Raw genomic sequence first — 71,707 nt, forward strand, 5'->3', positions numbered from 1 at the left:
AGAAGCTAAGTAACAAAGTGGGGATGCATGGATCTCCTAGGAAGGGGACACAGAATAGATTTTTTGGAGGAGGACAGGGATGAACAGGTGGGGTGGGTATTGAGGTAAAGAGCACTGGGTGGCAGATGACTCGAATTGTGATGCATTACAGGGTGAGGTAGAAACCTAGTGCAATGGAAACTCCCAAGAATTTAAGAGGGTGACCCTAGTGAAAATTCCTAGTAGTGAGGAGATACCAAGCCTAAACAGGCTGTCCTCTGTAACAGACAAGGATTCTAATGGAGGGATTGGGACACCACCCCAGCCACAAAACCTTCATCCTACAATTTGTCCTGTCTGCAAGATGTGCTGGGTAAAGGTGGTGCAGAACTTGTGGGAGTGGCTGTCCAGCTTGAGACACATGTCACAAGAGGAGCCCACTCCTGAGACTGCTTGGAGGGCTAGGGACCAAAGGATGGATAGCAGAGAGACCTAGGATAGAACCAAACACAACGGGGAGTGGGTGTCAATAAAATGTTTACTGAGGCTGCTCTGCTATACTCGTAGACTGGACCCTAGCATAATCATCATCAGAGATGCTTCATCCAGCAACTGATGGGAGCAAATGCAGAGACCCAGAATGAAATATTAGGTGGAGCTCCAAGAATCCTCTGGAAGATGGGGAGGAAGGCTTGTAGGAGTCAAGGACACTACAATAAAACAGCCCACAGACTCAACTAACCAGGGCTCATAGGGACTTGAAGAGATAGTCAGGGACCCTGTTCCTCAGCATATATGGTGTGGTTGTGTAGCTTGGTGTTCTTGTGGGACTCCTAATAGTGAAAACAGGGACTGTCTCTGACTCTTTTATCTGCTTTTGGGACCATTTTCCTCCTGTTGGGTTGCCTCATCCAGCTTTAATATGAGGGGATGTACCTAGTCTTATTGCAACACGATATGCCCCTTCCTTCTCCAAGCAACATTGGGGACTAAGTTCTCCTCTCCCCTCCAGGTCACAATCCCCCTGTGGACAGGACCCTTCAGGATAATACTGATTACCCCAACCACCTCTAAGCTCAAGAATTTTTCCTCACTGGGTTCATCTTTTCCCTCTCAAATCTTTTTTGCCACTGACTCAAGATAATCTTCCATCTTACATTTTGACCCCAACAGCACCTTTCCCTGTTAAGTTTCAGAAGATACTAAAGTTGACCAGCCTGCCTCCAGTCTCAGAAGAATGAGGCCTTACACTCCTGTCAAGACTCCAGCCCGACCCTATTGGGTAATGCCCTACCACTTCTCCTTCTTCTTCCTAACAATAGCAGTTTGGGCTGGCATCTGTAGTCTCTCTGAGTTGTGGAACTTCTGTAAGGCTCTACTGGCTTTCAAAGTGTCCATTGAGAAGTCAGGTGTTATTCTACTATGCATGCCATTATAAGAATATTTTATAGTTTTAGGCTTTGCAGGAATTTATAATGCCTTTATATGACTTATAAAGGGATGACATTATAATACTTATCTTTTTCCCTTGCAACTTCTAATATTGCTTTTGTTGTTGTTGTTGTTGTTGTTCTATATAGTTAGTATTTTGAATACATGCTTTGGGGAAGTTCTTTTCTGGTCCTGACTATTTGTTGAACTGTGTCCCTCTTGTACTTGGATAGACACCTCTTTCTTTAGATTGGATAAATTTTCTTCTGTGATTTTGTTAAAAAATTTTTCTGTCTGGGTGGTGGTGGCACTCTGGAGGCAGAGGGAGGCAGGTATCTGTGAGTTGGAGGCCAGCCTAGTCTACAAAGGGAGTTTCAGAACAGCCAGAGCTACACAGAAAAACCCTGTCTCAAAATACAAAATTTTCTATGTACCTTTGATCAGATTTTCTGGATGTTTTGTGACTTGATTTAGTATGTATTATGTATGTATGTATGTATGTATGTATGTATGTATGTATGTATTAGATTTAAGTTTTCTTTGACTGAACTATTCATCCTATCATCTCCTCAAATTCTTCAATGTCTTATAATCTGCTAATAAGGCTAAGTTTAAGGTTTTTATTTGACAGCCTAAGTTTTTTATCCCCAGTTTTAGTTCAGTTTGAGTTTTCTTTAACTATTCAGTGTAGTTGTCCTAACCCTCCGGACAGCAATCTAGGGCAAGATATCCAGGGAGGGGATGCAGACAAGAGACGCAAGAGAATGACCACAAGACAGGATTCTGATCAAGTGGCAAATTTTATTTTTTCCCAGGCTAGCTTATATAGTCAGTAGAGTGGGGTAAAGGGGAGAGGGAGAAGAGGCCAAGAGCCAGGTGTTAGTTTAAGCAAGATGTCAGAAAACTATAGAAGGAGAATATTGGCAGGGTAAAAGTTCATGGGTGGTGGGGCGAGGGAGGGTTGCCTAGGTAAGTGGGCCTGTGGTTGGAACAAAGGATTGATATCTGGGTCATGTTTTTCCTTCTGGGTGCTCATGCTTCTAGAAGACATTTATAATCAAAAGACAGTTCTATATCTGTGTGTCTTGCCAAGTTTGGCCTAAAGGTTCATGCCAAGCTGTTTGGCTCCCAACAATTCAGTTTCTATGTTCATGTCTTGAAAGGTTTCATCTTTTCATCCAACTGCTTGTGTTTTTATAGTTTTCAATGAGACATTTGTTCATATCCTTTTTTAAAAGGTCCTTGGACATATTCATAACTGCAATTTTGAAGTCCTTGTCTTATTGCCACAGTCTAATTCCAGAATCTCCAGAGGGCATCAGGTCTCAAAGAGGAAGTGTGGTGACAGCTAAGGGAAGGAAGAGACTAACACAATCTGAAGGAGAGTCGGGATAAATGCCACTTAACTCAGAAAGGGCTACCCCCTTTACTCAATAACTGCACAATAGTTTAATTATAGGCAATATTTTAACCAAACTCAATGATTCAAGGATGAAAGCCTATCATTAACTCGATTACAGCATTTTCTCTGAGACAAAAGCAATACAGCAAGTATCCAAATGCCTGTTGTTCTCTAAGGTTCAGTAACTCCACCAGGTGCCCTCTTCCATCAATGGAAGAGCTACAAGTTCCTCCTGCTAGAGTTGAGAATGGCTCCCTTTAGCAATCAGGAACTTTCCTCAAGACCCTGAGGGAATGGAAGCCATTATCCAAATGTCGCCCTTGGGAAAAGGACTTCCTCTGGGGACCAGACACTCCACTGCAATTTAAGAACAATTTTCATTCAAGGAGCATGATGTAGTGTAAGCACTGAGCTGTTCCCTAATTTCTTTTCTTTGTATCTTAGCCTTCTATTTGGGCCAGTTCCCCTCATACTCTCCCCAAGAGGAAGATCCTGTTGTCTTACTCTTTTTCAATTAAACCATACCATTCTGATTCTCTATACTTATTAACTGAACTCTTGCCCTTAATAACCTCAGGCTCTGGATCTGGATTGTACACTTCATTCTTGGGGTCAGGTGTTCAGTTAGTAAATCTCAAACTTTCTTGTTCTTGGTATAATCAGGGGGACACACCTAAACTCCTGTATGCAGAGTCAATACGCTGTACAGTTCCACAGTGGTGGGGTTCTTTCCCAAAGAATATTTTGCTTAAAGAGGCTGCCATTGTAAACATTTCCATACTTCACCAAAGCCCCCACAAAATTTCCCAAAGGGCTGGGCAGTGGTGGTGCACACCTTTAATCCCAGTACTTGGGAGTCAGAGACAGGGGAATCTCTGTGAGTTTAAGGCCAGCCTGGTCTATAGACTAGCCTCCAAAGCTACAGAGTAACCCTGTCTCTAAAATTTTCCCAAAGGGAAAGGCAAAAGAAACTCTAATAACACATAGTGAGGATCATTGTAAATTAAAGTAAAATGTTTACTGGAGAAGTGTGGTCTGCAGTGTCTAAACTAGAACTTTGTCAAGCATCTGTGGTGGCCAATCACCATGTCATCCCCGCCATCTTATGTTTCAACTTTATTGCATTTCTAAAGGTGGATTGCAATAGGGTCACTGGCTTCTGGAGGAGACACATTGTCTTGCCTGTCCATGTAGGCAATAGAGTTATGATGTTTGAGCTGTTTCTTGGGGTAGATATCTGATCTGGTCTCTGTTGGGTGGATGTTCTGTTCTTTGGTTGTTGTTGCCCACTCTGGATCCTAGGCAAGTGTGGTAACTGTGGGGTTCCTAGTGGAGAGGGGCTTCTGCGGGTGGGTCGGTGACACAAAGAAATGGAGATAGGATCTGAGGAAAGGCTCAGAGGGGCAGTGGAAAAGAGCTAAGGGGACTCTGGATCCCCACCAAGAGGCAAAGTCCCCAGGGTTGAGTAGGGAGGAGGGGCTCCTGTGTTTCAGCCCAGTGTGGCCACTGGGAGTCCCTGGGAAAAGGGTTTCTGTGTGCCATTGGCTGACACAAAGGGAGGGAAGGCTGACAGGATCCACAGGTAAGAGTGTAATTATTTGTTGTGTGTATGGGTATTTGCATGCAGTGCCCCATGTAGCCAAAAGAAGGCAACAGATGCCCTAGTACTGGAGTTCAAAATGTGGGTGCTAGGAGTCAAAGCCAGGTCCCTCTAGCATGGTAATTCTTTAGAAATTGAAAATAGAGCCACAAGCTGCTGCGGATCCCATTCCGGAGGGATCCAGCCCACCCAGAGACTGCAAGGGTCCTAGTTCCTTCCTCAGCCCACAGGACTAGGTGAGCTTTAGCCTGTTTCTGGCCCGCCTTCCTCTGCCCTGTTCGGAGACACCTGAGGCCTGGGGACTGCTCATGGCAGATCCCATCCCTGCAAGATCTAGTCCACCCAGAGACTGCCAAGGCCCCGGTACCAGTCCTGCCTCCATCCACAGGAAGAGGAGAGACATCAGAGATTTGGGCCTGTTTGCACCCACTGGAAGGGAACCTTGGTCCTCGTGCCAACCAGAAGAGGAAGCAACTCCTTTACACCCACTGGAAGAAGGGATGGGAAGAAGACACGTTCAACAACAGAAAAACCAATATGACACCACCGGAGTCTAGGGAATCTAAACCAGCACAACCTGAACATCACAACACAGATTTAGCAGAAGGGATCCAGCCCACCCAGAGACTGCAAGGGTCCTAGTTCCTTAGAGAATTACCTTAAAAAACGTCTTCATGAAAATGATAGAGGGCCTCAAAGAGGATATGAGAAAATTCTTTAAAGAAATAGAAGAAAAAACAAACCAAAAAATGCAAGAAATCAAATCTCTTAAAGAAAGCAAGGAAAGCCAAGAAAAAAAAATCAAGCAGATGAAGGAAACAATTCAAGACCTGAAAACTGAAATAGAGGCAATAAAGAAAACACAAACTGAGGGAATGCTGGAAATAGAAAAGCTGGGTAAACAATCAGGAACTGCAGATGCAAGCATAACCAACAGAATACAAGAGATGGGAGAGAGAATCTCAGGCGTTGAGGATACACTAGGAGAAATAGAATCATCAACCAAAGAAAATCTTAAGTCCAACAAGTCTAACACAAAATATCCAGGAAATATGGGACACTGGAAAAAGACCAAACCTAAGAATAACTGGTATAGAAAAAGGTAAAGAAACTCAACTCAAAGGTGCAGAAAACATATTCAACAAAATTATAAAGGAAAACTTTCCCAACCTAAAGGAAGACATGCCAATGAAAGTACAAGAAGCTTACAGAACACCAAATAGAGTGAATCACACAAAAAAGTCTCCTCGACACATAATAATCAAAATCCCAAACATACAAAATAAGGACAGAATATTAAGAGCAGCAAAGGAAAAAGGTCAAGTAACATATAAAGGCAAACCTATCAGAATTACACCTGACTTTTCTATGGAAACTCTGAAAGCCAGAGGGTCCTGGATAGATATTCTGCCTGCACTAAGAGACCACGGATGCCATCCCAGACTACTATACTCAGCAAAGCTTTCAATCAGTATAGATAGAGAAAACAAGATATTCCATGACAAACCAGATTTAAACAATACCTATCCACCAATCCAGCCCTACAGAAAGTTCTGGAAGGAAAACTCCAACCCAAGGAAGTTAACTACAACCAGAAAGACATAGGCAATAAATAATCTCACTTTACCAACAGCCAAAAGAAAATGGGGTGGAAATCCACACACAATTCCACCACCACCAAATCCAAAACAAACAAGAATGAACAATCAATGGTCATTAATATCCCTCAATATTAATGGTCTTAACTCACTATAAAAAGGCAGCAGAATGGATACAAAGACAGAATCCATCCTTCTGCAAGAAACACACCTCAACTTCAAAGAGAGACGGTACCTCAGAGTAAAGGGTTGGAAAAAGATTTTCCAATCAAATGTACCCAAGAAACAAGTGGGGTAGCAATACTAATATCTAACAAATTAGACTTTAAAATCAATCAAAATTCTACTCATCGCAGAATTTCAGTTCTGAACATCTGTGCCCAAATACAAAGGCATCCACATTCGTAAGAGAAACATTACTAAAACTCAAATTATACATAAAACCTCACACTTATAGCGGAAGACTTCAACACCCCAGGAACACCAGAAAGAAACTTAACAAAGAAACATAGGAACTAAGAGAAATACCTTTTTCTCAGTGCCACATGGAACCTTCTCTAAAATCGACAACATACTTGGCAACATAGCAAACCTCAATAGGTACAAAAAAATTAAAATAACCCCCTGTATCTTATCAGACCACCATGCTTTAAAGTTAGAATTCAACAATAGAAATTCCAGAAAACCTACAAATTCATGGAAATTGAATAATGCCCAATTGCACCATTCCTGGATCAAGGAAGAAATAAAAAAAAAAGAAATTAAAGATTTCCTAGAATTCAATTAGAATGAGGACACAACATACCCAAACCTACGGGATACCCAAACCTTTGAAAGCAGTGCTAAGAGGAAAGTGCATACCGCTAAGTGCCCACATGAAGAAACTGGAGAATAGTCACACTAGAGAATTAACAGCACAACTGAAAGCTGTAGAACACAAAGAAGCCAATACACCCCGGAGGAGCAGATGCCAGGAAATAATCAAACTGAGGGCTGAAATCAATAAAGTAGAAACTAGGAAAACAATACAAAGAATCAATGTAACAAAGAGTTGGTTCTTCGAGAAAATCAGCTAGATAGACAAACCTTTATCCAAACTTACCAAACAGCACAAAGTGAGCATGCAAATTAATAAAACCAGAAATGAAAAGGGGGACATAACAACAGACACTGAAGAAATCCAGAGAATCATCAGGTCATACTTTAAAACCTATATTCCTCAAAATTCAAAACCTAAAGGAATTGGACAATTTTCTGGATAGATTTCACTTACCAAAATTAAATCAAGAACGGATAAGCAATTTAAATAGTCCTTTAACCCCTAATGAAATAGAAGCAGTCATCAAAAGTCTCCCAACCAAAAAAAAACGCAGGGCCAGATGGCTTCAGTGCAGAATTCTACCAGAAATTCAAAGAACAGCTAATACCAATTCACCTCAAAGTATTCTATACAATAGAAGCAGCAGGGTCATTGCCGAACTCTTTTTACGAGGCTTCAATAACCTTGCTACTCAAACCACACAAAGACACAACTAAGAAAGAAAACTACAGACCAATATCCTTCATGAACATTGATGCAAAAATACTCAATAAAAAACTGGCAAATCTAATCCAAGAACACATCGGAGAAATCGTCCACCATAATCAAGCAGGCTTCATCCCAGAGATGCAAGGATGGTTCAACATAAGCGAATCCATCAGTGTAATCCACCATATAAACAGACTGAGAAAGAAAACCCACATGATCATCTCACTAGATGCTGAAAAAGCCTTTGACAAAATCCAACACTTGTTCATGATAAAGGTCTTGGAGAGATCAAGGATAACAGGAACATACCTAAACATAATAAAAGCAATATACAGCAGGCCAACAGCCAACATCAAACTAAATAGAGAGAAACTCGACTCCTCTAAAATCAGGGACAAGACAAGGCTTTCCACTCTCTACACAGCTCTTCAATATTGTCCTTGAAGTTCTAGCTAGAGCAATAAGACAACAAAAGGAGATCAAGGAGATACAAATTGGAAAGGAAGAAGTCAAACTTTAACTATTTGCAGATGATATGATAGTCTACATAAGTGACCCAAAAAACTCTACCAGGGAACTCCTACAGCTGATAAACACCTTCAGCAAAGTGGCAGGATACAATATTAACTCGAAAAATCAGTTGCCGTACAATATACAGATGATAAATGCACTGAGAAAGAAATCAGAGACACATCATCCTTTACAATTGCCACAAACAACATAAAAACCTTGGAATAATGCTAACCAAAAGAGTGAAAGCCCTGTATCATAAGAATTTTGAGTCTTTAAAGAAAGAAATTAAAGAAGATACCAGAAAATAGAAGGATCTCCCATGTTCTTGGATAGGTAGGATCAACATAGTAAAAATGGCAATCTTGCCAAAAACAATCTACAGATTCAATGCAATCCCCATTAAAATCCCAGCATAATTCTTCACAGACCTTGAAAGAACAATTCTCAACTTTATATGGAAAAACAAAAGACCTAGCATAGCCAAAACAACCCTGTACAATAAAGAAACTTCCGGAGGCATCACCATCCCTGACTTCAAGATCTATTATAGAGCTATAGTCCTGAAAACAGGTTGGTATTGGCACAAAAATAGACAGACAGACCAATGGAATTGAAATGGAAACCCTGATATTAACTCACACACCTACAAACACCTGGTTTTGACAAGGAAGCTAAAATTATACCACGGAAAAAAGAAAGCATCTTCAACAAATGTTGCTGGCATAACTGGATGCTGACATGTAGAAGACTGCAGATAGATCCATATCTATCACCATGCACAAAACTTAAGTCCAAACGGATCAAAGACCTCAACATAAATCCAGCCACACTGTACCTCTTAGAAGAGAAGGTAGATGGTACCCTCGAATGAATTGGTACAGGAGACAGCTTCCTGAACATAACACCAGTAGCACAGACACTGAGATCAACAATTAATAAATGGGGCCTCCTGAAACTGAGAAGCTTCTGTAAGGCAAAGGATACAGTCAGCAAGACAAAATGGCAGCCCACAGACTGGGAAAAGATATTCACCAACCCCACATGTGACAGAGGGCTGATCTCCAAAATATACAAAGAACTCAAGAAGCTAGTCTCCAAACACCAACCAATCCATTTAAAAAGTGGGGTACAGAACTAAATAGACAATTCCCAATAGAGAAATCTAAATGGCTAAAAGACACATAAGAAAGTGCTCAACATCCTTAGCCATCAGGGAAATGCAAATCAAAAGAGCTCTTACTCCTGTCAGAATGGCTAAAATCAAAAATACCAACGATAGTCTATGCTGGAGAGGATGTGGAGAAAGGAGATCACTCCTCCACTGCTGGTGGGAGTGCCAACTCTACAGCTACTTTGGAAGTCAGTATGGAGGTTCTTCAGGAAAATGGGAATCAATCTACCACAAGATGCAGCAATTCCACTCCTAGGCATATACCCAAAAGAAGCACATTCATATAACAAGGACATCTATTCAACTATGTTCATAGCAGCATTATTTGTAATAGCCAGAAACTGGAAATAACCTAGATGCCCCTCAACTGAAGAATGGATAGAGAACATGTGGTACATTTACACAATGGAGTACTACTTAGTGGAAAAAAACAATGGAATCTTGAAATTCACAGGCAAATGGATGGAACTAGAAAAAACCATCCTCAGTGAGGTAACCCAATCACAAAAACACAAAAATGGTATGTACTCACTCATATATGGATTTTAGATCTAGGGCAAAGAAGTACCAGCCTACAATCCACACCACCAGAGAAGCAGGAAACAAGGGGCACACTAAGAGAGACATAAATGGTCCCCCAGAGAAGGGGGAAGGAACAAGATCTCCTAAGCTAATGGGGAACATGGGTGGGGGGGACAGGGAGTTAGAAGACAGTAAAGGGGAGAAGAAGAGGGGAGAGGAGGACATGAGGGAACAGGAAGATTTAGTCAGAAGAAGAATAGAGGAGAGCAAGAAAAGAGATACCATCATAGAGGGAGCTATTATAGGTTTAAAGAGAATTCTGGCAGTAGGGAAATGTCCAGAGATCTACAAGGTTGATCCCAACTAACAGTCTAAGCAATAGTTAAGAGGCTACCTTAAAAGCCCTTCTCCGATAATGAGATTGATGACTACCTTATATGCCATCCTGGTGCCTTCATCCAGATGCAGAAATCCACAGCTAAACACTGAGCGGGGAGGAGTGATGAGCAAAGGGGTCAAGACAAGGCTGGAGAAACCCACAGAAACAGCTGACTTGAACAAGGGGTTGCTCATGGACCCCAGACTGATAGCTGGGAAACCAGCATAGGACTGATCCAGACCCCCTGAAGGAGGAAGTCAGTTTGGAGGTCTGAACAATCTATGGGGCCACTTGTAATGGATCAGTATTTACCCGTAGTACACAAATGAACTTTGGGAGCCCTCTCCACATAGAGGGGTACTCTCTCAGCCTAGACACACTGGGGAGGGTCTAGACCCTCCTCCAAATGATATGACAGAATTTGAAGATTCCCCCGTGGAAGGCCTCACCCTCCGTGGGGAGCAGAGAGGGGTTAGGATGGGGGGGGGGAAGGGAAGGAGGGGAGGGAGAGAGAACTGAGATTGACATGCAAAAGGAGATTGTTTCTAATTTAAATAAAAGAAAAATTTAAAAAAAGAAAGAAAAGAAAAGAGCCACAAAGCCAGCAGGCAGTGGTGGCCCACACCTTTAAACCAGCACTTGGGAGGCAGAGGCAGGCAAATCTCTGTGAGTTCGAGACCAGCCTGGTCTACAAGCGCTAGTTCCAGGACAGCCTCCAAAGCCACAGAGAAACCCTGTCTCCAAAAACCAAAATAAATAAATAAAATAAAATAAAATAAAAATAGAGCCACAGAGCCATCCCTCTAGTGGGCATGTGGCCACAGTAGTGGAATCAAGGAATTCTCAGACATTTGCTTGTTCACAGGAACGGATCCCTGTCTTCTGAGATGCTCACTCCTTCACAGGAGGATAATTCACAGGAGGATAAATACTATAAAGCCGCTGTGTCACTTGAAACCAAAGAATCTGAGGCATGGTGTTTAGTGAGGTGAACCAGCCACCTAGGGACAAATTCCACAGGACTTCACTTATACTATGGAATCTGAGTGTTCATCTGGCACTAGCAGAGTAGATAGAGCAGGGTCACCAAGGGCTGGGGATGGAGGATTTCTTGCCTTGATTTAGCTAGCCCATGTACAAGTATATTCAATGAATGCCATCAAACCATTTATTAAACAAGTTTTGAATGTATACTCTCAAACTAGGAAACTATGAGATCATAGGCCATTTCCATAGTGTAGTGGTCATCACACTTGCTTAACACCTGAGAGGCCAGGATGTAAACAAGGTTACTTTTTTCTCTCACTTTCCCTTCTATTTTCAGACTCTCAGCTCATTCCCTGGGCTTTTGAGCAGTAAGGACATAAGAATCTTGGCTCTTTTGTTCTTGACTGTCATACATATTTTCCTGAGCTCAACAGATAGCAGGTAACTTTGTGAGGATGTTTTGAACATAGAACATAGAACATACAAGGGAGTATGATGGCAGTGGGGGATTAGCTCAAATGGTAGAGCGCTCGCTTAGCATGCGAGAGGTAGTGGGACCGATGCCCACATCCTCCAACTTTTATGACAGCCACTCATAGTTTCAACAAGGCTTAGTAAATGGGGGTCTCATGCTTTCTACAGACTTGGGTGCCCCTTTGAAGCACAAATTCACTATATGTAAGGCCTGGGAATGTGGCTTAGAGGCATGCTGCTTGCCAAGTGTGTAAAGCCCTAATTTAATTCAATTCGACAATCCGAGGACACCTGCTTTATTGCATCACACTCATCTTGCTATTTGCCTTTGTAATGGAATGGGGACTTCACTAAAAGACTCATCGTAAATACCACAACACATATTTCTGCCAGGCTCCCTGGGAGTGCTGGGAGGGACAAAACTCAGACTGAGAAAACTGTCAGGAAAGTTCTTTGTCAGAACATGCTTTGGACCTCACTAAGCTGTTGGACATTGGTGAGTGATTGGGGTTCTGAACGTGGCATTCCTCAGGTCAGTGTCTCCTGATCAGCAGAAGGCAAGAAACCAACAGGAGTTCCAGGCTTTCTGATCCACCCAGGAAGTCAGGAGGTGAAGAGTCAGTGTGCCTAGAGAGAAGGGATGTTGTAGAAAATGTGAGGGGGAGAAAGACTCAGGTTTTCTGTTGTTTCCTTCTGCTTCCTGACTGGATACCTTCTAGAACTCGGCTCCCTCCACCTGTGCTTTCAGGACACTAAAACCACAGAAACAATACATAACTAGGAACCTTGCGTCAAAAAGGATAGAGTTTTGTTGTTGTTTGTTTGTTTTAAGTGTTGAGACTTCGGACGATTTTTTTTTTCTTTTTGAATAAAATCTTCCCCAACTGGCCCGTACGGGGATCGAACCCGCGACCTTGGCGTTATTAGCACCACGCTCTAACCAACTGAGCTAACCGGCCAAGCTGGTCAAATATTTCTGCTAGCTCTGCAGACATGTGATGATGACATAAACGCTAGTTGACAAAGAATTTGGAGGGTTTTTTACTTGTTCGTTTGATTTTTAAAGTTTTCTGAAAAGAACTATGAACCTCACACTGTTCTAAGACTGAATAAGGAAAAGAATGTAAATGTCACATTCCAATGTTTGTTGACCCAGGTTAATTGCACTATGCATAGACAAGCCCAGTACACTTGCTCAGGCTGCAAGTCGCCCTCCAGTTGTGGAGGTGAGGACTTCAGAGCAGTTTAAACTGCGTTCTGTTTTAAGGTGGTATGCCTTAAATAGCATCCAGTAGATGAAGAGTGCGCTTCAAGTAGATATAAATTGCGGATTTTATTCTAAAAGGAAAGACAACCTGGCCCGTACAGGGATCGACGACGCAACATTGGCGTTATTACCAGAATGTTCTAACCAACTGATGTAACTGTCCACATCGTAACTAACCACATGATCAGTACCTTCCAGTCCACCCATACAGATAAGGCTATAATTGCCAATTGAGAGAATTTTGCTTGGTTTTTTTTTTCTCTTTCTATGTTTTACTTAAAACTGGAAACAGTTACAAAACTCGTGTTGCTCTAAGTTGAAAGTTTCTCTAGGCAGAAAGAAAATTCTGTACGAGGGCAAGTAATGTCACGTTGCAATGCAATGATTCCTGACCAGGGACACTGGCCCGGGACAGCCCAGTCCACTCGTTCAGTGGTCTCCCAGACTGCCAGCCGCCCTCTAGTTCTCACAGAGTTCGCCTCCTGCGCACTTCTCCTTGTTGCTTCGGAGTGACAGTTTGATAGCCTTTGCAGTTTTGCCGAATTTCGCAATCAATTCGTCAAAAACCTTTGGATAACTCTGAAGATGGCAGACTCCGCCAAGTTGCGCGTCTCTACTGGGCCACTAAGGCATCGCTCCAGTCTTATAGACGCCGGGACTCCAGAGACCGGGTGTTCGTGCCCGGAAGATCTGCTTGTTCGCGGCCGGCGAGGCTTTGTCCATCTTCCACCGTCGGAGACGACGGAGTCCTGAGTGATGAGTGAGTCCAGGACCAGCGCGCCCCGGCTGGTCAGAGGACGGAGTCGTCTCGCTTGTCTTAGGTCGCGGTGATGCCAAACTCTGCTCAGCTCGAACTTGGATTTACCGTCATCACTGTTCCAGGAGTTTGGAAGACGCCTGCTCTTCCGGGCGGTTCAAAGCTGTCTCAGTGGGAACCCGAAGAGTCGAGGACCGACTGTCCCGTCCTCCGCGTCTGAATTCAGGGAAGAGCTCCCGTGTTTATTCGGTCCTCCTTTAAGTTGTCCGAGAAGTGGACAACTTGAGTTTCTGGGCGTTTTTGGTCTGAGGGTCTGCAAGGCTTGGCGACGCACGAAAAAAAGTGGAAGCGACCCCAATAGGCTGTATGGAGTTGGCGCTGACCACTGCAGGACCTAATGCCTAGTGTCCTCTGACCTGGAGGCTGTGATTGTTCTCATCCTGACATCTGAAACAGCTCCTGGTCTCTCGGCAACCAGGAGCTTCCGGGACACGGAATATCTGTGACTACGGAGTCGCTCGCGACCTCGGAGCCGGTAACCGAAGAAGCAAAGGCAGAGCATCAGCCTCCACCTACCCAATCTTTTGTTCCTCTGTATCCTCTTCGTGTAAAGACTGTTGATCCTGTTCTGAGGCACCGACCCTCAGAGCTCCGGTTCCCAGCTGGTGGCCTTGCTGAGGCAACAACCACAGGAGACACGAACAAAGCTTCGACACAGCGTGACGCGTGACGCACAGTTCCTAGAACGTCACAAGCCAGTGCAACACTCTAAACTCAAACGGCTTTACCGCCCGGCTATTAGGACCCTTGTGGCCAAAGTCCCCGAAGGCCGGTTCAAGAGCTCTGTCTGCGGGGTCTTCATTTCAACGTCCTGTCCCCGCTGTTGATCCAGTAACTCTCCAAGGTTAGAAAACCCGTGCGTGCGCAGCCGACAAGGACCTTACAAACTTTCTCTGGTCGTCCCAGGAAAGCGTCATCCCGAAAGCCCCTGAATTGCCTCTCGTGTTGTCTTCTGCCGGCTTCTCAAAACTGAGATTCTGCGGAGGTGGGGCTCTTGGGCACAGTGACCTTGATTAGGACATTTTAGCAGATAGTTATTTTCTTTGGGAGATGAGGGAAGAGTTCCTCAAAGTGTTGACTCCTGTCCCTGTGCGTGGGAAGTTATGAATAAATAGATATTCTGGTCCCGTTGGTCTGTGCGAGACAGCATAAATCCATTCTGTCTGACTACCTCCACAGAAAGTTAACATTCCAAAATAACTGCTGTCTCGGTACTGCTAAAATGCCTATCTGGAATTCCCCATCGGGGAAACTGTGGAGACCTCAGGTTCAGATTTCAGAGCTCCAGACCGCAGACAATGAAGTCCTGGAGTAAATTCCCGGGTGTGGGAAAAGCCACGAACGACTCCAGTGCCGCTGACCTGTTTGTAACAAGCATTCCGATATTGAGTAGTGTGGAAGAAATTCAGGCAACTGAGCTCTTCAACCGAGGTATTTCTGCATGAAAAGGAACTGGTTCCCATCTGGTGATTTAAAATTGAAAAGAGGAATTAGCCAAGATCCCAATCCTCTAAACAGAGAAGCCAGGTTTACCAGATTAAAGATAGAGTGACCACCAGGGCTTCTGACCTGGCATATGTTATTCTCTGGATTTCATCTCTAGCACCACAAACACAGTCAATAAAGCATGTTGGAAAAGCAAAAGCATTTCTGGGATGAAGTTTCTGATAATGGTAGATGTTAGTTAGGGTTTCTGTTGATGTCAAGTGACACCATGACCAGAGCAACTCTTTTTTATTATTTCTAAATATTTTTGTTTATTTTACATACCAAACACAGTTTCCCCTCCCTCCTCTCCATCCAGCCCCCTCCCCCAACCAGGGCAACTCTTATAAAGGAAAACATTTGATTGGGGTGGGGCACTTACAGTTCAGAGGTTCAGTTCATCATCATCAAGGTGGGACATGGCATGCAGACAGACATACTGCTGGGCATGTAGCTGAGTCCTACAACTAGTATGCAACAGGAAGTAGGCTTTGTGTCACACTGTGCAAAGCTTGAGCAAAAAAGACCTCAAAGCCCACTCCCACAATGACACACTTCCTCCAACAAGGCCACACCTACTTCAACAAGGCCACATCTCCTGAGAGTACCACTCTCTTTGGGGCTCATTTTCTTTCAAACCACCAGAGTGGATATAATCTTTTTGCTATATTCTTGGATTCTGTTTGCAAGTATTTTATTGAGAATGAATACATCTATGTCTATAGGTAACATTGGTCTATAATTTCTATTGTGTTTTCGTGTGGTTTGGGTATCAGGATAATAGCTTTGAAAAAAGAATTAGTGTATGTTCCTTCAGTTGCTATTTTGTGGGATAAGTTGAGGAGTATTGTTCTTTCTTCTTTGAAGGTTGGTAGAATTCTGCACTGCATATATCTGGCTCTGGTTTTGTTTTGTTTTGGTAGTTTATTTTTGTTTTTTGTTTTGATAGAGGACTTCTGTTTTACTAGAGGTTATGGGCATATTTAAATGATCTGGACTTAACTTTGAGAGGTTATACATATCAAGAAATTCTTCCATTTCTTGTAAGATTTCTAATTTGGTAAAACAGAAAATTTCAAAGTATATCCTGGATATACTCTGAATTTCCTCAGTGTTCACTATCATGTCCCCTTTTCACCTCTACTTTTGTTATTATGGATGTTCTCCTTGTATGTTATTTAATTTGGCTAAAGGGTTGTCAATCGTGTTGATTTTCTCAAAGAACTTACTCATTTCATTGATTCTGTGAACTGTGTTTTATATGTTTTTTTGTTGTTGTTGTTGTTTCTATTTCATTGATTTCATCCTGGAGTTTCATTATTTCTTGCCATCTACTGTGTTGGGTTGCTGTTCCTTCTTGTCATTGTCTAGAGCTTTCAGAACAACACTTGTATCACTAAATTACTACCATGAGATCTCTCCAGTCTTTTGATGTAGTCATTTAGTGCTATGGGGTTGCCTCTTAGAACTGCCTTCCTTGCGTCCAATAGGTGTGGGTGTGTTGTGCTTTTATTTTCACTCAATTTTAAAAGGATTTAATTTATTTCCCCATTTTTCATTCAGTAGTGAGTTATTCAGTTTCCAACAGTTTGTATACTTTCTGCTGCTGTTCACATCCAGCTTTAATCAATGGTGACCAGGTAGCAGGCAGAGAGGTTTTTCAGTTTTCTTGTATCTGTGGGGACTGCTTTGTGTCCCAGTATGTGGCCAATTTTGGAGCAAGTCCCATGAGTTGCTAAAAAGAAAGTGTATTCTTTAGTGTTAAGCTGGCATGTTCTGTAGATGTCTGTCAGGTCCATTTGACTTATGATGTTATTTAACTCCAGCATTTCTCTTGTTTCTGTCCAGGTGACGTGTCTATTGAGGAAAGTGGGGGAATTGAAGTCATCCATTATCTCTTTGTGTGAATAAATATGTGATTTTAGCCTGTGTAGTATTTCTTTTGTGAGTACCCTTGTGTTTGGTGCATAACTGTTTACATTGCAGTATCTTCTTGGTGGGTTTTTTCTAAAAAGAGTATGAAGTGTCCTTCCTTATCTCTTCTGGACAATTTTGGTTAGTAGTCTATTTTGTCTGATAGTAAAGTAAGTACACTTGATTGTTTCTTGGGTCATGTGCTTGGAATTCCTTTTTCCATTTTTTTCTTTTTTTACCCTGAGGTAATTGGTGTCCTTGATGGTGAGATTTATTTCTCGATTTTATCAGAAAAATCTAATTTGTCAGTCTGTTATCAATGAGCAATGTTTATTGATTTCTGGTCTTTTCTTGTTAGGATGTGAGTTTCCCCCTTTTTTTGATGAACTGTAATGGGATTATTTTTTCCTTGTGTCTTTTTGGATGTGGCTAATCTCATCAGACTGAAATTTTCCTTCTAGTGTTTTGTGTAGAACTGGATTGGTAGGTAAAGATTATTTAAATTTAGTTTTGTTATAGAATGTTTTTCTTTCCCCACTGATTGTGCTTGATAGTTTTGCAGGGTGTAGTATTCTGGGCTGGCATCTGTAGTCTCTCCAAGTTATGGAACTTCTGTCTAGGCTCTACTGGCTTTCAGAGTGTGCACTGAGAAGTCAGGTGTTATTCTAATGGGCATATGTTAATGTGGATCTTCCCTTTGTATTATTTGTATTATTTGTGTTATTTAATTGGCTAAAAGGTTGTCAATCATGTTGATTTTCTCAAAGAACTAATTCATTTCATTGATTCATTGAACAGTGGACAGAAGTTTCTGTCTCATCCTGTCCTCAGTCATTCAGTCCCAAATAAATACACAGAGACTTATATTAATTGTTATAAATTATTTTGCTTATTTTCTCAGGCTTCTTATTGGCTAGCTCTCTCTTAATTATTAATCCATTTCTATTAATCTGTGTATCTCCACATGGTCTTACTGGTGATGCCTGATTCTCTTGCTTCCTCAGCAGCTACATGGCATCTCTCTGACTCTGCCTACTATCATTCTCTATGCCTGTGTGGATTTCCCACCTGGCTAGATCTTGCCTGTCCATTGGTCAAAACAGCTTTATTTATCAGCCAATAAGAGAAATATATATTCACAGCATACAGAAGGACATCACCAATCACCTTTTTAAGATTGATCTTTTTTCCCTGGCAATTTTTAATATTGTTTCTTTGTTCTGTATATTTAGTGTATTAATTATTATAGGAACTTTCTTTTCTGGTCTTGTCCATTCAGTGTTTTGTATGTTTCTTATACTAGGAGGCATCTTTAGATTGGGAAAATCTTCTTCTAGGACAAACATGGTATGTACTCACTTATAAGTGGACATTAGCTGTAAAGTAAAAGATAATCATGCTGCAATACATAGATCCACAGAAGCTAAGTAACAAAGTGGGCTCAAAGTGGGGATGCATGGATCTCCTAGGAAGGGGACAGAGAACAGATTTTTAGGGAGTGGACAGGGATGAACAGGTGGGGTGGGTATGGAGGAAAAGAGCACTGGGTGGAGGATGGCTGGAACTGTGATACATTACAGGGCTAGATAGAAACCTAGTGCATCAGAAACTCCCAAGAATTTAAGAGGATGACCCTAGTGAAAATTCCTAGTAGTGAGGAGATACCAAGCCTAAACAGGCTGTCCTCTGTAACAGACAAGGATTCTAATGGAGGGCTTGGGACACCACCCCAGCCACAAAACCTTCAACCTACAATTTGTCCTGTCTGCAAGATGTGCTGGGTAAAAGTGGTGCAGAACTTGTGGAAGTGGCCAACCACTGACTGTCCAGCTTGAGACACATGTCACAAGAGGAAGCCCACTCCTGAGACTGCTTGGAGGGCTAGGGACTGGAGGGTGCATAGCAGAGAGACTTATGATATACTCAAACACAAGAGGTGGTCAAAAAATAATTTCTAAGAATACTGGACCCTAGCATAACAGTCATCAGAGATGCTTCATCCAGCAACTGATGGGAGCAAATGCATAGACCTAGAGTCAAACATTAGGTGGAGCTCCAGAACCCTCTGGAAGATAGGGAGGAAGGCTTGTAGGAGTCAAGGACACTACAATAAAAAAGCTCACAGACTGAACTAGCCAGGGCTCATAGGGACTCACAAACATAGTCAGGGACCCTGTATGAGTCTGACCTAGGTCCTCTGCATATATGGTGTGGTTGTGTAGCTTGGTGTTCTTGTGGGACTCCTAACAGTGGGAACAGGGACTGTTTCTGACTCTTTTGCCTGCTTTTGGGACCATTTTCCTCCTGTTGGGTTGTCTCATTTAATATGAGGGGATGTACCTAGTCTTATTGTAACACAATATGCCATGTTTGGTTGATTAACCTGAGAGGCCTGTCCTTTTCTGGATGGAATCAGAGGAAGAGTGGATCAGGTAGAGAGGGTAGTTGTGGGGGGAATGGTGACTGGGAGGAGAGGAGGGAGCAGAAACTACAGTTGTGATTTAATATGTGAGAAAAGAATAAATAAAAATATGTGTCTTTGATCAGATTTCCTGGACGTTTTGCGACTAGATTTTTTAGATTTAACATTTTCTTTGAGTTATCTATTTAGTCTCCCATATCTTCAAATTTTCGCTTGAATGCCTTGTAATTTGTTGATGAGGCTTACTTCTGAGGTCTTTGTTTGACATCTTTTTTTATTTCTAGTTTTAGTTCAGTTTGGGTTTTCTTTAGTGATTCTATTGCTACTTTCATTTCTTGAAATATTTACTTTATTGTATTGTCTTGAGGTTTCTATTGTTGTGAAGAGACACCATGACCAGGGCAATTCTTGTAAAGGAAAGCATTTAATTGGGGCTTGTTTACAGTTTCAGAGGTTTAGTTCATTATCAGCATGGCTGGAAGAATTGCAGCACACAGGCACACATGTTGCTAGGAAAGGAGCTGAGAGTTCTACTTCTAGATCCACAGGCAGTATGAAGAGAGAATGAGCCACTGTGCCTGGATTGAGCTTCTGAAAGCTCAATGCCCACTCCCAGAAGCACTCTTCCTCCACATCTGCTCCAGCAAGACCACATGTCCTAATCATTTGAAATAATGCCACTCCCTATGAGCTTTTGGGAGCCATTTTCATTCAAACTAACATGATCATTCAACTATTAGTGCTTTCACAGTTTTTGGTAAGGCATTTGTTCAGATCCTTTTTAAGGTTCCCGAACATATTCCTAGGTGCTGTTTTGAAGTCCTGGTCTTATGCTGCAGCTTTATTGCATTTCTAAAGCCTATTACAATAGGGTTACTGGCTTCTCCAGGAGACATGTTGTCATGGCTGTCCATGTAGGCAATGGAGTTATGATGTTTGAGCTGTTTCTGGGCTAGATATCTAATCTGGTCTCTAATGGGTGGATGTTCTGTTCTTTGGTTGCTGTTGCCCACTCTGAATCCTAGGCAAGTGTGGTAGTGATGGGGTTCCTAGTGGAGAGGGGCTTCTGCAGGTGGGAAGGTATCACAAAGAAATGGAGATGGGCTCTGAGGAAAGGCTCAGAGGGGCAGTGGAAAAGAGCTAAGGGGACTCTGGATCCCCACCAAGAGGCAAAGTCCCCAGGTTGAAGTAGGGAGGAGGGGCTCCTGTGTTTCAGCCCAGTGTGGCCACTGGGAGTCCATGGGGAAAAGGGTTTCTGTGTGTCATTGGCTGACACAAAGGGAGGGAAGGCTTATGGGATCCACAGGTTAAGAGTGTAATTATTTGTTGTGGGTTATCGGTATTTGCATGCAGTGCCCCATGTAGACAAAAGAGGGCGGCAGATGCCCTAGTACTGGAGTTTAAAATGCTGATGAAGCGCCCTGTGGGTGCTGAGAGTCAAAGCTAGATCGAAATGACAATGCCTTTAGAAATTGAAAATAGAGGCACAGAGCCATCCCTCTAGTGGGCACGTGGCAACAGTAGTGGAATCAAGGAGTTCTGAGACATTTGCTTGTTCACAGGAATGGATCCCTGTCTTCTGAGATGCTCACTCTTTCATATCCTTAGAAGGATAATTCACAAAAAAATTGTTCACGGGAGGATTAATATTATAAAGCGGCTCGAAAACAAAGAAACTGTCTCTCGAAAACAAAAAAACTGAGGACATGGTGTTAAGTGAGGTGAACCAGTAACCGAGGCACAAATTTCACAGGACTTCACTTACACTGTAGAATCTGAGTGGTTCATCGGGCACTAGAAGAGTAGAGCAGGCTCACTAAGGACTGAGGATGAAGGAGACAACCACCTTAGTTACTTTGATTTAGCTAGCCCATGCCACAAGCATATTCAACAAACGCCATCTTCGAACCAGTTACTAAGCATACTTTGAATATATGTCTTCAAATTAAGAAACAATGGAAGGCTAAGTAGTTTCCGTAGTGTAGTGGTTATCACGCTCGCCTAACACGCGAGAGGTCCCCGGTTCGAAACCGGGCGGAAACAGAATGATTATTTTTTCTTACTCAGCTCACTCTACATTTTTTTCAACTCTTAGAACAAAAGAATCTTGGCGCTGCCATTTTTGACTTGACTGTCATGATTTCCTGGGCAACAGATACACCAGGTAACTTTGTGAGGACTAGTGGATTCACTGGGCATTAAAGAAAGTACAAAACAAAAAAGAAAGCCTTAACGTTGGGGAATTAGCTCAAATGGTAGAGCGCTCGCTTAGCATGCGAGAGGTAGTGGGATCGATGCCCACATTCTCCAATGGTTGCTTTTAGACTCCAGTCACTTTCTTAATGACTAGAAGTGCACTTTGGATTACTTGACCCTATCCGTTGCTGTCATACTCAAAATACACACTTTGGGACTCCCTTGAGCACCCAGTGTTCTAAGCATCTAAGAAATGCTTGAGTCACAGCCTCTTTCTGTGCAACCAAGTGTATTACTTTCCTCTTAAACCAGTTGGTGCTCTTTGCATTAAGGTCTCTGGAATCTTTTGCCAGGGTTGTTCTGTGCCTCCCAGGCAGAAAGCTTCGCACCGCCCTGCACCGCCACCTACAGCATCGGGAGGACAAACCTCCACTTGTCCTGAGTGGGTCTTAGCTCCCTCCCCACTAGTCTCAGTTTCCCATTTCTAAGCTCCGTGAAAAACCGAGAATTACATTGCTCTGATCATTTGAGACACTTGCCCTGGTTCTCTCAAAAGCTCTCCAGCATCTACAACTTTCTCCTCCAGGATGCAGGCTCGTCCATCCTCCTCCCCTCCGTGTGTTTCACACGTGCGAGTTTCCGCTGCAGTAACACTTTTTGTCTCTACATTCAGAAGGTAGTGTGGAATGCCTTACGCTCTGCCCTGCCTACTGCCAGAAGTTCTAACTGGGGATGTTTTCCTAGTCTGAAAAACAACCATTGATCTCACCAAGAACACCTCCTCCACAAAGGCTTGAACCTGTATGTATTGCGTGGATTATTTAAGCAGGGGCTATCCAGATCCTGGATGGGCATACTTTGTTCCTGAATCTGAAATGATATTGTGGACATTTTACGGTTTTGTTTTTGTTTGTTGGTTGGTTTTTTTGTTTGTTTGTTTGGTTGTTTTTTCTGGAAGAATGAAGCAGCAGGCAAGCCTTGCTTGGCCCATCAATAGAGGATTCGCTCTAATTAGCAGGGCCTCGGAGCTGATGGCCAAGTCTGAGCCTTAAGACAGGGAAAAAAGCACAGCACCCTGTAGGCTATAGCTGGGTGAGCCTGAGGAGAATGGATGCTGGTGGTAGAAGGGGAGAGCTCCGGATTCTGGTTCAAGGGCACAATCTGCAGATTTACCTCTGCACCTCAGTTCCTCACATGAGAAATCTTCCAACCCATATAAATAAGAAAACAGTGTCTGGGCACAGGGCTCATTTGCATGGTCCTCTGGCACACGCAGTAAAGACCGGGAAAGGGCTTGCTGACACTGGGTCTGGAGCTGAACAATTTGCTCTCTTTCCTCCAGAAGTTATGACGGCAAGGGCATACTCAGTTGCTCTTTTCCTGCAGGAGAATTTCCTCCTGCCACCTAGTCCTCAATACCAACCTGGTCTGGCAATGCCTTGGCGGAGTCCCAGACTGATAGAGCCCCAGATCTGGGCCAGAAGACTACTACCAGGAGCCCAGTCTACATTCAAGGCTGTGGATGTTGGGCAATTAGAAATTTGGTGTGTTCATTGGTGAGTTACTTTGGAGACCAGGCAGTGACAGGTGAGTTGGGGCAGTGAAAGAACTCATTATTTGATAATCAACCTGTTTCCCAATTCAGGCCTTGCCACTTTCCGACTCCGAGACCCTGAGAAAAATACTCAATTTCCCTGAGCCTTCATTGCATTGGGAAAGGGCAGTTGTGCAAAATGCAACTAGACTCCCTGAAATAAACTCAATAAGTCTTTCAGAGAAGGTAAGGGCATATGGAATTGAAAACCACAGAATATTTTTGGATTGTAAAAGGAAAGCCTTTATTGTGCTGTATATTAATCAGGGTGCTCTAGAGTGAAAGACCTTAAAGATTAATGACTACCATATATCTATCTATCCATATACATAAGTATGCATATGTAAATATACACACATATATATGCATATATATAGTGATTAATTAAACCGATTTACAGGCAGAAGTCCAGGTAATTAAATGAGGGCTTATGAAGGGAAGGTGCAAAAATCCAGTACTTGAGTCCACGAGGCTGGATGTTTCATCTGGTCTTCAGTGTATTCTGGAATCTAAAGCTAGTAAAGAAATGTACTTCCTGCAAAGCAAGAGCAACAAGGCAAGGAGCAAAAACTTTCACCTTCCGTGTCCTTTATAGGTCATAAGCAGAAGCTGTGGCCCAGGATAGAGGTGGGTCTTCCCACATCAAAAGATCTGGATTAAAGGTGTGTCTTCCAACCTCAGAGATACATATCAAAAGTTCAGTTCAAGTGATCTAACTTAACAAAAATCCCACACAGGTTTGCCTGCTCATTTTTGGGTTTTAATTAATTCTAGTATACTCAAGCTGACAGCCAAAACTAGCCATTTCATGTAGACACAGATGGAAGCAGAAGATACAACAGAGCACAACCTTGAGTACCATTTGCTTGCTCTTCAGTGAATAGAGAACCTCCTGTGTTAGTTTTCACAAAGGAGAGCAGGAAGGAAAGACCCCGGAGAGAAAAGAATGTCAGAGCAGTGAAACAAGTGCAAAGAGAGGGGCAAAGGGCAGTTAAAACTGTTCCTGCTCCCTCAGTTGAGAGGGTCTTGTTTAGATGAAAACCAAAGGGGTGTGGACGCCATCATTCTGTAAATGAGATGCTTCAGATTCAACACTAGCTGATATGGTGTAACTTCCATGTGGTGCTACGGTCTTTAAAGGCTGCAGGTGGATGCGGGTGCCTGGAGACTAAGACTCAACATTTCCAATGTGAAGTTGCAATGGGAGGGGCTATTTGAGTGCAACTGCAGGTCTGTCAGTCTCCTCACCAGAAGACCCTGAAGTTGAACCTGAGAGGAAGGAGGCCTCTTTTTCTATCCAGGGTCTATTGGATGCTTATGCAGCATGTTGATGGTGGCTGGCAAGAAAGGATTCCAAGTCATATCTGAAAAAAAGAAAAAATCACAACTGCTGGTGGTGATCATGTTGAAATCAATTCCTGGCTGTTTGGTGAGATGGGCTGTGGAGAGATTCAGGCCACACTGGACACTGTAAGTACATATTTGGGTCTTCCTCCCTTCCTAGTCCTATGGAGGAGACCGGGTAAATGACCTCTCAGCATGGTGCTCTGAAGGTGCCTTGCTGTAGCCAAGGCACTAGGAGGGATATAAAGTCATTCACTGACTTATTCTTTTAACAATAAATTCTGGCAATCTACATTGTGCAACAGTTCTTATGGTTATAATGTTTCAAAAGTAAACAAAATTCATAAATACTTGAGAGCTTGTCTGATTAACTGAGGCTTTCCCTGAGGCCCTGAGGTATGGAGGAGAAACATAGTTCGTTCACAAAACCACCTTGACTTCTCCATGGTGTCGCTTAGATTCCTTTCATGTATGAATATATTTTAGGAAGCTTCTACAGTAGTAGGTTCCCATACAGTTGCTTAAATAGCCTTTACTATTAGTTGTCCCTCCCCATATCTCCCCCTTTACCCTTAACTTCGACCCAAACACCTAGGTAATCTTCCTATCTAGTTTCCTCTTTGTCCCTCCATAACACTGCATTTATTTCTCCTTTCTAGTGAGAACTTTTCCTCTGCTCTAGTCCTATACTAGGTACCTAATCTCTATGGTTATTCAGATTGTGGTTATTGTATCAAACATATCACAAGCTTAAAGGCAACATGCACATAAAAGAGAAAACATACACTTTTTGTCTTTTGCATCTGGGTTACCTCACTTAGATTAATTTTTTTCTAGCTCCATCCATTTAGCTGTAAATTTCATAAAATCATTTCTCTTAACAGCTGAATAATATTCCATTGTGTAAATGTACCACATACTCATTAATCATTCATCAGTTAATGGACAGCTAGGCTATTTCTAATTTCTGCATATTATAAATAAGGCAGCAATGAACATGAATGAGCAAGTGTGTCTGTGGCAAGACATACAGGCCTTTGGTTGTGTTCTCCAAAATGGTATAACTGGATCTTGTTAGCTCGTTTGTTTGTTTGAGACAGGGTTTGTCTGCATAGCATTGGATGTCAAGAAATTCATTATGTAGACCGCCAGACTTTCCTCAAATTCACAAAACTCTGCCCGCCTCTGCCTTTCAAGTACAGGGATTAAAGCACGCAAGATAACTGCATTTTTCTACAACCTAAGAATTAGTACAGTCTTTGTGAGTTTCCATAGTGTAGTGGTTATCACTATCGCCTAACACGCGAGAGGTCCCCGGTTCGGGAACCTGTTGAAAGTACTCTTCAATTTTCAGATTCTCCGCTAACCCGGTAAGCTTTTCACGAGTTAGTACATAAAAATCTCTGCTTTGAGATTTTGACCTTGTCTGTCTTACTTTCCAGGGCTCAAGAGACAGCAGCTACCCTTAGGAGTATCACTTGGTTCCCCAGGGCACACAAACAAGTTTGATATGTTAACTTCGGATGATTAGCTCAAATGGTAGAGTGCTGGCTTAGAATTCCAGAGGTAGTGGGTTCAATGTCCTGGCCTTGTGTGAAAATCCCTAGTTCGATTCCAATCGACAACTAATTAAAGTTTGAGACCTGAGGACCTGCTTTCTTGCATTACCTTCATCTTGGTTATTTGCCTTTGTAATGGAATGGGGAAATTCACTAAAAGGCTCATTGTAAATGCCACAACACAGATCTCTGCCAGGTTCCCTGCGACTGCTGTCAGGAAAGATCTCTACCAGAACGTACTTTGGACCTCACTAAACTGTTGGACAATGGTGAATGGCTTGGGCTTCTGAACCCGACATTCCTCAGGTCAGTGTCTCTTGATCAGCAGAAGGCAGGAAACCAACAGGAGTTCCCAGGCTTCTGATCCACCCAGGAAGTCAGATGGTGAAGAGTCAGTGTGCCTGGAGAGAAGGGATGATGCTGTAGAAAATGTGAAGTCGAGAAAGAAAGGCTCAGGTTTTCTGTTGTTTCCCTCTGCTTCCAGACTGGGTTCCTTCTAGAACTCGGCTCCCTTCACCTGTGCTTTCAGGACGCTAAAACCACAGAAACAATACACAGCTGGGGGATTTGGTTCAACCAAGATGGAGTTCTTTGAAAGTGTTATGATTAAATGTTTCTTTTCTATAGCACTTTCACTTCGGCTAGTTTTTCTTGAATAAAAGAACTGCTTCTGCATGGCCCGTACGGGGATCGAACCCGCGACCTTGGCGTTATTAGCACCACGCTCTAACCAACTGAGCTAACCGGCCAACTGAAACAGCCTCTGTTGCTGCTTCCACAGAGGGGAAATCCTACAAAAAGGCAAATGTCAATGGATTCTTGGGGGTTGGTTTCTTTGTTTCAATTTTAAGGTTTTCTGAAAACAGCCTTGAACCTCACATTGTTCTAAAATTGAACAACGAAAAGAATGTAAATGTCACATTCCAATGATTGCCAACCCAGCTTTCTTGCGTCATAGACAAGTCCAGTAAACCTGCTGAGACCACAAGCCGCCCTCCAGCTGCGGAAGTGAGAACTACAGAGCAGTCTGACATGCGTTCTCTTTAAGGTGGTTTGTTTAAGTAGCTTTTGGGAGATGTAAATTGCAAACTTTCTTCTAAAACTGAAGCTTTACCTGAACTGCAGGAGGATAATCCCCACGCCCTTTGTGTTATTAATACCACACTTTAACTAACTGAGCTAACCTCCCAGCTAAGTATTATTCAACAGTGGACCTCTACAGACAGGAAAAGATATAATTGCCAATTGAGGTTGTTTTGTTTTGCTTTTGTTTTCCCCTTTGGGTGTTTTGGGCTTTAAAAAAATGTTACTTTCTTGAAGCTGGAAAATGAAAAAAAGCAAAAAACAAACAAGCAAAAAACAAAACAAAACAAAAAACCTCGCGTTGTCTGAGCTGAAAGAAAATTCTGTACGCGTGATGGTAATGTTACCTTGCAATGATTCCTGACAGGGGACACTGGCCCTGGACAGCCCAGTCCACTCGCTCAGTAGTGTCCCAGACTGCCAGCCGCCGTCTAGTTCTCACAGAGTTCGCCCCCCTGCGCACTTCTCCCTGTTGCCTCCAAGTGACAGTTTGAAAGCTTCGCAGTTTTACCGAATTTCGCAATCAATTCGCCAAATACATTTGGATAACCCTGTCGGTGACAGGTCTCAATCTGGTCGCACGTCTCTACTCGGCCACTAAGGCATCGCTCTAGTCTTGTAGACGCGGGGACTCCAGAGACTGGGTGTTCGTGCCGGGGAGATCTGGCTGTTCACGGCCGGCGGGGCTTTGTCCCTCTGGCCACGATCGGGGACCTCGGAGTCGAGTGAGATGAGTGAGTCCAGGACCAGCGCGCCCCCGATCGTCATAGGACGGAGTCGTCTCTCTTGTCTTAGGTCGCGGTGATGCCAAACTCTGCTCAACTCGAACTTGGATTTACGGAGTTCCAGGAGTTTGGGAAACGCCTGCTCTTCCCGGCGGTTCATAGCAGGAACCCGAAGAGTCGAGGGCCCGCTGTCGGGTCCTAGGAGTCGGGAAAGAGCTCCGTGTTCATTCCGTCCTCCTTTAAGGAAGTCTCGGAGGAGTGGAGAACTTGAGACCAAAAATTTGGGCGGTTTTGGTCTAAGCCTTTGCAGATCATCGGCGACAAACGGAACAAGCCCAAGGGGACACTCACTGTGTTGGATGGAGTCTGTGCTGATCACTCCAGGACCCGGGCCAGGGTGTCTCTGACCGGGAGGCTGCGATGATCCTCATCCTGACATCTGAAACAGCCCCTCATCTCTGCAACCAGCAGCTTCGGTGACACGGAATATCTGTGACTACGGAGTCGCTCGCGATCTCGGAGTCCGTAACCGAGGAGCCAACGCAGAGCATCAGCCTCCACCTACCCAATCTTTTGTTCCTCCGCCTCCTCTTGGTGAAAAAACTCTTGTTGATCCTGTTCTGAGGGACCGACCCTCAGAGTTCCGGTTCCCTAGCTGGTGGCCTTGCTGTGACAACAACCACAGAAGGAGACACGGACAAAGGAGGCTTCGAAAGAGCGCGACGCCTGACGCACAGCTCCTAGAACGTCACAAGCCACTGCACCACTAAACTCAAACGGCTTTATCGCCCGGCTATTAGGACCCTTGTGGCCAAAGTCCCCAAAGGCCCGTCCAAGAGCTCTGTCTGCGGGGTCTTCATTTCAACGTCCTGTCCCCGCTGTTGATCCAGTAACTCTCCAAGGTTAGAAAACCCGTGCGTGCGCAGCCGACAAGGACCTTACAAACTTTCTGGTCATCCCAGGAAAGCTTCATCCCGAAAGCCCCTGAATTGCCTCTCGGGTTGTCTTCTGCCGGCTTCTCAAAACTACTGAGATTCTGCGGAGGTGGGGCTCTTGGGCACAACGACCTTGGTGAGGACATTTTAGCGGGATAGTTAATTTCTTTGGGAGATGAGGGAAGAGTTCCTCAAAGTGTTGACTCCTGTCCCTGTGCGTGGGAAGTTATGAATAAATAGATATTCTGGTCCCGTTGGTCTGTGTGAGACAGCATAAGTCCATTCTGTCTACCTCCACAGAAAGTTAACATTCCAAACTACTCCGTTTCCGTTGAGCTGTCTCGGTACTGCTAAAATGCCATCAGGGAGACTGTGGAAACCTCAGGTTCAGACTTCAGAGCTCCAGACCCCAGACAGTGAAGTCTTGGAGTAAATTCCCGGGTGTGGGAAAAGCCACGAACGACTCCAGTGCAGCTGACCTGTTTGTAAGAAGCATTCCGATATTGAGTAGTGTGGGAGAAATTCAGGCAGCTGGGCTCTTCTGCTGAGTTATTTCTGAAAGGCACAGTTCCATCTGTTTATTTAAAATTGAAAAGAGGAATCAGCCAAGCTCTGAATCCTCCAAACAGAAAAGCCAGGCATACCAGATTAAAGATGGAGTGACCACCCAGGGCAGCTGAGCTGGCATATGTTATTCTCTGGATTTCATCTCTAGCACCACAAAACAGTCAATAAAGCATGTTGGAAAAGCCAAAGCATCTCTGGGATGAAGATTTTTTGATGATGGTAGACGTTAGGGTTTCTATTAATGTCGAGTGACACCATGACCAGAGCAACTCATATTATTATTATTATTATTATTATTATTATTATTATTATTACTATTATTAAATATTTGTTTATTTTACATACCAACCACAGTTTTCTCTCCCTCCTTTCCTCCAGCTCCCTCCCCCCACTAGGGCAACTCTTATAAAGGAAAACATTTGTTTGAGGTGACTCACTTACAGTTCAGAGGTTCAGTTCATTATCGTCACTGTAGGACATGGTGGCGTGCTGGCCAACATGCTACTAGAGATGTAGCTAAGAGTGTTTAGCTGGCATGTTGTGTAGATGTCTGCCAGGTCCATTTGACTTATGATTTTATTTAACTCCGGCATTTCTCTGGTTTCTGTCTGGATGACATGTGTATTGAGGAAAGTTGGGAATTGAAGTCATCCATTATCACTTTGTGTGAATAAATATCTGGTTTTAGCTTTGTAGTATTTCTTTTGTGAGTATCCTTGTGTTTGGTGCATAACGGTTTACAATTGTAATATCTTCTTGGGTTTTTTTTTTTCTTTAAAAAGTATGTAGTGTCCTTCCCTATCTCTTCTGGACAGTTTTGATTATAAATCTATTTTGTCTGATATTTAAGTACACCTGATTGCTTCTTGGGTCCATATGCTTGGAATACCCTTTTCCATTTTTTTTCCATTATGGGTATCCTTAATGGTGAGGTTTATTTCTTGCTTTCATCAGAAAGAACGATTCTGTTTTCTAACCTAATCTGTTTTCTGTTGTCAATGATCAATGTTTATTGATTTCTGGTCTTTTGTTGTTAGGATGTGAGTCTCCTCCCTCCCTTTTGATGAACTGTTCTAGGATTATTTTTTCCTTGTGTCTATTTGGATGTGGCTAATCTCCTCACACTGAAATTTTCCTTTTTCTGCATAACTGTATTAGTGGGTAGAGATCACTCACATTTGGTTTTGTCCTGGAATGTTTTTCTTTCCCTGGTGATTGTGGTGGAGAGTTTTGCTGTATATAGTGGTCTGGGGTGTCATCTATAGTCTCTCTGAGCTGTGGAACTTTTGTCCAGACCCTACTGGCTTTCAGATTGCCCACTGAGAAGTTAAGACTATTTGAATATGCATGCCTTTACAAGAAATTTTAGGACTTTAAAATGCCTTTATAATGAAGGGACCTGCTCCCCATTTCGGGAGCCATAACAGCCGAACACATGCTTGCCTGACCTTGTCTTGGTCACTAAGAGGTCAGATGCCTGCCCCTTTCAGCAGCCATGACAGTAGCACCTGCTTGCCCAATGGAACCAAAGTGGCAAGGAACCAATTAGAAGTTAGCTGGTGGTACTATGCTTTATGGCTCTGGGTGTGCTTTATGGACAAGTGCACAGCAATGATGTGCAGAGCATAGCAACCACCCTGGGAGGGCCTATGGGCCATAGCAACCAGTTGACCAATCAACACAGGGCAAACCCTCCAAGCCTGGAGGCACACCAATCCTGAGCCTGTGTGTACCCCTAGACACTCCCCTTATGCTGCCCTATAAGATCTCTATGCAGTGGCTTCACAACGTCTTTCCTAGCCATCCTCCATGGTAGATGGATAAAAGGCCGGAGCTATCATGGGGTTAACTCGTTAAACAACTACAATAGAGCCTCTGGCTATTTGCATCAAGCTTTTGCCTCCGCATGGTGATTGGGGTGGCCTAGTCCTGGGCTGAGATCCTGGGGGCCTGAGCCTCCGGGGGTCTTTCAATATGACTTACACAGATATAACTTTATAAGACTGGTCTTTTTCCCATGCCACTTCTAATATAGTTTTTTTGTTCCCTATATTCAATATTTTGATTATTTGTTATAGGGAATTTCTTTTCTGCTCCTATCTGTTGTTCTGTGTGCTTCTTGTACTTGGACAGGCACCTCCAACTTTAGATTGGGTATAATTTCTTCTCTGCTTGTATTATGTTTTTTCACCTGGGTGGTTGTGGCTCATAGTGTTTAATCACAGTAGTGGGTGGGAGGTGAAGCAAAGGCAGGCTGATCTCTCTGAATCTTAAAACAGCCTGGTCTACACAGAGGGTTTCAGAACACCCACAGCTACACAGACAAAGCCTTTCTTAAAATAAATAAATAAGTAAATATCTTTTTTTTTTCTGTGCCTTGATCAGATTTGTATGTGCCTTGATCAGATTGGCTTTACTTTTGCATTTTTAATAGATTCAGCATTTTCTTTGACTGAGCTGTTTATTTATCCTATCTTGGCCTCAAACTCTTTTTTTTTTTTTTTTTTTTTTTTTTGGTGTCTCATAATCTGCTAATGAGGATTGAGTCAGTTTTTGTTTAACACTAAGCTTATCTCCAGTTTTAGTTCAGTTTGGGTTTTCTTATTTTTAACTAATTAATTTTTTTTCATGTGCACTGGTGTTTTTCCTTCATGTATATCTGTGTGAGGATGCTAGATCCCCTGGAATCAGAGTTACAGGCACTTGTGAGCTGCCATGTGGATGCTAGGAATTGAACCTGGGTCCTCTGGAAGAGAAGCCAGTGCTCTTACCTGTTGAGCCATCTCTCCAGAATTGTTGGTTCTCTTTGGTGGTTCTATTTCTACGTTCAGGTCTTGAAAGGTTTTCATTAATCCAACTGTTTTTGTTAACACTGTTTTGGGCAAGGCATTTCTTATATTCTTCTTCAAGGTCCTTGAACATATTCATTATTGCTATTTTGAAGTCTTTGTCTTACTGCCAGAGTCCAGCCTCGGGAACTCCAGGGAAGTTCAGCCCACAGTGACTACATTCCATCTTGACATAAAGTCAGGGAGTTCAAACTTATTCTTGCTCCTAAAGGCCAAGTAACAGGATGCTTGGCAAAAATTGTGGGTTAATAGATGTTTTGAGAATTAAGAAGGTAATTAAGCTTGTCTGTTCCTTGAACCATGATAAGGAAGTCTTCTACTCCCTTCCCCCCTTTGCTTTGGGTATAAAAGGGCTATGAGAAATGAATTCAGGGATGCTGCAATATTTACCGAGAGCCCCCTTGAATCTATCCTCTGTCTTTTCACTCTTTTTTTTCTTAATTCTCACTCCCCTACTCAGGTACTGTTCCACATGTCAGCTGGCCCCGACAAGGTCCCAAAGAGGAGTAGTAGAGTCATCAAAGGGAAGGAATAGACTGACAGATGAGGAACAATCAGGATGAGTGCCACTGTATTGAAAAAGGCTACATACACTTTTTATACTCTATAAATGCACCACAGTTTAGCTACAGGCAATATTGAAAGCAGACTCAATGATTCAGGGATGAAAGTCCATCATTAACTTTATTACTGTATTTTTCCTGAAACAAAAAAATGCAGCAAGTAACCAAATGCCTGTTATTCTCTAACTCTACCAGGAGCCCTCTTACATTACCGGAAGGGCCACAACTTCCTCCTGCCAGAGATAAAGAGAATGACTGTTTTTATCAAGCAGGAACTTTCCTCAAGGCCCTGAGGGAACGAAAGCCTTATCCAAATGCCTCACCTTGGGAGAAAGACTTCCTGTAGGGACCAGACACTCCACAACAATTTAAGAACAATATTCATTCCTCAAGGGGCATGATGCAGTATAAGCTCTCAGCTGTTCTTAATGTTCTTTCTTTGTGTGTTAGCCTTCCATTTGGGCCTGTTCCCCTCATATACGCCCCCAAGGGAAGGTCCTGGTGTCTTACTCTTTTTACCATTATAATTCCTCTATACTTACTAACTGAACTCTTGCCCCTAATGGTCTCGGGCTCTCGATCTAGATTGCACACTTCATCCTTGGGGTCAGGAGTGTCAATTGGAAATCTCTAACTTTCCTATTCTTGGTGTAATCAGGGGGACACAACTTGGATTCCTGTACCCTGTATAGTACCACTGTGGTGGGGATTATTTCCTAGGAATATTTTGCTTAAAGAGGCTGCCATTGTAAACATTTTCATCTTTCACCAATACCCCCACAAAATTTCCCAAGGGAAGAGGCATAAGGAACTCCCATAATATAGGGTGAAAATCGTTGAAAATTAAAGTAAAAATTTTAATGAATAAGTGTAGTCTGCAATGCCTAAATGCTGAAACTTTTGACAAGCAGCGGAGGTGGCCAGTCACCATGCTGTCCACACCACCATATGCTTCAGCTTTATTGCATTTCTAAATCCTGGTGCAATAGGGTTACTGGCTTCTCCAGGAGACATGTTGTCATGGCTGTCCATGTAGGCAATGGAGTTACGATGTTTGAGCTGTTTCTTGGGGTAGATATCTGATCTGGTCTCTGTTGGGTGGATGTTCTGTTCTTTGGTTGTTGTTGCCCACTCTGGATCCTAGACAAGTGTGGTAACTGTGGGGTTCCTAGTGGAGAGGGGCTTCTGCAGGTGGGTCAGTGACATAAAGAAATGGAGATGGGCTCTGAGGAAAGGCTCAGAGGGGCAGTGGAAAAGAGCTAAGGAGACTCTGGATCCCCACCAAGAGGCAAAGTCCCCAGGGTGGAGTAGGGAGGAGGGGCTCCTGTGTTTCAGCCCAGTGTGGCCACTGGGAGTCCCGAGTAAAAAAGAGTATCTGTGTGTCTTTGGCTGACACGAAGGAAGGGAAGGCTGACAGGATTCATAGGTAAGAGTGTAATTATTTGTTGTGGGTATGGTTGTTTCCATGCAGTGCCCGATGTAACCAAAAGTAGGCGACAAATGCCCTAGTACTGGAGTTTAAAATGCTGATGAGGCGCCCTGTGGGTGCTGAGAGTCAAAGCCAGGTCCCTCTAGCATTACAGTTCCTTTAGAAATTGAGACTAGAGCCACAGAGTCATCCCTCTGGAGAGCTCCTGGTCACAGTAAGGGAATCAAGGAGTTCTGAAACATTTGCTTGTTCACAGGAACGGGGATCCCTGTCGTCTGAGATGCTCACTCCTTCACATCCACGGAAGGATAATTCCCAGGATTTTCACTGGAGGATTAGTATTATAAAGTAGCTGTGTCACTCGAAACCAAAGAAGCTGAGGCATGGTGTTAACTGAGGTGAACCAGCCACCGAGGAACAAATTCCACAAGACTTGACTTACACTGTGGAATCTGAGTGTTTAGGTGGCACTAGCAGAGTAGAGTGGGGTCACCAAAGGCTTTGGATGGAAGGGCCAGCCAATTTAGTTACATTGATTTAGCTAAGCCATGCTTAATACATACAACGAATGCCATCATTAAACCATTTGAGAAGCAAAATAACAATATGTTTTTCTACAAACTAATAAAATGAGAGATTCTTGTGAGTTTCCGTAGTGTACTGGTTATCACGCTCGCCTAACACGCGAGAGGTCCCCGGTTCGAAACCGGGCGGAAACATGACAAGTTTCGTCCTTCTCATTTTCTCTTTCTATTTTCAGATTCGTAGCTCATTCCGTAAACTTTTCAATTTCTGGGCTTTGAGAATGTTTGACCTTGACAGTCATACTTCTCAGGACCAAAGAAACAACAGTTATTTTTACGAGGATCAGTTGTTGCCGAGGCCACCCAAAGAAGTACAAGAAAACCACAAAGATTCCGGGGGATTAGCTCAAATGGTAGAGCGCTCGCTTAGCATGCGAGAGGTAGTGGGATCGATGCCCACATCCTCCAACTTTTATGTTGCGTTGACACCCACTCAGCAGCTACAGTGATACACAAAAGGGGGAACACATGTCTCCTTACAGACTTGGGTGCCTCTGGAATTCAAATTCCCTGTGTACACCTTTCAAAGTCTGGAAAGTAGCTTAGTGGTATAGTCCTGTCCAAGTGTGTAAAGCCCTAATTGGATTAATTAAAATTTGAGAGCTATCTGAGGACACCTGCTTTCTTGCATTACCTTCATCTTGGTTATTTGCCTTTGTAATGGAATGGGGAAATTCACTAAAATGCTCATTGTAAATGCCACAACACAGATCTCTGCCAGGTTCCCTGCGACTGCTCGGAGGGACAAAGCTCAGACTGAGAAAACTGTCAGGAAAGATCTCTGCCAGAACATACTTTGGACCTCACTGAACTGTAGGACATTGGTGATGGCTTGGGCTTCTGAACCCGACATTCCTCAGGTCAGTGTCTCTTGATCAACGGAAGGCAGGAAACCAACAGGAGTTCCCAGGCTTCTGATCCACCAGGAAGTCAGGTGGTGAAGAGTCAGTGTGCCTAGAGAGAAGGGATGATGCTGTAGAAAATGTGAGGTCGAGAAAGAAAGGCTCAGGTTTTCTGTTGTTTCCCTCTGCTTCCAGACTGGGTTCCTTCTAGAACTCGGCTCCCTCCACCTGTGCTTTCAGGACGCTAAAACCACAGAAACAATACACAGCTAGGGGATTTGGTTCAACCAAGATGGAGTTCTTTGAAAGTGTTATGATTAAATGTTTCTTTTCTATAGCACTTTCACTTCGGCTAGTTTTTCTTGAATAAAAGAATTGTTTCTGCATGGCCCATACGGGGATCGAACCCGCGACCTTGGCGTTATTAGCACCACGCTCTAACCAACTGAGCTAACCGGCCAACTGATAGTCCTTATTGCTGCCTCTACACAGGGGTAATGCTACAAACTGGCAATTGTCAATGGATTCTTTGGGGTTTGTTTGTTTCAATTTTAAGGTTTTCTGAAAACTGCCTTGAACAATGTAAAGAATGTAGATGTCACATTCCAATGATTGCAGACCCGGGTACCATAGACAAGCCCAGAAAACTTGCCATGATCGCAAGTCGCCCTCCAGCTGCGGGATCTTCCTTCTCTTTTAAGGTGGTTTGTTTAAATAGTTTCCAGGAGATGTAAATTGCAAACTTTCTTCTAAAAGTGAAGCTTTACCAGGACCGCAGGAAGATAAAACCCATGCCCTTGATGTTAACACCACACCCTAACCAACTGAGCTAACCGCTCAGCTAAGTAGTATTCTACTGTCGACCTCTACAGATAGAAAAAGATATAATTGCCAGTTGAGGATGTTTGGGGTTTTTGTTTTGTTTTTGGTTTGTTTGTTTGGTTTTTGTTTTGCTTTGGTTTTTTTTTTTTTTTTGAATTTTAGTTATCTTGAATCTGTAAAAGTTACGAAACTCGAGTTGTTCTAAGTTGAAAGTTTCTCTGAGCAGAAAGAAAATTCTATGCGCGTGCAATTAATGCCACATGAAATGATTCCTCACCCACAGAGATTGCTCCTGGAAAGCCCAGTGCACTCGCTCAGTGGCCGCCCAGATTGCCAGCGGCCCTCTATTTGTCACGAAGTTCCCCTCCTGCCCAGTTCTCTCTGTTGCCTCCAAGTGACAATTTGGTAGCCTTTTCCAGTTTTAACCCATTTCGCAATCAATTGGTCAAACACATTTGGATAACGCTGTCGGTGACAGGCCTCTACCAAGTCGCGGGTCTCTACTGAGCCACTATGGCATCGCTCTAATCCTGAAGACGCGGGGACTCCAGAGGCCGGGTGTTTGTACCTGATAGATATGCTTGCTCTGGGCTTTGTCCATCTGGCCACCGTCGGGGACTACGGAGTCCTGCAAGATGAGAGAGTCCAGGACCAGCGCGCCCCCGATCGTCATAGGACAGAGTCGTCTTGCTTGTCTTAGGTTGCAGTGCTGCCAAAGTCGGCTCAGCTCGAACTTGGATTCACCGTCGTCACTGTTCCAGGAGTTTGGAGGACGCTTGCTCTTCCTGGCGGTTCAAAGCTGTCTCAGCCGGAACCCAAAAAGTCGAGAGCCTACTGTCGGGTCCTAGGCGTTTGAATTCGGGGAAGAATTCCCGTGTTCATTCCGTCCTCCTTTAAGGAGTGGACAGCTTGAGATTCTGAAATGAGGATATTCATGTCGCCCAGAAAACACTGACCATGGGCGGTTTTGGTCTGAGCTTCTGCAGATCCTCGGCGACACACTTAACAAGCACAATGCGAAACTCACCGGGTTGGATTGAGCCGGAGCTGACAACTACAGGAGCTAATGCCTGGGTGTCTCTGACCCAGAGGCTACGATGGCCCTCATCCTGACACCTGAAACAGCCCCTCATCTCTGCAACCAGGAGCTTTGGTGACACGGAATATCTGTGACTACCAAATCGCTCGCGACCTCGGAGCCCGTAACCGAGGAGCCAATGCAGAGCATCAGCCTCCACCTACCTAATCTTTTGTTCCTCCGCCTCCTCTTGGTGAAAAGACTCTTGTTGATCCTGTTCTGAGGCACCGACCCTCAGAGTTTCGGTTCCCTAGCTGGTGGCCTTGCTGTGACAACAACCACAGAAGGAGACACGAACTAGAAGGCTTCAAGAGGGCGCGACGCGTGACGCAAGCTCCTAGAACGTCACAAGCCACTGCACCACTCTAAACTCAAACGGCTTTACCGCCAGGCTGTCAGAACCCTTGTGGCCAAAGTCCCCAAAGGCCCGTCCAAGAGCTCTGTCTGCGGGGTCTTCATTTCAACGTCCTGTCCCCGCTGTTGATCCAGTAACTCTCCAAGGTTAGAAAACCCGTGCGTGCGCAGCCGACAAGGACCTTACAAACTTTCTCTGGTCGTCCCAGGAAAGCCTCGTCCCGAAAGCCCCTGAATTGCCTCTCGGGTTGTCTTCTGCCGGCTTCTCAAAACTACTGAGATTCTTCGGAGTTGGGGCTCTTTGGCACAGCGACCTTGATGAGGACATTTTTAGCGGGATAGTGAAGTTCTTTGGGAGATGAGGGAAGAGTTCCTCAAAGTGTTGACTCCTGTCCCTGTGCGTGGGAAGTTATGAATAAATAGATATTCTAGTTATTCTAGTGCCGTTGGTCTGTGTGAGACAGCACAAATCCGTTGTCTGACTACCTCCACAGGAAGTTAACATTCCAAAATAACTACTTCATTCTCGTTGAGCTGTCTCAGTACTACTAAAATGCCTGCTAAATCACACCCTAAAACGGAACTCCGGTTCCCATCTGGGATTCCCCATCCGGGAGAGTGTGGAAACCTTAGGTTCAGACTTCAGAGCTCCAGACCACAGACAGTGAAGTCTTGGAGTAAATTCCCGGGTGTGGGAAAAACCACGAACGACTCCAGTGGCGTTGCATTCCGATATTGAGCAGTGTGGGAGAAATTCTGGCAACTGGGCTCTTCTGTCGACTTATTTCTGAATGAAAGGGAGGGTTCCCATCTGGTAATTTAAAATAAAGATCTGAATCCTCCAAACAGAGAAGCCAGGCATACCAGATTAAAGATGGAGTGTCCACCCACGGCAACTGACCTGGCATGTTATTCTTAATAAATATGTGTTGGAAAAGCCAAAGCCTTGGGGGGGGGGGTTGATTAGCTAAAGGATAGAGCAGCAGTCACTAATAGAATGAGGGGGAAGGGCAAATGCCAGCCATCTCCTGTTTATGTGCTTTCTTCCTCTCTAGTCTTTGTTGTGGGGTACTCACCAAGGAAGACTACTCACACATGAGTTTAAGCTAATCCCAAGTCTTTATTAGCCAGCTGGTGTCTACACTGTGTGTTCCGACCCCAGTGTAGCAGTGAGTCTTTCTCAGAGTGAGCTTTCAAGCACAAAAAACAAACAAAAACCATGTACTAGGGTGGCATAATTCTGTTACCAAGAACAGTTAGCCAGAAGCAGAACTGCAAAAACCAAAAAGCAAAGTTAGTACATTCTAGACTTTCCCAGAACTATGGACTTGAAGAGATGAAGTCTTTGTTTTCATTTTTGGCAGATGGTGCTCAGCCTATGTACTGACTTTTACAGCCTGAATGGTACTTCCATCATGGAGTCAGTAGTGTTAAGGTCTGGGGGCATTCTATGGTCTGGGGCCCTGTTATAACCCTAGTCTTCCGTGGCCCTATTCTCTGGTAAATCCCTCAAGAAGTTTTAACGTTTCTTTAGATCATTGCCCTGGGGTGTATTTGATGGTTTTAAAAAGCAAATAGACTAGGCAGAGTTATAGGACTATAATCCCAGCACTCAGAAGGCAGAGGCAGGTGATTCTCTGAGTTCTAGGACAACCTGGTATCAGAGCTAGTTCCTGATTTGTTTCTTGTTTGTCTTGTCAATCATTAGTGTGTGATTAGTTCTACTGAATATTGATTTCATCAGCAAGATCAGAATAATGTTATAATAGGCTCATTGAAAAGAAATGTTTCAAGAAGTGATGTCCACAATATCCTTAATCAGCCCCCCGCCCCCCCATGTGGCTGGGCTGAGGCATGGAGCTGGGAGACTCTGCAGGATCCAAGGCCTGGAGGATATGAGGTGAACTCTTCAAGTCTTTGATTTTTTTTAAAAAAAAGAAAAAAAATGGCCTCCAATAAAACTACATTGCAAAAAATGAGAAAGAAACAGAATGGAAAGAGTAAAAGAGTTGGAGAGGCAGAGCCTGAAGAATTTGTGGTAGAAAAAGTGTGAATGGGAAGTGGAGTATTTCCTCAAGTGGAAGGGGTTCACAGATGCTGATAATATTTGGAACCAGAAGAAAATTTAGATTGTCCAGAATTAATTGAAGCATTTCTTAATTCTCAAAAAGCTGGTAAAGAAAAAGATGGCACAAAAAGGAAATCTTTATCTGACAGTGAATCTGCTGATAGCAAATGGAAGAAGAGACAGATGCTGCTGACAAACCAAGGGGTTTTGCCAGCGGTCTTGATCCTGAAGGAATAACTGATGTCACAGACAGCAGTGGAGAATTAGTTTCTTATGAAATGGAAGGACTCAGATGAGGCAGACTTGGTGCTGGCAAAGGAGGCAAATACAAAGTGTCCTCAGATTGTCATTCTTTTTATGAGAAGAGGCTGACTTGGCATTCTTGTCCAGAAGATGAGGTGCAATAATTGTTTGCATATATATCTGGATCTTAGGTTTTGAATTACTAGAGTAAAAAAATGAGTTTTGATGAAAATTGAGTTTGATATGCTGGTTTTGAAAGTATTGACAGTAGTTGGGATATTTTTGGTTTTTATTTGCATCAAAAAGCACTGATTCCTTTGAGCAAATAAAATCTTTCTGTAGTTGCTTCCTTTCACAATAGAATATTTGATACCATGTTGTATTTCCTCAGCTTTAAAGAACAGCTTTTCTTAAACGCTGGGGAGATCTTACAGTCACTAGTCAATCAGAACTTATTTTTAACTGAGACACAGAAGGACCATTCTGGGTTTTTTGTTTTGTTTTGTGTGTGTGTGTGTGTGTGTGTGTGTGTGTGTGTGTGTGTGTGTGTGTGTGTATAAGACACTTATGTAACTGTTTTTCATTTTGTCTTGTTTTTAATACTCAAAAACAAAAACCATGATGAAAACGTGTTGATGAGGTTCCATTGTTGTGAACATTTTCCTGAAACCATAACCTTTCAGATTATAAGTAGATGATTCTGTAATTTATTGGATAGTTTTACGGCAAGCACATCAGAATTTATGTGTTATCACATACAGTAGTTTATTTACAAAATTTTATCATTACAAACTCCCCCTTTAGAAAATAGAATTAGACAAAGTTGTTTTATGATTTAATAACAAGACTTAAGTTGGATGTGGTTGTGCATGCCTTCAATCCCAGCACTCTGAAGGCAGACCGGTCTCCTATTTAGACTAGGTCAGCCTGGACTACACAGAGAATCCCTGTCTTTAAAAACTAAACAAAAAGACTTTAAGTGGGAATGCAAAGGTTCCTCTAGTGAACCATTCCTTTGTAGAAAGTTGAAATCTACTAAAAGGTTATGATTCTCGGAATATCTGTTTGCTGTAGAAATGGAATCACAGCTAGAGATGATATTGGCAATTTCCGAGCTGCCCACATAAATGAACAAAATTTGGTAATATAAATTAATGACTTGGATGTTTTTTCTTTACCCTGACTCATTTCTTTCTGATAGGATCAATCTTTTCAGTATTTGGCTCTGGTTCAATGATCCAGAAAAGTAACTTTGTAATATCAGAATGCCATCCAACTGTACATTTACTTTATTGTAAATAATGGTGAAGAGTGATCAATAGTTTTATATTCCTTGAAAAAAAAAGATCCTTTATCAACTTTTGGGTCATAGAGATGGAAAAGAAGAAACAAAACAAAATAAACATACAAAAACCACAAGAGACCACACTCTAATATTATTGTGTGTGACATTTTGAGGAGAAAATCCAAAGACAACATGGTAGGAACTGCAACTTTTCATGTTCTGTCTTGCACATATGTCTCCCAAATACTTTAAAAAATGAACAGCCTGGTGGGAGCTGTTCATTCCTTAAAGTACTTGTTAATAGGCACTGTTCCAAGACGGCACTGTGCAAAAGTAAAGGTTGGGTGTCAAGGGGGAGAAAACAAAGACTCACAACAATGGAAGTGAGAGAAAGGTCGTAGCAGAGACTAGGCATCCTTGTTTAGTCATCCTGCATCATGCTTTCCCTGAGTCTGAGGCCTTCCAGAGCCCAGGGTGGGGTGCGGTGGAAAACAAATAGAAAACAGAAGCAAGCTTATCCAGAAGCAAGCTCCCATATCTCTCTATTGGGATGACCTGGGTAATTCCATATAATCTCTCTGTGGTGATTAGAGTGGCAATTGTCCAACCTTAGGCTCAGGTACTTTGAGGACTTGGTTCCCAGTTGGTGGAGCTGTTTGCAGAAGTGGTGCTGCTTTGCTAGAAGTGTTACGGGTCAGCTTTGAGACTTCATAGACTCACCCTACCTCCAGTTCTCTCTGCTTGGTACTTGCAGTTGAGATGTGATTTCTTGGCTTCTTGTTTTTCCAACCATGCCTGTGGCTTGCTTGCCAGCCTCCCACAATTTTGACCTCTTAGCTCTCTAGAACCCTAAGCTGTAGTTGTGTGGTGGAACAAGACCTTGAGATTGCCTCTGAACATTCAACAAGGCAACATGATATGACTTAGTATTGCTGATTTATCTATGTACTGTTCACACTCACTCTACAATTCAACTCTACATTATTATGAAAAAATATAAGTGGTTTTGATGTACTATGAAGATTTATAATTAGTAATAAGCTTTTGAGATAAAGAAAATGCAATAATTAGGACTGAGGAGATGACTCAGCAGTTAAGAGTGTCTGCTGCTCTTGTGGAGGACTCTAGTTTGGTTCCCAGCACCTACATTAGGTAGCTCATGACCACCTGCAACCCCAGCTCCCAGGGATCTGATGCCCTCTTCTGGATTCTAGAAGCACCTGCACTCATTCATGCACATACCCCCACATAGACATATATCCACATGTATACATAATTAGAAATTAAAAGAAAAATAGAAAAAGAAATGAAAAAAGACAATTAAATTGAATTATTTTTTTCTAGTTTTGCTGCTGAGGATCAAAGCCATGGTCTTGAGCATTGTGGGAAAGTACTCTAATACTGAGTCACATCCCAATTTCTTTTGGCTAAATTCTTAAGATTCTTATTTCTTACAATGATATTCTTCATATTCAAGGTATTTCAAAATACTTCCTTAGTCTATACCTATTAAATTCCATATTTTTCTAAATAGTTTTTCCCAAAATAAATGTTATACTCCAACAACAGCTAGTCCATTGGAAATGTGAGCATCCTCCTAACTCCTATGTTATAGGAGCTTCTTGAAAACTAAGTTTCTCTAATGAAATGGTTTTGCATACTACACTTACTCATTGTTGAGCTGTTAAACTGATGACAGCCTCTTTATGACTATCGTCATTGAAAAAATGTTTTTTTTTTAAATGTGCTTGCTAAACCTGTACTCTTGGGTGTATACATAGCAACAGCAGTCCAACAAAACTAAACTGATACAATCTTCTCCCATGTAATTTTCTAGAGGGACATACAAGCAAACATATTCATGCTCATTAGCATACCTTTTGTAATCTTATAGTGAGCTTGCTGTTTCTTTATATCCTTCTTATACAAATCACCTGCTCTATAGATGTTTTATCTTTTATCAAACAAAAAAATACATAAAAGTCATCCACCCCAAACTGCATGTGTTCACACTTCCTGTGTGTGCACCTGTGGGCATGTGTGGTGTTAGGAATGGGGGTGAGAAAAGAGTGTATTTTGGACAAGTGCAGGAACCAATCAGTAGTTGTGCCTGACAGACAATATTGTCTATTTTCATATAATGCATAAATATTTTATAAAATGCATGTAGGCATGCATTTTTATTTTGGGAACCTTCTAAATGCTGACTGGTTTATTCTCTGTATCAGCCCTACCTCATGGAACATTATTTCTAATTTTTTCTGTGCTAATTTGGCAACTTCAAAGTTTAGCTCTAGGTAGCATGGTACTGAGTTGGGCCATCTTCCATTTAAATAGGCACAACTCCTTAGGTACTGCAAAGGCCATTTTTAGACTTACTTTTTACACATATACAACAGTTTACTATGAGTTAGTGAAAACTATTTGAAAACAAAAGGTCATGAAGGTTACATCAAAAGCCATCAACTAGGATTTATGAAGGATTTGTTTTCTGTTGCTGGAGTTTCTTGTCCCACCTGGTCCTGCCATCCTTCAGCCCCAAATAAACACATGGACTCTATATTAATTATAAAACTGTTGGCCGATGGCTAGGGCTTCTTACTGGCTAGTTCTCTCTTAATTATTAACCCATAACTACTAATCTATATATTTCTACATGGTCTTATCATACCAGAAAATGCCTGGTGTGTCCTGTCTTCCCAGTCTCTACATGGCATCCCTCCTGGCAGCATCTCTCTCCCTCCTTATTCCTTCCTCTCGTAGCTGTTGTTGTTTTGCTGCAGCTGCTAATTGATGGGGCACGGAATGATCAGTGAGCTGGAAAATGAGTCTGTTGCCAGTGGACTAGAGATGAGGGATAGGGTCCCAGTGTAGCTTAGACTTTGAGGGGAAATACAGGCACTAGGAGAGCCTATCTGAGCCATGGCATCAAAAATGTTATTGCTTTTACTGCAGCTGCAGTGGGTGATGAAACATGAACCACAAAACTCAACAAACCCACATGGAGTTTATTGGGAAAGGGAGTGAAGGGAGGGGTAGGTGTTGGACAACCAGGAACAGAGATGGAAGGTAGGGGGGAGAGAATTAGGTAAAGAGACACAGAGACAGAGACAGAGGACAAGGACAGGAGAGAAGAGGGAGACAGGGAAAGTCCGGTCTGCCCCAGAGGAACAGCAGGAAAGAGAGGAGAGCAGGAAAAAGAAAAGACAGAGATGAGCGGGCAGAAAAGAATGTTAAGTGGGAGGGGGTCTTTCTCTTAAAGGGGTCCTTTGCACCTCCATGGAACCCTGGGCTGACCAGGGTACTGCCTGAGTGCATTCTGTCAGGTGACAGGGGCAGGCCAGCATAATTACAATAGCCCCACCTATACTTCCTGCTTGGCTAGCGGTCAATCAGTGTTTATTCATCAACCAATAAGAGAAACATATATATACAGAAGAACATCCCCCATCAGTTTTCTTTTCTTTTTTTGGGGGGGGGGGTTGAGACAGGGTTTCTCTGTGGCTTTGGAGGGTGTACTGGAACTAGCTCTTGTACACTAGGCTGGTCTTGAACTCACAGAGATCCACCTGCCTCTGCCTCCCGTGTGCTGGGATTAAAGGCATGAGCCACCACTGCCCGGCTCAGTTTCCTATGTACAAGATGGAATTAATAGCATAAATAGAGACTAATCTCTATAGTAATTACAGAATAGTTTTAGTTGCTTAGAGATCTGTGGTGATATATTGTTTATGATTTAATAAAGCCACTAGAGATCAAAAGGCCCAGGTAGCCACAACGGTAGAGCCAGGCAATGGTGATACACACCTTTAATTCTACCAGCCACACTAGTTAGCTCTAGAATCTGGGCAGTGATGACACATACCTTTAAGACCTTAAGACCAGGACCCAGGAGACAAAGGCAGATGGATCTCTGTGAGTTCAAGGCCACCCAGAGTTACTTTAGAGTAAATCAGTGTAAAAGAGAGACAGCTCACACAAAGGAGATCTCAACACTTGGGATCCCACACCTTTAATCCCAACTCTAGAGAGGTATATAAGATAAGAGCAGGGCATTCAGAATTCTCTCAGAGATTTATTCTCCAGCCACTCTGAGGACAGCCCTTTCAGCCTCAGGTAGAGGTAAGCACTAGTGGCCATCTGCTTTGCTTTTTCTGATCATCAGCTTGAACCACAATATCAGTCTCTGATTTTTTTTTTAAATTTGTGTTACAAATTGGTGCCCAATGTTAAGGTATGAATTCATGAAAAAAACATTTACCCATGGAGCTACATGTGGAGCTCCTGCTGGAGTCCCTGGCCCGCCAGCTAGGTTTTCTTTTGTTTTTCTCATAGTCTTTGAGCAACTTTGTGATTTGCCTATTGTGGCCTCTCTAAACAATCTTCAGCTGATACCCAAACTCCAAAGGCACCCGGGCTCCAAATGCCACAGGACTTGCCCACCCTAGAGTGGCTGGCTTTTGCCTTCAGGGTGCACCTGCCACACATGTTTCTTTCTAAAAATCACATGTATGTTTTTTGGCCACTGGCCAGTTCCCTCTTCCCCCCACCCCCAACCATGGGCTTTGGGCTTTCCCTATAGCACTTCTCCTTGGGTTTGATAATTCTTGGTTTATATCTAAAAAAAATTGGTTGATATGACTGCCAAAATACAAGCCTTAGAAAAACTTATGAAAGCAGATCATAGAGATATTCAAATACAGAGAAATTTAATGGAAAACCAAATCCAGCATTGAATTATAAAGTTGAAGAGGAACAGTCTAAGGTCTTAAGAAAACCAACCTTAATATATCCAGTAACCTTACAGGAAGTGCCAAAGGATAGAGGTAATGTAAAAGCTAATTGGATGCCTGTGACAATGTTAGATTTAGAGAAGTTCAAGGAAGCAGTGGTCTCATATGGCATGCATTCACCGTTTGTGAAGCAGATATAAAACACATGGTCAGTTTGTAATAGCATTATCCCTATAGACTAGATAGACTTGATTAAAGCTGTTCTAGAGACTGATCCACAATTACAATAGACTACCTGGTTCAGAGAAGAGGCTAAGACTATTGAACAATGGGATAAAGCAAAAGGTATGAATATCATCTAAGATCAAATTATTGGAAAAGGAGATTATGCTTCTTTAGAACGGCAATATCTGTATGATGACCACCTCTTGGTTTTATTCCATGCAGCAGCTTTGAATGCTTGGGACAGAATTGGAGCAATAGGAAAGAAAATTGAATCATTTATGAAAGTTATACAAGACCCAAAGGAAGCCTAAATGGATTTCTGACAAAGATTAACATCAGCAGTAATTAGAATGGTACCGGATTCAGAAGCTAAACAAATAATAATTGAAACTCTGGCTTTTGAAAATACTAATTCTCAATGCAAAATGATAATTGGGCCTTTAAAGGCAACTTTGAAGGATTGGATCTGAGATACAATTAATATTGAAACTCACGACCATGATGGTCATGATGCATGAATGGGAGAGGTGATTTCAAGAGGTTTGAAGAAAAATTGAAATGTCAAATGTTTTAATTGTGGCAAACAAGGTCACCTTAGAAGGGATTGTAAAAGCAGGTTGTTTCTAGAAATAATGCTTTTTTAGTAATCCAAACAGAATGCCCCTCTCTTCAGGATAATGCAGAGGGGGTGGCAAAGGCAGGCACGGAACAAAAGAATGCAGGTCAACAAGAAACATTCAAGGCAATACTTTGCCTTTGGGACTCTCAAAGACCCCTATGCCAAATCTGGTTCAATCATTTCCCGTCACCATAGAAGAACTCCTTTTCAGAGCAATTAAAGAACCTAATGCCTGTTATAAGAAAACATACTGCTCTGGATGATAGAAGAGCTTTAGAAGATGAAAGAAAAATTTCAAGAGAACTGCAGTTGCTGAATAGGATTGCCGTAGCATAAAATGTGGAAACAAAAGGAAAAAAAATTGATATGGTGGCTCTAACAAGCTAGGTTCAGCCACCTATCTTCAATATGCCAAAAAGACAAGCAAGGAAAAGCAGAGAAAGGAGATTTGCTCTGTGAGGTCACGTTGGGAAGAGGAAAGAGTAAACATATTCAATGACTCACACAAGTTTATCTTTGGGGGCCCTAACATGAGGTTCAGGTTGTTTGTATTTTTTAAGGGCATGAGATTAACATAAGTAAGCAGTCCTGGCCAAGGTGTAGCCCCACTCACTTCACAGTCAGAACTGTGTGAAATTTTGGTCAAACTTTTTCCCATTGGCTGGCACCAGGGGCTCAATCTGTAGATGGATTTTCTTTCTCACCTGGTTCCACAGCCAATTAGCCCCAAATAAGCACACAGAGACATATTAATTATAAACTGTTTGGCCAATGGTTCAGCCTTCTTATTGGCTATCTCTCTCTTAATTATTAACCCTTTTCTATTAATCTAAGTATTTCCACTTGGTCTTGTCTTATCTTGAACAGGGTCTGGACCTGTTACTCCTGCCTTGGCTACATTGCCTCCTGGCAGCCTCTCTCTGTATCCTCTCCCCAGCATTCTCCTCTTCTGGTAGCCCTGCCTATACTCCTTGCCTGGTTACAGGACAATCAGTGTTTTATTCATCAATCAATAAGAGAAACATATACAGGAGGCCATTCCCCATCACCAGTTCTTTCCTTTTCCCAGCATAAGACTACTGCCAAAATTCCATTTACTTGGAGTCCATTGTCTCAATAGCCTTATAGCTGAAGGGAATGGCACAAGTGTCTCTTTAGAATATCTTCCCTCCTGCAATTGCATGTGTACATTTCTTCCTACTATAGTCATACCCAGCCCATTCCATAAAGTGATTAGAACTGTGTTTGGCACATGTCACACTCAAAAAAGTTAGTAAAAGATATTTAAATATTAGAATGAGGGCTAGAGAGGTAGCTGAACAGTAAAGGCCCCTTGATCTTGACCTGCTTTGTTTCCTAGCCAGCACCCATAAGGCAGCTCACAACATTCCAGTTCTTGGGACTCTGATGCCCTCCGAGAGCACCAGGCACGCAGGCATATACATGCACATACATGCTGGCAAAACACTCATACACATACAATCAATAAATCTAATAAAAAATTTAAATGTTAGAATGACCGTGATAGGATATTTTTGCCTTAGAAATTTTCATTTAAAACATACAAGCTACATTCTAAAACAAGAACTAGTGAATCCAGAACATATAACTGTCATCCTCAGTCCCTAACGCTAGAATGTAACAAGCCAATCCAAATCCTTCGCCAGAGAATTCTGGTACTCATCTTTCCCTGTGAGGGTTTTTATTATCTACATATATGTAGGTCTGTATAGATATGTGTTTCATATTATATACGTATTTATTAATGTGTGTGCGTGTCAGGCAGCTTTTGTGGAGTCGGTTCTCTTGCCTTTTACATGGATTCCAAGGATCAAATTTAAAGTCTCTAGGTTTGAGCAGTAAGCACACTCCGCTCATTTGCCACAATGAGTCATCTGGCCGGCCTATATAATTTTTCTCTTCAAGGTAAGAGGATATTTGCTGTTCTTCATTTTTTTTTTTTTTTTGTTTTTAATATCTTAGTTCTCTAGCCCAGAACCGCAATCAGAAATAACCGAAAACCTTTCAACAGTGCTGTTTCCTCGCTGCAAAAACCTCTCATCCTTCTCTGTCCTTGGCTTGCGTAAATGACAGCTCCTCAGCGCCTAGGAATTTAGCACTTCTCCGGATCTTCTGCGGTGTGTAAGTCTGGGTCCGCAGCATCTATCCTTGGGACGCTACTACTGGCTCCTGATTTGAACAGTGATGGGGCAAGAAAACAACGTGGGGCGTGGTTTCAGTTCGGCGAGGACCACAGCAAAGCCCAGCTCCCAAGTCTTGCATTCCAGGGGCTAAAAGCCGGAGTTGCGGGCCCAAGGCGCCAGTGCGCAGGCGCGCTCAGGCTCCGCTCATTTCCGGTGCCTATTGGCTCAGAGCCTTGGTGGAGCCCTATGAGGGTTGGTTACGTGCGGGAGGCGGGGCTACGCCGCGGTGTCCCAGCTGCTGAGAGCCCTCGGTGTTGGCCTTGTGGTGCGGGTGGGTGGGTGAGCCTGGTTGGTATCTTTCACATGACTTGCTGACCTCTCGGCCTCTCGGCCTCACCCTCCCGACCTGGCAGACGCTGGGACCGAACCCGCCTCCTCGCAGTGAGCGGTCCCGGAAGCCCCGGCTCAAGGGTCCAATCACCGGAAGTGTCGCCTAGGGCGGCCGGGTAAGCTTGCGACCGGGCAGCGCGGCTTCTGGCGACGCGGGGATAGAGGGTCGGGCGCAATGCCCCTGCTGTCAGATGCACCGTCAACGAAAAGTTGGGAGGAGAGCCTGTAAGACTGTCTTGGAGGTAGTAATGAAGCCGGGCGTGGAGGCAGTCTGTAGCCTTCCTGAATGTGGTGAGATTCAAGGACGTTGGGAGGACCCTCCCCCGAGTCTTAGGGCAGAGATTAGTTAAGGTGGAGTGGAATCTGTTTGCTCAAAGCATTCCATCCATGGTCACTTATTTTTAGGGTCCTTGGTTATATGTTACTTGGCATTCACGTATCGTCTTCCTGTAGTTTTGGTGTGCAAAGAATGAATCTTGATCTCAGAAGTTGAAATCATACTGCATCTATCAGCCACCTCAGCGTTTGGGAGGTGGAGGCAGGAGGATCGGAATTCAAAGCCAGCCTCAGCAGCTTAACCAGTTTGAGGCCAGCCTGAGCTACGTGTGTGAGACCCTGTCTTAACAGCAAAAATTAAATGATGCAAACAAAAAGAGGTAGAATGAGAAAAACAAGACCTAGGGTTTTACTGTGAAGTTAACATTTCTCAGAAGAATTCTTGTTAGTTTGTGTAACGCAGGTCAGAAAGGAACTGCTTCTTGAAGGAGGAACTAGTATAAGCAAACGTGAGAAGAAGCAAGATTTGGCTGAAGGATGATGTTTGCATTGGAAAGTGCATGGGACAATATTTAAATGGCTTGCTGTAAAAATTTTGTAAGCTTTGTGGCTATGTTTAGCATTGTTGCTTTTTACCTCTAGGAGAGGGAAGAATCGAGTATTGAGTATTTGTGAATTAGAGACCTTGTGGAGCCAAAAGGAAAAGTCGTTGAGTTCTTGTTATGGTAAGTGGCATATGTCTGTTTCTATATAAATGTGAATTTTGAAGTAGGGGATGGAATAAGAAAGAAGGTAAAACATACTTGGGAAAAGGAAATGGATTTGTTGCTAACATATTGGTGACAAAACCAGGCCCTGTCATATCAGTTAAAGTATACTTTACATTTCCAACAAACATCTATATATTCCCCTCTCTTTTTTGGTTTTTCGAGACAGGGTTTCTCTGTGTAGCTTTGGAGCCTATCCTGGCACTCTTTCTGGAGACCAGGCTGGCCTCGAACTCACAGAGATCCGCCTGCCTCTGCCTCCGGAGTGCTGGGATTGAAGGCATATGCCACCAACGCTTGGCTTTTTTTTTTTTTCCAAGATGCAACTTTGTTACTTAAGGAAATGAAGTTTTATACAAATCAGATTGGAGTCTTCTATATAGATGTTTGGAGTATCAATGGATATGGTTTTTTGTTTTGTTTTGTTTTTTTTAAGTCATCCCTCAAGAGTCCAAGGAACCAAAAAAATAGGGCCCAAACTAACCCAAAGAAGCTCAGGAGAACGTAACTAATCAAAGGAATTGAGGAAGTATAGATGAAAATCAAATTATATGACTGAGAAATTAAGAGCAGGCCCAAGCCCTTATAAAAATGTTCCATAATACTAGCCAAGGCAAGGGGGCTGGGTGGATGGGAAGAGTCTCCAGACATGGAGGAAACCCCTACTTCCTGCTTCACTTTGACACCCTGCAGCTCTCCTTTTGAGAATTCAGGATTTCCCTGCTCCTAATCTAGCCAAGTCTTCCTTCCTCTGACTCCTAGGTTCAGACCCTCGGGTAAGATTCTGCCCTCATTTCTCTTACCTCTCAATTAGACAATTGCCCCTCTTGATTTGCCATACAAAAAAGGCTCGGGTAGGCTCTGAAGGAGAGGATGGATATTTAAACCCTGGCTCTGTTACTAAACTATGTGAGGTCTTGGATAATTAACTAACTACCAATAGCAACATTTCACAGTATTCTTTTTTTTTAATATTTATTTATATTATTTATTTATTTATGTATACAACATTCTGCTTCCATGTATATCTGCACACCAGATCTCTTTACAGATGGTTTCGAGCCACCATGTGGTTGCTGGGAATTGAACTCAGGACCTCTGGAAGTGCTCTTAACCTCTGAGCCATCTCTCCAGCCCCTATAGTATTCTTGGGAAGATTAAATGTCCATAATCATGTAATCAATGAAAATTGAGACATTCTATAGTCTAGGGCTATACACTAAGTATGGATTTTCAAATAATACTTTAAATAATTACTATTTGATTGCCCCATATATCTTTAAACAGAAAGATTTTTGAGCTCCATCCAAAGTTCTTTTGTTCAGCTTGTTTATTTGGACTTTTGTTGCTCTTATGAAAATGCAGTCTTGATGTTCATGAAAAGGGAGAAGTTGCTCCTTCCAAGGAGGGGTAAGAGAAAGCATTATAGAGACAGTAACTTGGAGTTAAGATTCAAAGGATGTGTTTGTGTTTGCCAAAACGGACAACTTAATTTGTATTGTTGTTGGTGACTCAAGGATAGTGATAGTCCTTTTTTATTCTGTTACTTGTTTACTTGTGTGGTTTTTGTTTTGTTTTGTTTGGTAGATGTATTCCAAATGTAACAGATAAGATATTGCAGTAACCAAAAGACAATGTCTTAACCCTAGTAGCTGTCATGTTATGGTAGGAGAGACAAACAAGGGAACATATATAAAATATATATGGTAAAGTTGGATAGTGATGTTGAGAAGGAAGTTGGTATGAAAGGAGGTGAAGTCTTTTAGATAAAATAGTCAAGGTGTGCTACTTTTTGAGGTAGTAAGTTTCAGTCTGTTACATGGTTCAAACAATGGAGAAAGCTGCACAGAGGAGCAGCAGTTTAGGCAGAAGAAACAGTGTTAACTTTCTGAGGTGCCTGTGGGAGTGAAGATGGCAGAAATTCCATATTATGGAGGGTAGTAAAAACCTTGGATTTTAATATAAATAAGGTAAGAAACAGTATTTTAAACTTGGGAAGTGTCTGCCGGGCGTTGGTGGCGCACGTCTTTAATTCCAGCACTGGGGAGGCAGAGGCAGGTGGATCTAGTGAGTTGGCTAGTTCCAGGACAGCCTCCAAAGCCACAGAGAAACTCTGTCTCGAAAAACCAAAAAAACTTGGGAAGTGTCATGGTCTGTTTTGAAGTTTGACAGCCAGAGTGTAATTTGTTTGCATAGGAAAGTTGTTTCCTGGTTTTAAATAGTTTTGTTTTTCTTGTTTACCACACATTCTTGGCTATTGAGGGCAATTGTGTTGCTTTGGATTGGTGGTTTAATGAGGTAATTTGATCCATTTCCCAAGCTGAGAACAAACTCAGTTAAAGAGTTGAGGCAGGAGGATTGCAAGTTACAAAGTTCCCTGGGCAACCTAGGTAAAACCTTTCTCAAAATGTAAAAAGGATAGGGTATATCAGTGGTAGAGTGTAAAAGTGTTTACAGGCCTTGGGTTCAATACCTGTTACCACAAGACAGTAAAAAAACCAATGTACCATATTTTTGTTTGAGCATGTCTACATTTTGGCTCAACAAAGATATTCTAGACTGGTTTGAAAACCCAGTTATCTGGCATGTCTCTGATTCCTTTCAGTGACAGAATGGTATGTAGAACCTAGATTCTCAGTGTTCATTAAGTACATTATTGCTGGGATTGCATTTCTGTGACTTAACAGATAACATTCTTAGGATAAAAACACATTTTCATGTGTACACACATATCTGTTTTCTCTATAAAGTACAAACTGTGGCCTCCTCTGATACTGCCCTTCAATTCCAGCTAACTTCCCTCCATGACTGTGGGGAATCTACAGTTCATTGTCCAACTCTGGTAAATACACAAACTGGTATGTACTACAAAGGCAAGACCTCTAAAAGTGCAGTCATTGGATGCAGTTTGGAAGGCTCTGTGTGCCTGTGATCTCAGTACTCTAGGATGGATCTGATGGAAGCAGATCAGAGTTCAAGACCTGCCTCAGCTACATGGTGAGCCTATTTCAAAAAAAAGTAAAAGAAAACAAAAATAGTAATTGTTTTTTATTGTTATGGTCTTTAGCTTGAGTTAATATAGTTTCATACTATGTCAGAGTTATTTTTCCATTTTCTCTCTTTTGGGGGATCATGTTATTTGTTTGTAACAAACTATCTTTTGGTTTGTTTTGAAATGGTCTCACTTTGTAGGTCAAGCAGGTTTAGAATTTTATAGCTAGGCTGGCCTCAAACTTGTGGTAGTTCTGCTTCAGCCTCCAAATACTGAAATTATAAGTGTGAACCACCATACTTAGCTGTCATTTGCTTTACTTGTCATTTTACAGCTCTCCTGCCTCCTGCCTCCCTGGCAGTGCTAGTGATAGAGCCGAGGGTCCCACACATGCTGAGCCCCCCTTTTTCTGTTAAATGTATATGTATGCAGAAACTTCAGTCACATCAATTCTGTCTTCCTAGCTTTTGATCCCATTTTCACCCATCTTGTAATGATCAAATACATTAATTTCTTGTTTTTCCTAATTTATTTTTTACTAAATCAATAAATACATGTATAGCTTTTTTAAATTTCTACTTTCTTACACAAAATATAACATTTGTTTGCACTTTAAAAATTTTACAATTGGATACCTGGTAGCAGTGGCCCATGCCACCTTTAATCCCAGCAGTTGGAAGATAGTGGCAGGTGGATCACTGAGTTCAAGACCAGCCTAATCTACAAACCAGGACAGCCAGGGCTACACAGAGAAACCCTCCCCCCCCCCAATAAATAAATAAATAAATAAATAAATAAGATTACAATTGGAGCTGGAGAGATAGCTCAGCTGTTAAGAGCATTTGCAGAGGGCCCAGATTCAGATTCTAGTACCATGGGTGTGTCTATCAGATCCCCGGGACAAGTTACAGAAGGCTGCAAGCTGCCATGTAGGTTCTGTTAATCAAACCCAGGTCCTCTTAAAGAGCAGCCAGGGCTTTTAACCACCGAGTTACCGCTCCAGCCCCACATAATTTTTTTATAATCTTAAAAAACATATTTACAATTGTGCTTTGTTACATATTTAAAAAGTCATAACCTGGAGCTGTCGATATGACTCAGAGGTTAAGAATGCTTGCTCTGAAATCCTAAGGACTAGCAGTTGACTCCAGTACCTACATAGCAAGCTAGGTATCCCCACAAATGTCTGTAAACCCTGCTCTGGGTAGGGCAGAGACAGGAGAATTTCTGGAGCTTTCTGGCTTCCAGCCTAGCTGAGAAAACATGAGCCCCAGGTTCAAAGAGAGACCCCACCTTAAAGGAAAGAGTTGAAGAGTGACATAGGAGGAATCTAACACTTTCTTCTGGATTCCATGTTTTTATACAGATGCATGTATACATAGACTTACGTAGACAAACATACATAAAGTCCGGAAAAGATCATAACCTTACCCAGAGTTGTACAGAGTTTCTGCTATGCCATATTTATATGTAGGAATTTAGTTATGTGTTAGAACATGCTTGATAATGAAGTGTGTGTGTGTGTGTATGTACACAAACATCATGTAATGGTTAAATCAAGATTATTTAACTATAAGCATTCTTTAACATGTCATTCTTTGACACTTAAAATCTGCTTGCTTAACGTGACTTAAAAAAAGAAAACTTAGCACTAAGGAAAATTGTAATTTCAAGATCTGATTGGGTTACATAATGAGATTCTTACTCAGAATATGAAACAATTTAAAACATCTTTTTGGAAGTTTTCACATAACACTGGTTGTTGTTAACTCTAGTCAGTGTAATTTACAATCAGTTTTTTTGCTGTTTTTTTGTTTGTTTGTTTGCTTTTGACACAGGGTTTCTCTGTGTAGCTTTGGCTGACCTGGAACTCACTATGTAGGCCAGGCTGGACTTGAACTCACAGACATCAGCCTGCCTCTGCCTCTGGGATTAAAGGGGTGGTGTACCACCTCCTGGCTTGAAATATGACCTCTCTCAGCTTGACTGTTCATGGACAGTGACCAGTGGCATGCAATATTTGTCCTGTCTTTGTCCCTTCTCCCCTCTAGTTATTAATACTTTGTTTGAGACATGCTCTCAAGTAAGCATAGGATAGCCTCATACTTAGAGTGTATCAGAGTGTGGCCTTGAACTCTTGTTCATTTCCTGCCTCCCAAGTGCTGTTTGCTACCTCAAAGGCTCCTGTTTCTGACTTTTTAAAAACATCATGTCCTCCAAGTTCATTAAATTGTTACTAAGGAATATTATATTTTGTGTATGCTTTCTTTTCTTTTCTTAAAAAAAGTGTTTTATTTTGTGTGTGGATGTTTTGCAAGCATATGTCCATGTGCCACATGCAAACCTGGTCGTCATGGAGGCCAGAAGAAGGCATTGAATCTCCTGGAACTGTACTTAAAGATAATTGTGGATTACACTTTTGTGTGTATGTGCTCATGCCCCTTTCAAACGGTGGTTAATGAGGTTTTCTTCATTTCCAGTGCTAAAAACATTTTTGCATCTTTTTTCCCCTGTGCTAATTATTGTCAACCACAGGCCTTCACATTCTAGGCAAGTACCATGCTGAGTTTCTGTTGTTTTTGTTTTGTTTTGGATTTTTTTGTTTGTTTGCTTAATTTTTGAGGCATAGTGTCACCAAGTTGTCTTGATTGGCTTTGAACCTGTTTGGTTGCTCAGGCAAGCCTTCAACTTTTATGTTCCTCTTTTTTTATTTCCCCAAGTAGCCAGTATAAAAGGCCTCTGCCATCAGACTAGGCACAGTATTAGTATTTTGATTTATAACTAAGTTTATTCGAGCTAGAGAGATGACTTAGTAGTTAAGAGTACTGTTGTTCTTGCAGAAGACCCAGGTTTTATTCTCAATACTCACGTGGTGGCTCACAGTTGTAGGCGATCTTCTGATGCCCTTTCCTGACCAGGCATGCATTGTTGTATATGCATACATGCAGGCATCCAGGCAAACAAAAAAGTCACATGCATGAAATAAAATAAATAGTTTTTTAGTATTTTTTTTCTGTTCTCTAATTCATTGATTTCCCAGTTAATTTTCAGTATTTCCTTCAATTTATTATTTCTCAGTATTTGACCTAAGGTGTTTATTTAATTATTTTAATTGTGTTTTTCTTCAAGTAGTTATATACTTATGGTCATTCTCTTCAGAGTTGAGTCACTGAGGTTCCAAAAGAAAATCATTTCCATTTTTTATTTCCTTTTTAAATATTTCTTGAAATTTCATTTCATGTGTGTGAATGTTTTGCCTGCAAGTATGTTTGTGCACTATATGTGCATGCCTGGTGCCTCAGAGGCCAGAAGATGGTGTTGGATACTTTGGAACTAGAGTTACAGAAAGATGGTTGTGAGACACCGTGTAAGTGCTGGGAATTGAGCCTGGGTCCTCTGGAAGAGCAACTGAGCTATTTCTCCAACCCTCATTAGACTTTAAGGGAAATGTCTACTCACTGTTAAGTCCTTTTTGTATGAATGACCTCGTATAAAATTCATTTTGTCGGGCTGGAGAGATGGCTCAGAGATTAAGAGCACTGACTGCTCTTCCAAAGGTCCTGAGTTCAATTCCCAGCAACCACATGGTGCCCTCTTCTGGTGTGCAGATATACATGGAAGTAGAATGTTGTATATATAATAAATAAATAAGTCTCTCTTAAAAAAATTCATTTTGTCCTTATGTTTTACACAAAGCTCTTTTTTAATTTTGATTTTCTCAAGACCAGAAAGTGAATGCTGTTTTTTGTCTGTCTGAATTATAGGTAAGCTACAGTTTATTCAGTCTTATAAAATGGACCTTCTCTCTTTCATCACAGTAATGCCCTTCTTGTGTGATGTGTTAGCCCTTTTGGTTTATCAGGTAAGGGGGGAAACAATTTTAATTATTTTTTTAATTACTATTTTGTGTGTCAGTAGTTTGCTTGGAGGACACAGCTGCTTTCTCCCTGTATCCTCACATAGTCTTCATTCTCTGGGTGTACATCTTTGCTGACTCTGGGTCTTCTGTTAGAAGAACATCAGTCCACTTGAATCAGGACCATCCAAATGGCCTCATTTAGCTGTAGTCAGACTTTAAAGATCATATGGCCAAATATATCACATTCTGAAATGGTAGGGATTGGAAATGGCACACAGTTTGGCCTATAACAGATAACAACCACTAAGAAGTTATAATAATCCGCAAGAGAAGTAAGAGTGCTTTGAACTAGATTGGCAGCAGCAGATGAGAAGTGGTTGGATATGTGTTTATAAATTTTGAAATGGAACCAACAATTTTTTGACACCTTGATTGTGACATACAAAACAAAAGAGAGTGCAAGGTGACCCTTCAAGTTTTTGGATGAGTTGAGAGTTTATTTTCAGTGTAAGGAAGACCTTGCAGGTTCTAGGCACTCATTTCTGTAAACTCAGCCTCAGAAAAGAAAGTAGGAATAATGTACTCCAGTGGTTTTTGAATTTGAGGGTTGATTGTGATAGGGACAACTCATGCTCTCTGCTCAAGACATTAATGATTTTTCTGATAAGGCAAGTCAATGTTTACTGTGGCTCCCTCCCACCAGATAGTCCTTTAGTGCTTTGACAACCACTGTGCATAAATTGACAAGGTGAACTCTGATTAGCCACCTTGGTAAGAAAAAAATACATAGAGTGTATCCGCTTATGTAATAAGGGTGGATATTTTATTGTCTAACAAGGATTCACTTAATGGGTATATTCACACTTCCTAAGATACTATCTATCAGATGAGCAGAGAGGATGGGCTTAGAGTGTGAGGAGTTTCTCTGTGATGCCAGGAGACATCTGAACAACAGCTACTGCTGTACAGAATGTTGAGAATACTGATCACAGTCACTGTTTAGCATGACTGTGTCTGTGCTATTTAGTTCACAGTTCTTAATCAATTTGCCTTCCTTATACTTGTCAGTCTTACAGCGCATTGTTGTTTCCCTCTGTGCAACTCCACCACAAAGGTTCATCTGTGTGCCTTGCATTCTTGACTTACTCAGTTCTCATATCCTCCAAAGGTAAATTCTAAAGCCTTTCCAAGTGACTTTTGAAATACTGGTATCTGTTTACAGCTAATTTTTTTTCTATTAGTTAAATTTATCATTCACTGCAATGAGCAAGTGCAGTGTCTATGCCTTTCAGAAGGAAATAATAAAACTTGATGAGTTAGTAAATTGATGAGATAGGAAGTCATGTATTGTCTCATTAGTGTGCGTTTGAGGATGTATTCTGTCTGAGTTCTTCCCGGCCCCCCCCCCCCCCGTGTTTGTTTGTTGTTTGTTTGTTTGTTTGTTGTTTGTTTCTCTGTGTCGCTTTGGAGCTTATCCTGGCACTCCCTCTGTAGACTAGGCTGGCTTCAAACTCACAGAGATCCGCCTGCCTCTGCCTCCTGAATTCTGGGATTAAAGTTATGTGCCACCACTGCCCAGCCTGCTCCATTCTGTTTATCAGTATGCTGAATTTGGTGAGAATTTACATTTATTAGCATGCCATTTTCATTGAGTTTTAATATTGTTTTCATTTACAAATTTGAATGTAGGCTCCAGTCCATTCTTGGATACTTGACTTTTTTGATAAATTGTGAACATTCTCCCTAGAAAAATAGATACATAGTGAGCAACAAATGATTCATATGTTATAGAATATCCTATAGATGCCAAATAAGATCTGTTGAAGGTTTGAGAACTTCCCATGTGCCAGGCATTGTCCTAGGTGTTAAACAGCAGCACAAACTGAATAATAAGAATGGAAGTATGTGTGGGTAATCCTGTCTATTAGGGTTCACATTCAGTGGAGAAAAATAAAATAGGAAGTATGGAAAGGGTGTTATGTAAGTTAGGATAGAGAATAAGGTGATAAAGGTCCCACTGAGATTATGTAACAATTGAGCAAAGATTTAAATGAGGTAAGGGAGAGGCTTTGAAGACATCTAGAGGAAAAGTCCTTAAGCAAGAAAGGGGAGAGAAAGACAAAGGACATAAAGACCCTGAAATGAAAATAGTTCTGGCTTGCTTGAACTGTGGCAAAGACCAGAGTAGGGGAAGAGCACAGAAATTACTCAGGCTGGGAACTAGGGATCAGGTTTCCTTGATGTTTGTAAGTTTCTGAAGGAATTTAGGTAGAAGTTAAGGGTGATATGTCTAATTGGAATATGTTATACAAGACAAGAATTGGAGACAGTTAGCAGGTGGTTTTTCTTTTTGTAAAGGAAACAGAGTGGGAAGATTAGTTTGAGGCTGAAACAATCGAGAAATTTTGCTTGTTGGTTGTGACTTTTTTTTTCCTTAAAGAAAGAAAAGGATATCCTGTTTACTAATTAGAATGATCCAGTGGAAAGGAATAAATTGATAATGCAGGGGAGTAGCTGTAGAACTGCTTTCAGGATGCAGATGTGGGGAAAGTAGATGGGGGTTCCATCAAAGATGGAAGTTTGTGGATTGAGAGCAGCAACTTGTCACCCTTGGTGAGAGAAGGAAGCCAGCTGTACTTCAGCACACCTGCAGGGAACACAGGGAAGGGTGTTGTTTGCATTGATGTATGTGCTTTATTCTTGTTCTGTGTGCTCACTTTCATTTTTTTAGTACAATAACTTGAAAAGTCATATTTACATTACTAAATAAAAGATGGTGATGCTGTGTGAAAACGGTTATACAAGACAGTAAGTGTGGAGGACCTAAAGATACTCACCTTTGGTTTGTTCACTTCCTAAATATGTGTACTGTTTATTAGACTTGTCCTGATTTTACAGCTAAAGGAAGGGAAAAGACAAGCCCAAGTTTTATTGTTTATTTATTTATTTACTTATTGTGTAAGTGTGTGCAGTCACTTTTCTCCATCATGTAAGCCCAGGGTCTCAAGTCCAGGTCATTAGGCTTGTTGGCTTCTCACTGAGCATCTTGCCGGCCCAAAACCCTAATGAGTTCCTATTGGTAGTTTATCATAAGTATTGTTTGTTATGTTTGTAATAATGAGAAGAAAACCACAGATTTATCATCCCTGATCCAAAAATTTTAAATGTAAAGTGCTCCTAAATTTGAAATAGTTTGAATGCCAAACTGATGCTATGAAAATTTCACATAACAAACTTTGTTTCATTCACAAAGTTATTTAACACTATATGAGGGCTGGAGAGATGGTTCATTGGGTAAAAGTGCTTGCCATGGAAGCCTGAAAACTTGAATGTGTCCATAAGGCACACATAAAGGTGGAAGAAAAGAACAAACCCCTTAGAGTTGTCTTCTGACTGTAGTCATGAACTGTGGCACAGGCATAATAACAAGAATTTTTTTAATTTAAAAATACTTTATGAATTTACCTTCAGTTCCTGTGTAAAAGTTGATTATGACTGGTGGTGGATGGCACATGCCTTTAGTCCCAGCACTTGGGAGGCAGAAATAGGTGGATGTCTGTGAGTTCAAGGCCAGCCTGGTCTACGGAGAGAGTTCCAAGACAGCCTTCAAAGCTACAGAGAAACCCTGTGTCAAAAAAGTAAACAAAAATTGTGAAACATGAATGAGTGTTGTGTAGATATTTGTCCCTTCCCCAGGGCAACTCATTATGTATATGCAGGTATTTAAAAGTTTTGGATCCAGTGGGGCAGTGGTGGTGCACACCTTTAATCCCAGCACTTGGGAGGCAGAAGCAGGTGGATCTCACTGAGTTTGAGGCCAGCCTGGTCTACAAAGTGACCAGTACTGTTACACAGAGAACCTGTCTCAAAACAAACAAACAAACAAACAAAATAATAATAATCTTGTTCCAAAAACTTTTGTTCCCAGGCATTCTGGATAAAGGATCCGTGCAGAATATCCTGTTTACTCCCCCTCCCCTACTTTCTTCTTTTCCTCTTTTCTCTCTTCTACCTTCCTCCCTCCCTTTTCCCTTCCTTCCTCCCTCCCTCCCTCCCTCCCTCCCTCCCTCCCTCCCTCCCTCCCTCCCTCCCTCCCCCCTTTTTGCATTTATTCAGTGTGTATGTAGGAGGTGGGTGGGTGCTATATGGCACCAGTGTGGATATTGAAGGACAGTCAGTTCTCCACTCCTACCATTGGTTATAGGAGTAGAACTCAGGTCATCAGTTTGGCAGCAAGCTCCTTTATCCACTGAGCCATTTCTCCAGCCCCAATAAAAAGTTTCTGTCAGTTATTTCTGCAGTGATTTTGGCTTTGAGACTTCTTAGTGATAGAAATATAAATAATATTTCTACTTTGTCTCATAGGTTTGGAAGTGCCAAGTAAAACATCGATATATATATATACGATGCTGGAAATTTGTAAACACAAACTGCTAATGAATGAAAGGCTTGAAACAGATATGTTTTTGAAGTTACCAGTAAAGTAACTGTGAAAGCACGGGAATCAAGAAGACTGATGGAAAACCACTTAGGAAAACCACTTAGAAAATGTACACTTCAGAAGAGAGATGTAACCAGAGAACTCAAAAAAGAAAAATATACCATATACACCCTCAGAAGGGGGAAAAGATTTATATTCGTGTACATGAGATTACTCAAATAGATAATCAAACACATCAGTGCCTTGAACGTGAACAAAACTTTTGTGAAAACTTAGCACGTATGTGTGAGAAAACGTATACTGGGGGAAAACCTTATAGATGTGATATGTGTGAGAAAACCTTCATCCAAAGTTCAGATCTTATTTCTCACCAGAGGATCCATAATTTCGAGAAACCTTATAAGTGTAGCAAATGTGAGAAGAGCTTTTGGCACCACTTAGCGCTTTCAGGACACCAGAGAACACATGCAAGTAAAAAGTTTTATACCTGTGACATCTGTGGCAAGAATTTTGGTCAGAGCTCCGATCTGCTTGTCCACCAGCGAAGCCATACAGGTGAAAAACCTTATCTGTGTAATGAGTGTGATAAATGCTTCAGTCGAAGTACAAATCTCATAAGACACCGAAGAACTCACACAGGTGAGAAACCATTTAAGTGTCTGGAATGTGAAAAGGCTTTTAGTGGGAAATCAGATCTTATTAGCCACCAAAGGACTCATACTGGTGAAAGACCATACAAATGCAATAAATGTGAGAAAAGTTATCGACACCGGTCAGCCTTCATTGTACATAAAAGAGTTCATACTGGGGAGAAGCCGTACAAGTGTGGTGCCTGTGAGAAGTGCTTTGGCCAGAAATCAGACCTTATTGTACACCAGAGAGTCCATACCGGTGAGAAACCGTATAAATGTTTGGAGTGTATGAGGAGTTTTACTCGGAGTGCGAACCTAATTAGGCACCAGGCAACTCACACCCATACTTTCAAATGCCTTGAATATGAGAAAAGTTTTAACTGTAGCTCAGACCTTATTGTACATCAGAGAATTCACATGGAAGAAAAACCACATCAGTGGTCTATGTGTGAGAGTGATTTCTTCCTAGGCATGGACTTTGTTGCCCAGCAGAAAATGGGGACGCAAACAGAGGAACTGCATTATAAGTACAGTGTATGTGATAAAAGCTTTCATCATAGCTCAGCCCTTCTTCAACATCAGACAGTACACATTGGTGAAGAATACATCTGTAATGTGAATGAAAAAGGTCTTGATCTCAGCTCTCATGCATCAGAAGCATCACGGATGTCTTGACAAGAAATCACGTAACCTTTAAAAAAAAAAAAAGGTATTTACCCATCAGAACTTATTAAGAGTAGGTCTCCTAGGTGTATTTCAGATTTTCTTCAGATCTCAGACTTCATTGGGAACCAGAGAGAGAGAGTCTACAGTCTTTGGAACTGTAAGAAAAGCTTGATGCAGAGAGTGGCCCCATCAGGACACCATTATTAGCCACATTTGCAAAGAACTCCACAAATGCTCTGGGTTTTGGAAAACCTTCCACACTAGAAGGTTCATACAGATAGGAAACCTTACATGTGCAGTATGGGAACTTTCCAGCAGGGTTAAGCTCTCATCACAAGAGAATTACAAGAGAATTCACACCAGAGAACAACCATTTAAATGCTTTGTGTCAGTACTTTGGACAGTATATATGCCTTATTGGATATCAGAAAATTCATCCGGGGGAGAAACCCCAGAAATTACAGGAAAAAGTTTCTAACAGAGTTGTGACTTTCTTACCCATCAGCGAAGCCATACTGGTATAAGTGGATATTTATCTTGAGTGTGGCAGAAACATTTGTTGGAGAGTCTTACTTGGGTTTGCATCCTCCTAAACAAATCAGAAGAAAATGTCTGAAGGAGAAAAGCTTGTTAATTTTCAGCTCTTGGGGTATAGCAGGGAACTCATATCAGTGAAAACCCATAAATGCTTTGTGTCTGAGAAGCTAGAAACTCATCTAATCGGGCCCCAAGGAACCGGTTTGACAGAAGTGTTGCTCCAGTGAGAGATGTAGTTGTGGGTGAGAATCTGTACATATGCTGTGTATGAAAAGAGTTGTTCTCATAGTTGAACCACATTGTAAAAAACTAAATAGAGTTGTTCGGAAGGAAATAGTGTCTTAGCGACTCAGAACCTTGTTCTGAAGGAGCTGGGGCAGGTCAGCGTGGATCTGAAGGGTAACTCAGGTAAAGACACTTTTCTTTTGTCTGAACCATCTAATGATCGCTTTAGTTTCACTTCTAAAATTTCATAAATCCAATAAAGGGACTGTAATCTTGTGTATAAGGTAAGGCATGAGTTATTGTTGGAGAAAGGAGCACTTTGATTTTTGCTTCCTTTTTTTTTTTTTTAATTCTCTTGTCTAAAATGGGAATGGTGTGTTGATAAAAGGCTATGAAATAAAGACTCAGAAGCTAGGGAGTACTTAGTTTGGGTTAAAATTCTCAGTAGTAGTTTCCTCTTTGCATGATCAACCTCAGCAAAAAGCAGAATACTCAGCTCTTAGTGTTGAAATCTGCCCTCAAAATTGTCCCTAAAGTATCTTTTTGAGTTATCCCTGGTCCTTGAAATTTCCAATTTAGAGGTTCATTTCTTTTCAAGTCAAAATAACAACTTCCGGGATACTGATTATGATGATGTTATAGGACCCAGGTTTTTGGGACTTGTTTACTCTCTTTCAGTGATAGATACTGTATCAGCTGGCTCAGAGCAAAAGGAATAGGGGAAAGCTGTAAGCCAGAGAAAACAGAGGAGAGACACAATGAAGCATTCTTAATACAGGAACAGGACACTGATTTTGAGGGTCCTGACTCCAAAGCTCTTGTTCTTCATTCTATTATCCTGATGCTTGCAGCAAATTAAGCTTTATAATGACACATTTTTTTTCATTTATTTCAGTTCTATCAAGGAAAGAAAAATACAGTTTAATCCCAGGGAAAGGATTGCAATCAACACAAAACAATATAAGGTATATTCTTGGTTTGGAATGAAGAATTCTAAGTGTTAGAATAAGTGGTTGGCACATTCACCTAAGGTTTAACGATAAGCATTTGTTTCTACTACAGTAGGGTTGTCTTTCACATTCGTTGGCTAACTTATGACCCAAGCATCTTATGGTCACTTCTAATTTTTCTTTCTTTGGCTTAAAAGACTTTTAATTGAAATATTTCAAGTTCCTGTAGTATTTGGGACTCTCTAGAATGTAATTATTTTATTGCTAATCACAGTCATGGTTTTGATGTAATTTGTTCAGTGAGCCCCTGAATTCCATGGGGTATTAGTGTTTAGAGTCATGAAATTGATACCTTACATGTGGCTGTAAGCTCTCAACTTGATAGTTGTTTGATAATCATAATCTTTAAGGACAATGAATTTAGCTCAGCATAGAATCTGGTTCCAGTGTTTTTCCTTTTAAAAATCAGGTTGTGTCAGTTTTAATCTGACATGTTCTAGTAATTTTTATAAATGACTTTAGTACTATGAAAATTTATCCATTGTGATAAATACACACAAGATAGGTGTTTTTCTCCTTGTGGAATGTCATGCCTATTACTAGCAAAGGTTTGATAATTGTGATACTTAAAATAATATTGGGTGTATGACAATGGCAGTAAAAAGTAAGTTAGTCATTATGGCTGCTCATTAGTCGTTAGAGAGACCATGGAGAAAGAGACAAAGTTTAAAACATTAGTAGGTTGGTGACTTACCCTTCCTTCAGCCTGTCTCACTGGTAATTGTCTATAGTCTCTAACTAAACTAACAGTGGACCATTCCTCAAACAGAACTTTGAGGATGTAAAGCAGGCCTGAGGCCTGTTAACTATGGTGAGATGGTGTTGGTATTACATAGCGTAACCTGAGGTTGGAGAGGACCACTTGGGAGCCTGTAACCAAAGCTAGAAGGTAACTTCTGGGATGGATGGAGGTTCCCTTGAAGCAGTGCCAACCCAGATCTACCTCAGGTAAGTAGTTAGAGTAACTTTTTCAAGATTTCAGACCAAATGAGATGAATTATATTCCGTCCATGTACTCCTCTATGCTTCTTTGTTTTTGTTTACCTTTAATTCTTAAATAAACATTTGTTCTGAAAAACTTTTTGTCTCCTCTGTACTATGAGAAATTATCAAGTCCCCTGCATTTACATTGGGATATTGTACTTAATGATGCAGTGTGTAGGTGGTAGCCATAATCATTGGACAAGGGCAAAAGGCAACCACATTCTTTGCCAAAATATTACAAGAAAGATCTCTGGCCTAATTGCTAATATTCTTTTTCTCTGAAACCTGAACTTAGTTTCTGCAGTCTGCACTCTCTTCCAGGCTCCTAATATGATGGCCCGTTAAGCTCTGCTTATTGAATCCAACTGCTTTTCTAGTCCAAAATCCCAAAGTCCTGCTACATTCTTCCAAGAAAACCACGTGGTTGGGTCTGTCACAGCAATAGCCCACTGCCTGGGTTCCGTTTATTAATTTTTCTGTTACTATGATAGCACACCGTGACTATGGCAACTTATAAAAGACAGTTTAATTTGATTTATGGTTTCAGAGGTCTAAGAGTCCCTGAGAGTGGAGGCAAGGAACAGCTGAAAGCTCACATTTTGATCCACAACCACAAGGCAGAGAGAGCTAACTGGGAATCACAAGTCTTTTGAAACCTCAGAGCCCACTCAGTGACACCTGTTCCAATGAGTTCACACTTCCTAAGCCTTCCCAAAAAGTTCTGCCAACTGGGCCTATGTATTCAAATAAATGGGCTTATGGAGGCCGTTCTTATTCAAACCACTACAGCTGAGATAACCCGAATGTAGGTAGCCCGGACCCATGTAAAAATCAGGCACAGTGGGGCTTTTAATCCTAGCCCTGGGGAAGCAGAGGAAAGAATCCCTGGAGCTCACTGGCCAGCCAGTCTAGCCAAATTGGTAAGCTCCAGGTTCATGAGAGACCTTGTCTCAAAATTTAGACAGATTGAGAAAAACACACAACAGTTATTTCTTGCCTCTGCATATGAATATATACTAAGTTGAAGTGGGAATAAGGTGAGCAGGGTGGCTTACTCTCAGCACTCAGAAGGTAGATATGGGTAAGAGGATCAGGAGTTTGTCAACCTGGACTATGTGAGGTCCTCAGCCAGCACAAAAGTCAAGATAGAAGGACTGTTGTTGGTAGTGACTGGTAAAATCAAATTGACAATTAGAAATTAACGAGAAAGTGAAGACACTTAGAGTAACTATTTTGAACTTATTTTTTTCTTTTGTTTTCTTATTGTATTCTTTTCACACCTTTTCAGGACTTGATCTTAAAAGTTGACAAATTGCATTATTATCTGAAAATGAGAAGCCTTTTAATGAAAACTCTTTAAGTAGACTCTTCTTGAATCCAGCATCTCTTCTAAACAGGAACCTTAGTCTTACAAGTGAAGGGTATGGGAACTGCTTTTAAAGGCATGTCGGGTAGGTGGCTTAAAGACAGGAAGGCCTTAGAAGTTACCTATCACAGATTAATCGGCAGCTTTACTTTCTTCAGGAAAGGGGCACTAAGAGAAGTATTTAAATAACTGCTTTCTCATGATCTGTCTGTGTTGGTGTTCCAACCCACATTCATTCAGCCATGTGTACCTACTTATTCATTTCCCCTAGTTAACTATTCCACCAGGAAATAGTATCTAGTAGTCACAGCCCTCCTGGCTACTTAAGAGCATATGCCTAACCTGTCTTCTCCCAAGGAAATTAGTTCCTTGACTCCATTTGAAGATGCCAAATTCTCCATCCTCTTATCCAAGTACATTGTCTTCAGAAATCTTTAGAATCTTCTTTCCATGATCTCTGCTGATTCATTTTCTTCTTTGAAGTTTTTCCTGTCTTCAGAATGTTTTTAGATGGCCTTTAATTCCCTGATGAAAAAAATTGGTCTTCCTTTCCAAAATATCTTATTCTAAATATGGTGGCTAGCTGCCTTTGAACCCAAGTACAGTGTGTAGTCTCTAGCCCTGCATCTCAGTTGCCTCCACCTTACCCACCCCTCATTTTCAAGTACTTGGCAACATAAAATAATATAAATTCTTTGTATCTTAAGCCAGAGTTTCAGCCCAGACTGTCTTCTAATTCTGTAGTGAAAGACCCGCTCGGAATGCTTCTGCATGCCCCCTGCCCCTCTGTCTTCCCCGCCTGTGCCGGTGCTGGGTGTTCTCTCTGGAGCAGGCGGGAGGAGCAGTTGACCGAGGGCAGCGCCGTGGGGACTGAGCAGGGCAGGGCCAGGGTTCGGCCAGGGGCTGGAGAACGCAGCGCGGGCGGCGCCTGGAAGGGGAACTTGAGCTGGGAGAGCAGCGGTGCTGCTTGTCCAGGAGCTGCGAGCGGGGAGCCACCTCCAAGGCCAAGGACACGGGGGCCGCGGAGCTGCCGGGGCCTCCCAAGCCTTCACCCCGGCAGGGCTCGCGCCCCCGGCCCGCCCCGCCTGGCACCGCGCCTCGGGGCTGGGGCCGAGCAACGAGCACCAGGTGGGCCGGCCCGAGGGCGAGCACCAGGTGCGTTGGCCCGAGGGCGAGAGCACCAGTTAGGCCGGCCCGGGGCCCCGCCCCCACACCCCCACCTGATGGGGAACACTCCGTCCCAAGGTCAGCTATCCGGACGCGGAGGGAATTGAATCTGTTGTACCAGACACCAGACCTTGAGAATATGCTGATCTGGAATGGCTCTGTGTCTCATTTGAACCATCCAATAGAAATGATTCTGTATTTCGCCTCATTTGAAAGACTCTGTGTTTCACCTCATTTGAATGACTCTATACTTCGCCTCATTTGAATAACCCTGTATAGCGCCTCATTTACATTGGGAATTTACAATGGGAATAGCTCTGTACAATGCCTCATTAGAATTATCCAATAGAATCCCTGCTTCTAGCTTGCGCCTTTTTCCCTATATAAGCACCCCTTTCCCTTGGCTCGGAGCGCTTGGCCTCACAGAAGCTAAGTCGCCCCGGGTACCCATGTCTCCAATAAAGCCTCTTGCAGTTTGCATCCAAGTTCGTGGCCTCGCTGATTCCTGGGTACGGGTCTCCTTCTACGAAAGTACCTCTTCGGGGGTCTTTCAGTAGCCTAGGATGGCCATGAACTTCTTTAACTATTTCTTTTAGACTTTTTTATTTTATCTTGTGTTAAGTGTTTTGCTTGCAGTGTGTATGAACATTATGTAGATGTCTGATTCCTGAGCAATTCAAAAGAGGATATTGGATACTCTGGAGCTGGGATTAAGGATAGTTGTGAACCACCAAGTTGATGCTGGGAACCAAACTTGGATCCCCTGCAAGAGCAACCTTGTTGGCCAACATCTCCCAGAGGATTCATCAGTTCTGCCACTGGGCTTTTTTTAGTCTCTGGTATGTTCATGCATAATAATAAATATTAAGACAGAGTCACCCTATAATGGCAGCATTTTTGTCTTCTTGAGTGTATCCTTTGTGGTGAGCCTTTTGAATATCTCTCTTCTAGTTCTACATAGAATATGTAGCAAATTGTAAATTGGATCTGCTCCAATGTGCTATAGAATATTAAACTTTATTCCACCTATAACTTTCATCTTGTTCCATGATGTATGTGTGGTAGGGGCCTCTGAGAGCCAGTGAAAAGAAAACAGAAAATAGCAACAGACTGAGTAGTGACCTTAAATTTATGTGAGTTGCACCACATCCTCTCTGCAGCCCTCTCTTTACTTAGAAAATTTTCCCATCGGTCTTGGGGGAAAGACAAGTAGACCACCAAAGGGTTTAGTTTCTGCCAAAATGCTTGTGTGACCTTGTTACACTCCTCTAGTAGCCCTTTCTTTCTCAAAATATAAGTCACCTTTTAGAATCTCACTCTGAGTTTAAACTAACCAATAAAAGTATATATTACCATGTATGGGAGACAAAGCAAAAACCCTGAATGTGGTGACACAAGCCTTTAATCCCAGCACTCAGGCAGAGACATGTAGATATTTTGAGTTCCAGGACAGCCAGGGCTACACAGAGAACTTGTTTTGAAACAATAACAAGACAATAAATAAATAAAGCAAAAGCCCAATAAAAGGCTCTGCTTCACTAGGTTGGGTCCTCTAGAAGAGCAGTATGAGTCATTTCTTCAACCCCCAATTTGCTCATTTTATCTTTGGTTGGGAGGCTAGCCTTTGGTGACTGAGCGGTCTCTCCAGCCTCTATTTGCTTATTTTAAAGGAGGAATTTGATTTGTTTGATTTTTGCTCTGGTTTCCTTATATGTTGAGGGTAGTGATCAAATGAATACTTTGCCAGTGTTTTTCTTCCATTCTGTAGACTGTCTTTTCAAAGATTTCCTTCCTTGTGAAGAAGACTTAGTTTAACATAATATCGTTTGTCTAGTTTTACTTTTTTACCTCTGCTTGTGGGGTCTTATAAGATTGCCTATTCCTCTATCTTGAAATGTTTCCTTTGTTTTGTTTTTCCTAGTGCTTTCATAGTTTCAGGTCTTCCATTTAATTTAACTCTTAGAATTCTTGTGAGTTTTTGTAACTGGTAACAGAATGAGTTCTAGTTTCACACTTCTGCGGGTCAACATCCACAGTTATTTGGGCAAATTTAAATCCATTTTAAAAGTTCTCCTGTTGTCTCTTTTTTCTTTTAATTTTTCCATGTGGTTTTCATGTTAATCTCTACCTTTCCCTCCCTGCTCCCCAATACCATAGGAAAGGATATGAGACCCAACCACTTGATGCCCCACAAGCTCCAGGCTCCTCTGAAAGCTTTGCTAGATACCTTCTTTTTAAAATTGTTTTAACATGGTGTATGTGTACACAAACATGCCACAGTGCATATGTGGAAATCAGAAGACAATTTTCCTGAGTGTTTTCTCTCCTTCCACCTTATGGGTCCTTGAAATCAAACTCAGGTTGTTAACATTAGCATTGAGTACCTTTCCTCGATGAGCCATCTCACTGACCCATTTGCTCAATTTATTCTTGATTGACATTTTCCCTCCTTTATTCCCTCTGCCTTCTTGCCTCTCTCATTTCGGGAAAAGTAATTGGCTATTAATCTCTTGAAAATGTGTTTTACTAAATTAATTGCTTCTCTTTTGCTGCTTCTAAAATACTCTCCTGGTATTTGCCCCTTGGTGTTTGATTGTAATGAGTCTTGTAGCTCTTTGAGCTTATCCTGCTTGGAGTTTGTTAAGATTCTTGGATGTGAATATTCATGAATTTTGTCAAGTTTGAGAAGTTCTCAGCAGTAGTTCTTCAAATATCACCCCTGTCCATCCCAATCCTCCTTCAGTGTCTCTCATAAATATTGGAAGCTCACCTGTCACTAGCCACAGGCCATTTAGGCCCTGCTTTCTGCTCTTCAGAAAGTTTGGTGATTTTTTTTTCATACTTTCTGCTTGATTTTAAAGGTTTCTGTCAAAAACAGGAACTTAGAGTCTCCTAGTTTCCCATCTTACTCCAAAGGTTTCTTATACAGTAAGTCAGACCCTTGCAGGAAGGTATTTCTGTGTTAATTTTAAAAATTCAGCATAAGTGAGGAACTTTACCTCTTCTTCAGCTGAAGACCATTGTTTTAAATTAATAACAGTCACACAAAACATTTCAAATTTCCA

At 42.1% G+C, this 71,707-nt stretch overlaps 1 protein-coding gene, 7 non-coding genes and 1 pseudogene across 8 annotated transcripts; 6 read left to right on the plus strand and 3 right to left on the minus strand.

The window, feature by feature from the left end:
• Positions 1-12,469: 12,469 nt before the first annotated feature.
• Positions 12,470-12,543, minus strand: Trnai-aau. Its single transcript has one exon. It is a non-coding gene; the product is annotated as a tRNA-Ile (tRNA).
• An 8,916-nt stretch (positions 12,544-21,459) lies between these two features.
• Positions 21,460-21,532, plus strand: Trnav-aac. Its single transcript has one exon. It is a non-coding gene; the product is annotated as a tRNA-Val (tRNA).
• Positions 21,533-21,726: 194 nt separating this feature from the next.
• On the plus strand, positions 21,727-21,799 carry Trnaa-agc. The gene has a single exon. It is a non-coding gene; the product is annotated as a tRNA-Ala (tRNA).
• A 5,058-nt stretch (positions 21,800-26,857) lies between these two features.
• On the minus strand, positions 26,858-26,931 carry Trnai-aau. Its single transcript has one exon. It is a non-coding gene; the product is annotated as a tRNA-Ile (tRNA).
• An 8,048-nt stretch (positions 26,932-34,979) lies between these two features.
• Positions 34,980-35,052, plus strand: Trnav-aac. Its single transcript has one exon. It is a non-coding gene; the product is annotated as a tRNA-Val (tRNA).
• Positions 35,053-35,252: 200 nt separating this feature from the next.
• Trnaa-agc lies at positions 35,253-35,325 on the plus strand. Its single transcript has one exon. It is a non-coding gene; the product is annotated as a tRNA-Ala (tRNA).
• Positions 35,326-36,145: 820 nt separating this feature from the next.
• Positions 36,146-36,219, minus strand: Trnai-aau. The gene has a single exon. It is a non-coding gene; the product is annotated as a tRNA-Ile (tRNA).
• A 623-nt stretch (positions 36,220-36,842) lies between these two features.
• LOC100760099 lies at positions 36,843-40,843 on the plus strand (annotated as a pseudogene).
• An 8,760-nt stretch (positions 40,844-49,603) lies between these two features.
• Positions 49,604-66,204, plus strand: LOC100771583 (zinc finger protein 322). The gene is given in 6 exon segments (XM_027409480.2): positions 49,604-49,836; positions 50,639-50,721; positions 53,514-53,760; positions 57,520-57,617; positions 61,980-62,233; positions 62,236-66,204. Coding segments are annotated over 2 exon segments (1,230 nt in total). The 5' UTR covers positions 49,604-49,836; positions 50,639-50,721; positions 53,514-53,760; positions 57,520-57,617; positions 61,980-62,130; the 3' UTR covers positions 63,363-66,204.
• The last annotated feature ends 5,503 nt before the right edge of the window (positions 66,205-71,707 follow it).

This window comes from Cricetulus griseus, chromosome 3 (genome assembly GCF_003668045.3).
Source record: "Cricetulus griseus strain 17A/GY chromosome 3, alternate assembly CriGri-PICRH-1.0, whole genome shotgun sequence".
Classification (NCBI taxonomy): Eukaryota; Metazoa; Chordata; class Mammalia; order Rodentia; family Cricetidae; genus Cricetulus; species Cricetulus griseus.